Genomic DNA, 67,254 nt, shown 5'->3' with positions numbered 1-67,254 from the left:
AAGCACATAACTGAGCGCTTACACAACAAACCGCAGTAATTGACTTTGGTGGGAGGGAGTTGTGTTGACGGCATCCTGTTTGAGTCTTTCGACAATACAATTATTTGGAGTAGATTAACTCGTTCACTGCCATTGACGGCTATAGACGTCAAAAATTCACTAGACTATCTCTGTTAGTTTAGCATTTTTCCCCATTTTTGTTAACAAGAGTATGAAAACCTAGATTGTTTTTATTGTACATTTAGAACAGATTTCAAATTTGTGATTAATCGTGAGTTAACTAGTGAAGTCAAGCGATTAATTATGATTTAAAAAATTAATCGCTTGACGCCCCTAATTTTTACTAATCTTTTATTTTATTTTTTTTACTTTAAAAAAAATAAAAATAAAAGATTATTTAAAAAAATAATTACTTTTTTTTTTAAAAAGAAAGAAGAAAAGATTATTAAAAATTAGGGGCGTCAGGCGATTACATTTTTTCGTAATTAATCCCATGACTTCACTAGTTAACTCACGATTAATCACAAATTTTACATCTGTTCGAAATGTACAATCATTTTTTTCTAGGTTTTCATACTCTGACAAAAGTGGGGAAAAAATGTTAAACTAATAGAAATAGTTGAAATGATTTTTTTTACGTCTATAGCCGTCAATGGCAGTAAATGAATTAAGGTAAGAGGAAGAAAGAAAAGAGAAATGCAAACTAAAAACAAACAAACAAAAGAAAGCGTTAGAAAGGATCCAGAAGTCAGTCACAACTACATTATGGGGGTAGTTTTTTAAATTCATGTATTACATTTTGTAGAATAATAACTTTTGCAAACGCCCAGAAGAACCAAATATAACTCCTATTCCAAAACATTCCAAAGCATATTTCAGGCAAGTGTCTTCTCAAGGGTTACAATTAGTGGTTAGGATACAATGGAAGGATTCAGAAGGGGTGTACAAAGCGGTCCGTGTTTCACCTACATCGTCTTTTTGCCTCAACCCCTTGAATATGCAATGTCTCCTTTCTTTGTCACTATCATAGGTCATGCTTTCCTTCTTTTCCTTTGTTGGTGTCATGGAAAATATTAACCATCACAACATGCTGGTGTTTTTTCTCTCTCCACCTTCTAGCTGCAGCCTGTCAGAGGACGAAAACAGGCTAAGTCCATCGTTGAGATCCAACTTGACAGAACTTTTTTTTTTTTGCTGTCCAGACTATGATGTTGTCACTGCAGTAATGAATGCAAGATGGGCAATAAAAGCCATTTTGTTTTTGCTGGCCAGAAAGATGCATACTGAGCATTTACAAGTTTGCCATATGCTTATCTACAATATCGCAATTTTAAAGTACTCAATTATATTGTGGCGTTCAGTCAAGCCTTTCTATAGTAGGAAAAAAATGCATTTGTCAAACCCAACTAAATAAGTTATTAGCCTCCAACAAGCCCAATTACATCACATGACAGTCAAAAATAAAGCACATCGTTTTCAAAAATCGCTAACTGAAATAAATCTTTTGACAACCGTGTAGTGTGTAGTAGTGAGTTACTCAAATCTTTTCACCCTTCTATTGCAGCAAAAGTAACTAGTTGGATGCTCTCCTGTATGGAGTTTGACACCAGAAGACAATTTTCACAGCCATCTGCTGAAAGGACAACTTTTCTCTGAGCTTTGTGCCAAGTTCACACAGGATGACTTTCAAATTTGAGAAACAAAACAAAACCATTCTTTCGACGTTTACTTTGGCATTCGATCTCACCTTCTAATAACATCAACATCTTTGCTACAAATAAGTCATTTATTTAGTCAATAAAAGTACAGTATACAGATTCAAAAGGTAGCCCTCTGGAAATGCTACAAATGTGGCAGATACTTGATGAATCACGAACTCTGGAAGTGTTTCAAAAGTTCTGTTTCTCATCATTTCAATGCTAATTTGCACTTAGATCGTCTCTTTTATTAAGTCACAGGTTTGATTGATTTATCTTTAAAATATGTTATTAAAATGCAAGGGGTTCCCCAGCCAACGGAAAGAGTGAGACACTTGATCCATTTTCAAAGCATATGACTTCAGTGTGAGTTTTACAGGCACAATTAAAAGTATGAAATCACCCTCAAAAGTACAATTAGCTGAATTCAACATTTTACTGGAAAATAGAAGGCTAACCGTTTTTTGTGATGCTTGCAGTTGAGAACATGTTTGACTGTAAACTGTTCCGCACCTCCACGAACCATCAAAGGCTGTCACATTAACGGTGCATGCTCATCCTTCCAATAAGCGGCTGAGGTGCTGTTTATTTTCCAGCCTGTCTTTGTTTTGTAATTTTAAGCACTATGTCTGTCAGCCATAGTGTAATTATATGGAGACAGAGACACAGGAAGACGGTTGTGGGTAGGGCGGGGGGGGGTCTTCTTCTCTTTCAGCCATGACCAGTATACTGCCTGGAGCTGCTGGCCTTTTGAAGAACAGCCAAGACACTCCTCAAGTCCTTTTTAACCCCTTTGGAATGCCAAAAGCTCTTTTGCACACTGTACCTGGTTGTCTCAGAGCTGGATCAGGTCTGCCATGTGTCAAAAAATATTTGGACCTGACATGGCATTCTTCAGAGAACAAATCTCTAGACTGAAGCTTTTCCCTTTCTTGATTTGACACAGCGTTTAAAAGAATAATATGTACTGTATAATACAAATTAAAAGCCAAAATAAGAAGAAAAATAATAATGAAAATATTTTTAAAAATAGATAAATAAATAATAAATCAATAAATCAATAAATACAATAAATAAGATTATGTCCCTCTTACTTACAGTAATTTATTTAGGATATAACGGTATTCAGTACAGTGTCAACTACAAATTTCAGTCATAAGTCAAATATAAAGAAATAAAAATGTGATTTCATTAAGTCCCAATGTACATTGGATCATTGTAAAGTTACAGGGATGTGTTCTTCCTCTGAGTGTCGGGACAACTAACGGTTTATAACAAACAGCTACTTTGACATTGTCCGAACGTAAACACGCTAAAACCAATCAATCAATCAAGCAAAGCGATGATGTATTATAGTTATTTTAGCCGGGTTCTTTTTGTTTTGTTTTGAGTTGTAAGACCTGTTAAAGGATAAGTCAACTCAAACATTTTCTTTACAATAATTTTATAATTTATTTATATCAGAGACAGTAAATATTAATAAACATTTCAGTCTATATCTATATGCTAGAATTGGCCAGAAGGCTATTTTTCATCTGCAGTCTTGAGACGGATAATAATTGACATATATTATGTTCTATGTGCAGGGTTGGGAGGGTCAACCTTAAACATTTCTTGACAATACTATGTTATATGTAACCTCACTAGTCCAAACATGACATTCTGATTAGTATTACATTTGTGGAATATGAATTATAAAGCAAAATCCAGCCGTTTTTATCCATCTCGGGGGGCGACCATTTTGCCACTTGCTGTCAACTGAAGATGACATCACGATCGCTCAGTCTCAGGTAACAACCAATCACAGCTCACATGTTTTCTGAAGCTGCGCTGTGATTGGTTGTTAACTGAGTCCTGAGCAACATTGATGTCATCTTTAGTCGACAGCAAGTGGCAAAATGGCCGCCCTCTGAGATGGATAAAAACGGCTGGATTTTGCTGATTAATTTATAATCCACTAATGCAATATAAACCAGAATGCCATACTTAGATTAGACTATTATTGTAAAAAAAAAAAAAAAAAACGTATTCCGATACAGTTACTGTCCTGTACTGTTAAAAAATGTAACTAGTAACATAATCCAAATACCATAACATTAAAGTAATGTAATTTGGATACTTTTAATTACTTTTGGATTGGTCAAAAGCCGCTAGAAAATAGACAGTGGGCTACAAATGTCCACCGGACTGTAATTTGGACACCACCTGCTTATAACATGTTCCACTTCACTTGTGCATGCACTTAAAGAGGAAGTCAACCGTAAAAATGTATATGTGACCTCACTAGTCTAAACATGGCATTCTGATTAATATTACATTTGTGGAATATGATTTATGAAGCAAAATCAAGCCATTTTATCCATCTTGCCACTTATCTGTCCACTGAAGATGACATCACAGTTGCTCGGGGCTCAGGCAATGACCAATCACAGCTCACCAGTTTTCGAAAGCTGAGCAGTGATTGGTTATTACCTGAGACCTTAGCAGCTGTGATGTCATGTTCTCTCGACAGCGAATGGCAAAATGGCCGCCTTCTAATATTGATACAACTGCTGGATTTTGCTGCTTAAGTCATATTCCACTAACACAATATTAACCAGGATACTGTATTTTGACTAGTGGGGATGCATAGAACATATTATTGTCGCCCCCAAAAATTTGGGGTTGACTTCCCGCTTTAACAGATCTGCTTTTGCCAAAGACCGACAATCTCGTCACTGCATGTTTGACAACATCAAGCTAAGGAGCATCTCATCAAACGGATGTGCGTGACATGTAACAGAGGTCGTGCCAAGGAGAAGTTGCTTCAGGCTGACTGATGACTATCCAATGACAGCAAGAAAATAGTGTGGCTTATGTAAAAACATCAATACATAATCAGTGGTTTGTTTGTAACTCAGGCCTGAGGCTACAACATTTGACAACTTTGTATTGTAATTTAAGAAAATGTGAGGATTCCTCTGAATATTCAGTTGAACGTGAAGACAAATGAGTATTGCGCCACATGCGCATGGGAAATAACAGCAGAAATATACGACACAGCTCCCATGTTGTACAGCACTTACACACTACAACCATAACAACAATTAAAACCGCCCGCAGTGATGACTGAGCGCTCGTACCCCCTTGATCCACCCACATTAGATGCCATCTCCTATTGTTTAGGATAGTTTCTGGTTCCGATTCATGCTCATTTGGGCAAATTCTATTGTTCGACTTTGTTAGGTGGAGCCCTGGAATTCACTTTAAACCAAAATAGGCAAATTCCTCTCCAATTTCAGACATACGTTCAGGGGCACTGCTCAGAGACTTTTGGGGAGTCGTTGTCCTGTCTTTGTGAGTTAGTCAACATTAGCAGCTATTTTTTGTATTGCATGCACGCTTTTTTGTTGTGATAAAAAGATGGGGTACTTACAAAAAGTACAAGACAAATTGGCAAGACTTGAATTGAAAACAAATGAATGTAATTCATCTTACAATAAGCCCATGCCTCAAAATCAAGTATAAAACCAACCCCGATTTGTTATTGTTGACAGATGAAAGGTTGCCTTTACAGACTTGCATTCAGCAGGAAATGCAACTAAAGGACGGACGATTTTTCTTCTTGGGGAGGTTTAAATGTTTTCCATATTGTGGGACTCTGAATGGATGCAGGAAATGCTGTCACTCCGCTCTGCTTTCCAAACTTCCAGAATGAGGTTTTGGCTGCAGCAGATGCCAGTGCAGTAAATTCCAGCGCAGCACCGACCCGGCTCAGGTTTCCTACTGTTGGTCGAGAGACTTTAGCAGTCTCCACCCTCGTTTGGTTCTCCAGATGAAATGAGATGATTTGATTTAGTTTAGACTGACTGAATAATCTATGCATGTTGCTTTGGTGACCTGTAGACATCATTTGAGTGTTGAAATGTTTTAAAGAGTTATTATTTTGCTGCCTTCAAAGAAAACACAACCCGTATATGATCAGAGAAGGACCAATGCCTTTTGGACAAACAAGCTTGATCGCTAATTATTTCCATGAGAAAAGGTCAATTTAAATTGTGACACTTACAGTCTTTATCACTTTTCATTTCTTCATTTTTGCTCTATTCTTCCACACAGATGTTATTCCACATTTCAAATTGATGTACGATTTGGATATTTGATTCCAGTTTTTATTTTGCGCTATATCAAGAGTAGTTTCAAAGGAGAAAATTCAGTTTTGAAAAGAAAATCGATACACAACGTTAAACATAATTTGGTGACATGCAATACAAAAATAAACACATTGTTTAATTACTATTAAAATAGGGCATGGTTATCTATGCAAAGGAAGACATTTTGATACAAATCTAGATTTCATTAGATGTGCGAGTCTAGCTAATTTTATGTTCCCACGTCTTGAAATGGACTCATGGAATCTTTTGTATAAATCTGTCAGCCGAGCAGAGGTGAGAAATGCTACATCTGCCTGTCAATGCTCATGTTGCAGGTACTAGCCTGGGCCCTGAAGGCAACATTATGATCACTGATGATCAGACGATTGCTGCAGTCAACGCGTGCTTTGCAGATCTGCAGTACTTTACATTCGAATATTTTGGGGGTGTGGTTTAGTCACTGATTTCTCAGAGAAGCGCAGTGAGCTCATGGCTCTGTTTACCAATTGGAAAAGGTTGAATTCAGTTCAAAAAAATAATGATCCTCCAGAATGGTAAACCGCGAAACAGAAATGTCATATTCCATCCATCTATTTTCTTAACCGCTTGTCCTTACAAGGGTCGCGGGGGGCGCTGGAGCCTATCCCAGCTGGCTTCGGGCAGTAGGCGGGGTACAGCCTGAACTGGTTGCCAGCCAATCGCAGAGAAATGTCATATTGAGGATTTTAAAGGATTCTTAAAACAATTGCGCAATTTAGTGAAATAAGTTTGTTATGCACTGTAGGCTCAACAAAAGCTACACGAAAGCCCAAGTACTGTATATCAGCATGGAATGGGAACAACATACTGTTCATCTTTTGAAATAAATGTCATTGTGTTGCGCTCTTATCATGTTGAATAAAAAAAATAATCTGTGAGGCTCTCATTTAAATGACACCTTTTCATAATTGTGCATATTTTAACAGGAAAAGTGGCGATGACGGGTTTATTGATCCATCAAGTAGACATGTAATCAACTTTCCAATGGTGGATTGCTGCTGCCCTCTATTGACAAAAGTAACTGCTTGCGTTTCAACAGCCCTTATACAAATGAATGGAAGGCTGAATGATTTGCAGAAACTTTACAGTTAAAAAATGATCAATTATCGTGCAGAAAATGCAACTTGGAAGGCCACACTACTGTCTTTAGGGTTAACATGGGTAATAATACTGTATGTTTTGGAGACATCACAATATCACAATATGAATCACAATAGTCAGTTATATACTGTAATCATTAAAAACCGAGTGGCAAAAAGCCCAATGTACCTATAATGGAAAAAGTCATATTTGTCATTTATTGTACATAACAGTAATAAGTAAGTAATATAAATAGGAAATTTAAGGAAAAGGGGGTTAACAAAATGAAATACACATACATATATAAATAAAAAAGAAAGAAAAATGATCTACTCAAATATATTAAAAATCATATAAAACATAAAAATAGAACCTATACACATGTTCAAAAAAGGAGTAGGAATAAGTATACACTTTTTTTTTAAACTCCTACCCCTACATAATAATTAATGAAATATCCCTCAAACAATACGACTCCTTTTCAACATATTCAAAACACAGTCCTATACAATCACATGAAGTCACATAAAAATACAACAAATCAAAGCAAATAATCATTCCACGGACACAACAGCGCCTTAATGTTTTACATTTTGTCTGTGGCACCATTGGCATGAATGATTTTATATTTGAGTTGTCACTTCCTGCCAAAGTCAAGTCTGATTGCTGACTGCTTTCAAACTTGTCAATGGACTATATGCCACGGATTAGGCGGGATTTCCGATTTCCGGGCTTTCACCCATCAACTTTGTTTCCGTTTCCGGATTGCGACGTGAGGGCTGCGTCCCAGTACTTGCGCTTCCGCCTTTATGCGGTTGCGCGTTCCTGTCGACAGGTGCGAGGCAGCGAGTATGTAGTGTCTGTCTCAGTGTCTGAAGCATTTCAGATAGCCGAGACGCCCTCCCGCCGATTAGTGGGACAGCGCAGTTCGGGGGGCGCACGGGTGGGGATGCGAGTGTTGGAACACGGTTACTGATGTGTAAAACCCGGAAGTCGGAAATCCGTGGCATCTACCCCATTAAAATGACTTTTACTTTGGTGCCTCATTCTATACTTGGAGGGCAAGCAACCAGCATCCAAGCTCATTTGACAGAAAAAGCCACCACAAAAAAAAACTTTAAAACAAAAATATGATTGGAAAAGGGTGTACTGTGGATATACACTAAACTCTTTGGGAAAACACACGTTTTTAACAAATAAATGTACTTTTGTCGGCATATCCCACAAGGAAATGAGAATTTTCGGCCATCTCTCTCGTCCGCCACCTCTTCTCACTTGTTCGGCCTTGACAAGCGGTTCAGAATGCGGCCCGGGACATCAAGCCACCACGTTTGATTCACCCAAGAGCGAGTTGCTCTCCTGCCAGCCCGCTGGCCTTCAAAATGGCGCACGGTACCATCTTGTGGATACATTTAGTATTGCAGTCTCTGCTGGCTTCAATATCTACTCCATTGAAATGCAAATACATGGTAAATGGACTGTTCGTCAAGAGGTTCAAGAAAGTTTGCACCAAAACAATTGTTGTCAAACGAATACCTTTAAAATATGTAATTCTGTACTTAACCATTGCAACGTATTTCAAGTGCATCAGCACAATAGCTGCTGGGGATATTATTTGCATATTGTCAAAGAGAGGTGTGCCGATCGGCTTGGAAGAATGGTCTGAGACCAACAACAATATCTTATGCATATGATATCGCATTTTCAGTAGTTTTGTATTGACGCAAGCATATTGGTGATGTGCAAAGCGTGCATGCAGTCATAAAAAAAAGAAGTAACGTCCAGTATTGTATTCTCATAATTTCTAATAGCAAGTTGAGCTGTAATATTAATTTAATTATGTTACGGCCCCTACAAATAGCGGGCCAATGGCACCTTCACGACGTAAATGCATGCATGATTGTAGTATAACACTTTTTCCACTTGAGGGTAGTGTAGTGCACGTTTTCACTGGAACGCGAACGCCTTTCAGTAATAAACTCACTTGGCACGTTAGACCTGGTACACAATAGCAGCGTAAATTACAATGTGATTTAGATTCTAGTAGTAGTAGTAGTAGTAGTAGTAGTAGTAGTAGTAGTAGTACTAGTAGTAGTACTAGTAGTAATATTATATTATAATTCTATTGTGAATTTGCATTCATGTTTAGACTATATTTGAACATAACCATTTTGATATCTATCTAACTATAGTGAAATGGAGTCTTTCATGATAATAATAATAATAATAATAATAATAATAATAATAATAATAATAATAATAATAATAATAATAATAATAATAATAATGTGAAATGGACAATTTTATGTTTTTAAAAGAACCAGTTAAATAAAGGTAACCGGGAATATATATATATATATAAGATTAATTAAGTTTGTATTTGTTTTGATTGTGTCTGCTGCAAAGATGCTGACGGCATGGAACGTGAACTGTTTGTTTGTGCTCTGCCATCTATTGAATTGTCAGCCAGGCACGATCATACACATCTGCACATGATTATTGCAAAATGCTGCGATGCTCATCGGATTTGGAAATCCCAAGTGAGTCATCACCTCCCCATTGGACTTAATGCTGCAATGGAGCATGTGCATCTGTCAAATGATACAAAATGATGTCTCACATGAGACCCAGACCTCCATGTAGCTTCCCTTTACATCCCCAACTGGATGACTTCAACTCAATATCCTGTTTGCTATCAGTGAGATTAGGCTGGTATGCTAACTAGCAGGAAATTTGCACACAGAGCATTACCAACAGGTGACTCATGAGTTAAGTCATAACGGGAGTGTCCCAATGCTTAAGAGAGGATAAAGCAGAGTAAGTCACAGTCGGGAAAATAGGTTATCTCAAGCATTGTTGTTTCACGTTAGTCACCACTCAAGTGAAGCGTGGTGACTTACCTGCGCGATGACTCACGTGTTTGTGCTTGGTCCACTCACATAAGCAGAGTCACACAGACAGAGCCCACGGGCAAGCGGCATTATGACTCGGCTGCTATGTTAGGTTACTACACAACAACAGTGTGACCTGGATCACTCTGATAGTTTGGTTTGTCAGCACTTCTTAAACAAAAGGAAAATAGATCAACTTTTGTTGCTGAATGGGGTTTGCTGTATTTTAAAATCACTATTCAATAATAATACTGTATATTACCATTAATTATTGCAATAAAAAGCAAATTGTGGCGGTATGTATAGCATTTCAGATCTTCATGACGAACAAATTTGTATCAATATACTTTAGTCAATTTATAGTGGTATATTACGATCCCAAATATGATTCACCCATTTTAAACATTTGCTACACTGCAAAGTCTTGTCATGTACAACAGTAATATTCTAGGATTTTTTTTTTTAAAGCGACAATAAAATATAGGTTTAATCTTCTTGTCTAAAACACTTCCCATTCCAGCACACCATTTCAGTCCGAATAACGGGCATATGAGTGTGAAAGATGAAACCATCCATCCAATTTATTTTAAATGTGCTATAACACAGCTGAGGTCAGGAGTCAGAGTTTTCCCAGAATACCCACAATTCTCAAGCAAACTGCTCCAAACATTTGGAAATGAGTGTCCAAAATAATAACCCTAAAGAGTTCAACAGATGTCCAACCAGAGATGTCTAAAGTAGGCTGCAGTAGCTTTAAATCAAGATTGCAAGTGTGGACAAAAGGCTAAAGTTTTATCCTAGGGCAAAAACTATGCCACAATACAAAGAAAATTCAAATAAATACAGTTTTAAAAAGCGGGTCACTGATGGTGTAGTCAGTGGTACACTGAGAGTGTTAAATATAACACTAAAAAAGTGTTTCTATGTGTCCACACCGATGAGTGTAAATCCTACACTTTTCAAAGTGTTACTTTTTTCACACTTAACCAGTGTTACTCCAACACTGTAAAACATCTACACCGGTAAACACTGAGTAGTGTTGAAAGTACTCTACACTAGTGTCAGTGTTAAACATTTAATTCTGCCAAACTACACTTAACTCTGGTGTTTAAACACTTATGAGTGTATTGTACTAGTGCCAGTATTTAACTCAAACCAGATTTGACTCTGGTAAATGGTACTTCATTTAAATAGCATTTTTCCTCCTCCTGGCATCAGGAGCAACTGGGGATTCAGTATATTGCTCAAGGATACTTTGACATAGTTACGCTGGCCTGCGATCGGGATCGGGAGACAACCGCTCTACCACTGAGCCACGCCACCCCAACAACAACAACTGGATATACCGCTATAAAAAATGTGTACAGCGTGCTGGAACATTGCAAAGTTTCTCTTTCACCGGAAATGAGGGTGAAATTTAACACTGACCGATTTGCTTTGTATTTGCATAATGACGTTGTCCATGTGTCGGTGTATCCAATCAAGCACAACGACCATGTATACAGGAGTAACTCTGCCCGGCACGCATGTAAACGGGTTATCTTGAATGTTTCAGAAGCCGGAATTCTGACCTTAACCTAAATATTGACTGCATGTAAATGTAGTCACTGAGAAGGAACCATATCTGCCTTCCAGTTATTCATAGCATGCAGTTGTGCAACAATCTGAAGTTTCACAAGACTTGTCACAGATGACCCAACTGAGAATTGCTTCCTAAATAGTAACATTTTTAGGTTCGCACAAACAGCTCCTAAGGATGTTGTTGCAGTGGGTAATGAACGTCACCCTAGCCATATTTTTTTGCATGCCTCGACCTACTTCAGGACTCCGCCATGTCAAAAACTATTGTGCCTCTCATGCACTGCATTTAAAGAGAATGAGAGGAAAAATACTTCGATCTGCAGCAAATCAAGTCGGCTGTCTTGATCCCCACAACGGTGCAAAACACCCTTTTTAAATGCGCCGTGCTACGCTGGCTTGTACGCTTCTGCTAAAATACGAACACTTGGTCTAACGTGCCTTGTACTGGGCACAGAAACAGAGCAACGTGTGTGGGGGTTTCGTGTTTGTGTGCGCGTGTGTATACACGGTACATACAAAAATGACGAGGACTCAGCTTATCATGTTCTTTTCTTGTTGTATGGCTGGTGATGTATTTCTGCAAGAGAGAACAAATTGTCATGTTGGAGCAGAGGCAGCTCATTAAAAAACCTTTATACAATCTTCTTGCCTTGAGTTGGATACTCATAAAAATACCTGACAAACACTCACCTGTATAGGACAGGTATTGCTAAAACTCAAACAGGTAAATCAAGGACAGTACTTAAAGGGGAAGTCAATCCAAAAAAAAGCTTTTTTTGACAATAATATGTTCTATGCAGCCCCACTAGTCTAGAGATGGTACTCTGGTTGATAGTGTGTTAGTGGAATATGAGTTAAGCAGCAAAATCCAGCCGTTTTTTTCTGTCAGGGGGCGACCATTTTGCCACTTGCTTTTCGACTGAAGATGACATCACAATTGCTCAGGTCTCAGGTAACAACCAATCACAGCTCAGCTTCAGAAAACAGGTGAGCACTAGAAATCGCTAAACAGGAGTCGGCCACGTTTTTCTACAGGAGGCCAACTTTCTTCGTATTTACTTTTACGATTGGTGATTGGTCATTGCCTTAGCCCTTAGCAACATTGATGTCATCTTCAGTCGACAGCAAGTGCAGTCAAGAGAAACACTACAAAATGAATGAGTCTAGGTTGTTGATGTAGATGAGTGCTTCTGATAGTGTTTAGGCCGGCAGAGAAGGCTTTGCTGGCACTGAGCGTCCGCCCCTCTTGCGTTGGCTCCCTGTTAATTTAATCATCCAGTACAACATTTGAACACTCATTCACAGAGCCATCAATGCTCCTTCATTACTTTATGTATCCAAAGTCTGTATACCTTTTACTCACCATCCCTCACATAAGATTAAAGGGAAACATGTGATTAACATCACCTGTGCTGAGGAAATAGAACAGCCAATCACGGCTCACCTGTTTTCTGGGTTCGGTCAGCAAACCGAAAATTTTGAAAGGTATTAATTGTTCATGAAAAATAATGAAGTTATCACATTAAATGTAGGTAAAATATTATCTTCTTTGTGTTGCAAATGGCTCAACGAGTCAAGTATCTCTTTAAAAACTAAAGGGAGAACTTAGCAATTCATGGCTAACAGTTACAAATTCTGATTTATAAAATGCATTTGTTATGTCATTTAATTATTTTCATTTGTTTTGCTATTATTAACTGTATGTTTGTGATTTTGTATGTTAGCTATGACAAATAACTTTTGAGTCCTTTTTGTGTGAAGTTATACATTGAAATGTATTGTACTTGCATACTTCCTTTACTCCTACGTGTACTGTAAATGGTCCCTATACAAGTCAGAAAATTAAAAAAAAAAATTACCATTTAATTCAAAGCTGAAAGTCTAGATTTAGTATATCAATTAGCTAAATTGGGGCCCATGTGATTTCCTAGTTGTTGTTTTTTTTTTTTTTTTTACCATTCTGCTCCTCTGGGACACCAGCTGACATTACACACCACCCTCCAGCCCTCCCCACAGACACACACGCACATACTCACGAACTCAGGACCAGGTCCCCTGAGGTCACATCCAACACAATGTCATTATCGTCCATCGGATTCTATGTGGTCACTGCTGACAAGTCTTTTGTGCTCAGTAATTCTTCTCATAGGGACCCCCGAACCCCCCCTCCCTCGCAATACCCTTGCACCCACCACCACTCCCCTCCCCTCCTGTCTACTGCGGCCCATCTGTAATCCCATCCCCCATCCTGCATCTCCATATCCGCCCTGTCTCGACCCATACTCCAAAACAAACCAGCTGTCTTGGCCAGTCGTATCCCGCGGGGGCGTAAACAGTCGCCATGAGGACCGGAGGGGCCTCGCCGTGATACATGGCAGCACGTTCCTGCAAGCTGCCACCCCATCATGATGTTTTACAGCTGCGACGATGCTGCTGGACCCACACAAGGATAAGTGCAAGTGGTAATCAGGTGGCACACTACCACATGTAATTATTTAAAAATATATACTTAAAAATGTCAAGTCTGTATTTTTAACTTGAATGTACTTTAAACGACTAAATGAAGAACAATAAGCCTTTAGCAGTCCTAAAAATACACGTACTGTACCTGATAGATAAAAGCAAAGAGTTTGTCGGGCTGAGTTGAGTTCCAGCTGTATTTTTAGCACAAATGACACACTGTGCTTACAGAGGGGAGCCCCTGGAGGGGAGGTCAATGTGGCTGTACACACATACCAAAATGTTACCCACAGGTCGATGCAACTATTTTTGTATGACTGTGAACTGTCAGTGGGGGCTCTGATTAAAGGCTTGCTTTGCTCTGATGCACAATACCCTTTTGACTGCTCAGTACAGCAGGGAAAGAGGAAGTGGTGGCACATTCGGGTTGCCAGTCACATTTCACATCACTATGTGGCTTGACTGTTCACTTTTCAAATACAGTAAATCAACACTTTTAGAATTATAGCAGCTACATATATTCCTGCAATTTGTATTTACCAGTAGTTTCTCTTTTTTATTATTAACGCATCTCACGCAATTGTGCTGCAAATTTGGCAATGAAAAGTCAGAAAGTGCACCACTCCATGTGTGCATTCTAACCTTCTTACAGCCGGTTCTTGAACGCAATAAAAGTCTTCCTTCCTTTTGAAGCTGAACAACAAAGGCAGTTTAACACCCTAAACCCACTATCACTTTCACTGTACTGCGGTTCAACTGTGCTGCACTTGTATTGTGCATCTGGTGCCTGCATAGATGGGACACTTTTCACAGCACGAGTAAGTGCACATATGAGCCATGCTGAACATCAAACTTCCATCTTGTCGAGTAGGTATTTTCTGTTCATACCAGTAACAAGCTGAGACAAGTGGGTGTCATAGCTTGTTGACGTGAGCAAAATTCCGTTTTATCACTTCATTTTACAGAAGCTCCTCACAAACAATCCAGTTGTATAATTTTGAGCCCACACTAGAACAGTGTTTTGTTGTTACTAGTTACAAAATAATGCAATAGGATGGTGGAAAACAGTCTGTGTAAGAGTCCCAATCAACTGACCACCCTCGGTAGTTCTAAAGTGGTATGCCATGTCAGTTCATTAAAAATGATGTTGCTTTTCAACTGTTATATATTTAATCATATGCTAACAAAGTGGCCATTACAATAGTATCTTGTCCAGTGTTGCATAACTCGTTCGAGGGCTTACGTACGTCTTAATTCGGCACAGCAGCCTGCCTTTTTAGTGCAAGTGCACCATTAGTAAAGGGGAATGAGTTGCGCAATTGTTCAGCTGCTTAGACGGCCTTTTGGAGAGTGTGCTCTGCAGTCTGAAGTTTCAATAGACACGCTCAGCTGCAACTCCAGCATTTGCATTTCATGCAGACTTCGCACGATGGAACCAGCGCCGCGGATGACTCTGAACTTAAAATAAAACATTTATTAAGGATTAGGGCACCACATTTCGAAGAACACATGTTTATTTGAGTCAATTTGGAGAAGAATAGTACGTTTGGCGCGACATTCATTGGTCTATGTCTTAAAATAACCTTCGTTTGAGAACGTATAGACGGGACTAGGTTTCTTGGCGGAGGCGTACTAATTCCACAGCGCAACAGACTGCCATCACACATTTCATGAGCTCCAGTCAGGCGGACAGAGTTCACTGCAACGTTAAACCCCGGGATGCCACAGTTGGACTTGAACCATATTCAAACATTGGATAAATAACAATTTCGACCGTGTCGTCCGGTTCGCTTTGAAAGACAGCTCGCTTGGGTTTTTATTCCCCGCGGAAGCCCAACTTGTGGCCATTAGAATAAGCCAAGCGCAAGATAGAAGATGTCAATCCTTCCTTTCACTCCCCCCATCGTCAAACGACTTTTGGGCTGGAAGAAGGGAGAGCAGAACGGCCAGGAGGAGAAGTGGTGTGAAAAGGCGGTGAAAAGTCTTGTGAAGAAGCTGAAGAAGACGGGACAACTGGACGAACTGGAGAAAGCCATCACCACGCAGAATATCAACACAAAATGCATCACTATACCAAGGTAAGAAGAGCAGTTCGTGCTGACCACCGGGCAGGTTAATTACGGCGTTGTGCCACCAAATTACACACCTACTTGAACGTATTCGTCTTTTCTGCAGTACGACATATTATCATCCTCATTTCCGCTTCCTTTCTCGTACATAAAGTATGTTTATAAGACGTAAATAAGTCAGTGCTGTTGGACAGCTTGCAAATCGTTGCTCATATATTCCACATACGCCACGCCAGCAAACACACTTTGCAAAGTAAGAGTGGAGGACATTTTTCGTAGCTATGCGTTGCAATGCGATGCACAGGCGCAAATGGAATCCAAGTTATATAACTTGTCCTTAATCTGCTTGGTTTTCTGGCGCTATGTGCCAGTGCTGGCCTCCTCTCGCTCTTCTCTCGGAGGGCATTCAACACCGTGGAGATGCATTCAACTAGACTGGAAAGTGGAGGACAGGTGTCATTAGAGAGTCAAGTCAAATCATTTTTATGTGTATGTCTTTAAATTACACTAGTATAACGGGTCAACGTTTCTAGTAGCGCAGGTTTAGGCACATGCTGTTCTATTGTTTATTTGGGGTTTTAAAATCAACAACAGTAGCCTTGTGATCAACAAAAGGCAGTTTCCCAATAGCCAAAGGCACATATTTTACATTGGAAGAAACATTTGTTGAGGGGTATACATTTTCCACCAAACTCCACAGTTCTCATGCTTGCTTCAAGACGTTTATTTGTCACACTCAGTTGAAGTTTACTGTGAAACGTACATAAAACAAAAATAAATGAAGCAAAATGTAAACATCAACATTGTTCAACCAAACTATATAATCTAGTCCAATGAAAGTCCTCTAGCTTAACGCCAATATAGTGAATATTGCAAAACATCGTAGATGTCACAGTTATTGTAAAGCTTCAAACAACTGCTATTTTAACACACATGGAGCAGCAACACATACAGGCATTTATTCTCCCAGCCTCATCTTCTTACTCTTAATTACTTTCTACTCTTACTCTTTAATTACTCAGTGTTGTGTAACTACACTGACGGGCAACTTTAAACATGTACTTGCATGTTCACTATGCTATAAAAACCCTTAAAAACAATATAAGAATACACGTTGTATCAGGTCAGTACGCAGCGAAATTAATTGTTCATATGGTGATAATGCAGTACAGCGTGTCTTTAATACAGCCATTTATACAAGCGTTACAGGGCAATTTAAATATGAGTTACTAACGCAGAGTAGTTGAAGGTTCAGTCACAGTGTCTTGCTTACTGGCAAATCAGCAACGCACAGTAAGCAAACTCTCATTTCTCCAGCTACGGTCATAAAAGTCCCATTCTTCCCTTCCTACTCGGCCTGCCGTGGCTTAACTTGGCTTGACTTGCCACATTTCAGGGTGGTTGGTTTTCCACTGCAAGATAATAGTGCCAAGTTACTGTTGGTGTAACGGTTAACTTGACTGACTTTCCTTTGTGCAGTGTGGGTTCAGTTCCCACTCAATGACAGTGTGAAGGCGAGTGCCAATGGTTGTCTGTCTAGTTAGTATGTGCCCTGCGATTGACTGGTGAGTAGTCTGCCTTTCGCCTCACGTCAGCTGAGATATGCTCCAGCTCCCCGTAACCCTGAACAGGAAGAGCGATATAGAAAATGGATGGAAAATAGTCATGCTTCTGTAATAGTGGGAAACTGTTATGACGTCCAGTAAGTAGTGTGCAGCTACACTAAACACATCAGTCACAATGAGAGACGAACACGCAACAAAAAGGGTGGAGAGTGAAAGCTTTTTATTACTTTTTTTTTTAACTCAATTTGCAAATGTAGACATGTACAAGTTATTCACTGCAGCACACAGAAAACACAGCACACAAACTATTACTATGAACACGGAAAGAAATTAAGACAACTCATTGCCAGCTGACTCCATTTATACAACTGCGGTATGTACAATCTCATGTAACTGTGTCCAGTCCATGCTTTGTAACCTCAGTTATGTTGTGCCCTCACTAACAGCTCTGCTTTTACGTTATTAACATCTCGGCATTGGGTCACGAAAAGGAAGCACGATTTATTCGAGAGAAGACTGAAAGGAGAAAGAAATGGAGCACTTAAGCAAAGTGTAACGTATAGATTGCAATCAAGACAGTTGTAAAGCAAGGTTAATATGCTTTATTAGCTCAAATCTTTGAATGTAAACTCTCACTCAACTGGCAACTTAAAGCTGCAATATGGAACTTTTCCCCCCCAAATAACTTTACAGTAAGCTTTTTATTTGACCATTTATGACTAAAATGCCTTCTAATTAGTCAATTAACACCTTAGCTGTTCACAATGGGTACTCCTGCAAGCCTCTGGCCAATAGTTTTCAGACTGGATTCGTGTTAGAATTTCCCGCGCCCTGTCTGCGAATGTGAAGTAATGTGCGTGGTGTGTATGTGAAGAACGGTATGTGCAGTTTCATTTTTCGTCAGCAGGTGGCAGTAGCGATTCAAAATGGAATATTCTACGTTCAGTAGCTTTAACAAAGTTTTGTTTTACACACACTTTCTTTCTAGTTTGAAACATTGTGGCATTGTGTCTTCTTTGTTAACATTAATACGCATATATTACATTCTACATTTTAGTACACAATGCACTTTTACCATTTTACTTCATTCAGCCATTTTATCAGCAATAATGATTGCAAATTCTGACGTGAAAACAAAATAAGTTCCACATTGACTCAACATCAGGAGCAACTTGGGGTTGCTTAAGTTTACTGGACAATTCAGATTGGATTCAGCAAACCAAAATACTATATGACCTAGGGCTGGGTGATATAAACGGTATATTCAATATAAGGTATACATTTTGCTTGTCATCGTATTACCGTTGACGTCGAGTGCCCCCCCCCCCCCTGTTAACGTTGAGTGTCGACACGTGCATACTGTCAGTTGTAAACAAGTGTGCATATACTGTAACAAATTTCTATAAAATCTACAGTAAAAAATTACAGCATTTTCTTGTTTTTTTTATTTTACAATATTTAACTGTATACAGCAATGCATTATGTGTAAAACAAAGTACATTATGGGCAAAAACAATGTACAGTAATTTGCTGTATAATTAGCGGTAAAATAATGTATATTTTACAGCAACTATGTTTTGGCACACATATATGTGGATTACAGGTAAATACTGTAAAGATTGTTGGATTTTGCCGGGTATCTATAGGCGAAGAAGCAAATAGCGGCCCCTGTATTGTCGACGGAGCAAGGACAAGAACAATATTTTAGCGCAAGGGCAGTCTGCATTGTTTTCACATCACATTTCTCCGATAAACAGGCAACATTACAGCTAACATTCATTTATGCACTCAGCTGCAGAACGAGGATTGATTTTACAACCAGGGCGGCATGGTGGGTGACTGGTTAGCACGTCCGCCTCCCAGTGCTAAGTGCGTGAGATCAAGTCCGGGCTTCGGCCTGCCTGGGTGGTGTTTGCGTGGCCTCCCCTGTGTGGGTTTTCTCCAGGTGCACTGGTCTCCTCCCACATTCCAAAGACGTGCATGTCGGGTTAATTAAGCATTCTTAAGTTGACCCTCGGCGTGACAGTGAGTGTGGATGGTTGTTTGTCTCTGTGTGCCCTGCAATTGGCTGGCAGCCTGTTTAAGGTGTACCCTGCCTACTGCCCAAAACCAGCTGGGATAGGCTCCAGTGACCCTTTTGGGGAATAAACGGTTAAGAAAATGGATGGATGGATTTTACAACGACATACTATATTGTGTAATTACGTAAAATACAAAAACGGTTGTAAACTAGATTACAGTGAATTGCTGTAAAAGTAAAAACAGTAAGTAACTGTAATTTATATACAGCAAATACTTGTAAACAAAAAATACAGTAATGTACTGAGATTGAACATTTTCAGTAGGATATCTGAATACCAAAATATTTGATAGCTGCAGCCCTAATAATATTAATTTTAATTTTGGCCCATATCGCCCAGCCCTAATATGACCTCACTTTCTCTCTTGCAACAGCAACAGTGAATTCCAGAATGTGCACAACGTTGTTAAAAGTAACACATAGAGGCTGTAATTTAGATTTAATCACATACCATGTGTTTGCTGAAACTGAAGAGCACACAGGGCACTCCCAGATTCTTCATTGCCACAAGTGTGCATATCACAGCTCATACCGTACGGCCCAGGCAAGCAGCATTCACACTTAAGCCTACCCGGAAATGTATACAATGTTCGGAGTGATCCAGGTTTCGTATTTCCCACCACTAATGCGGAGGGGAAGAGGCAGAGCGCATGAAGATGACCCAGGATCACAATTTGCTGCCAGTGTGACCTAACAGTGTTCCATTGAGAGCTGCTGGTTCTATTAATTCTCCGTGTCCCGGCATGCCGAGAGCAGCTGACCGCATGTTGAGGCCTGTCCACGATGAGGTCAGCTCCTTTCTCTCCCTGACACTTGAAGATGAGGTTTAGCTAGCGCACCAGTGAGCGACTCAGGCTGTAGCTGCTCATGCTGGTGGAGTGGTTACAATTATATTTGGCAATATATCGCAATATTACAGCGCACAATTCTCGAATCGATTTGATATGCGGCCGAATTGATTTTTAAACATCAATTTTTAATGGGAATATTCAACAAAATGTCTTACTTAGGGTTAGGATTCACACATTAAGCATGGAAGAATGTTAAATTAATAGAACATTAAGCCTTAATATTTGATTTCAGTGCTGTTCAGACATGAAACAGACTGCAACCTGTTTGGTAAATGCAGTAGCTCAGTTATAAGCCTGAATTTTCAGATAAGTAAATACATTTTCATACAAATCTTACAGTGTACATGTACAAATTTACTGATTAGTATTTTCTAAATTTGAGTTTAAAAAAAATCGCAATATTAAATTTATAGATTCGTATCGGGATTAATCGTTATCGAATCGAATTGTGACCTATGAATCGTGATGCGAATCGAATCGCCAGGTACTAGGCAATTCACACCCCTAATATATATATATATATATATATATATATATATACATACATACATACATATTTACATATTAGGGGTGCGGGAAATTTCAGATTCTTAGATGCATCCCGATTCAGAATCTGAATCGAGTCACAAATATCCACATTCCGATTATTAAAATATGTTAATAAAGGTATACAGAACGTTCAAAATATTGCGAAACTCATAAGCGCTGTACCGTCATCTCTGAGATACTTTGGGAAGCACACACGTCACACGCAGGTGCAACAAACATGGATGATGCCAACCTCGCCATGATATCCAAAAAGCTGCTTCTAATTTAAAAGCACATTCACGTGACGGCAACAAGATCAGTCCACATTCACTATGATGGCAGCATGGGTTGGCCGAAAAAAATTCGGGACCGGTCCGAAAATATGATGGCAACTGTCAAAACCCCATGTTAAATAACCTGCCAGGCTGCCACCTAAGAAGAAAAAAAATCTACTGAACGTCAGCTTTACATAAACAACAAGTCACCAAAAGCGGGGGGAGCGTGAGCGATTGCATATCACGCGGAGGCGTGGGGCGGCGCGGAGGACGCGTTTGGAGACATGGGTGCGGTGTGGCGGAAATTCGCCAAAGTTAAAAAAATTTAACTTTCTTCGCATTTCGCCTCGCGGCCTGATAGGCTGAAATATGTGCCACATCGGCTTCGGGGATGGACTACGTCACACACAGCGTCCTGTCTGTTGTCACCTGCGTGCAACAACACGGGCAACCACTTAATACCCCCGTAAACATTTTTTATCCCTTCCTGCGGGTACAATGCATGTTTTTCAATAAATACATAAAAACACACATGGGCTTTGTTTGGAAACAAAAAAAAGTATTTATTGCGGAGAAGCAAAAGAAAAGCAAGCACTCATTCAATGATCACACACGCAGTAGGAAATCTCAGATATAAAAGCTCAGACGACTGATGTTACTGTTTTGTTCCAGATGTTTGAAGTTTAAATGTCAGTTTACAAGGAACTTTTTCAAAGAATTTCCACTTTTCTGTGGTAAAAGTTATAATATCCCACGGCAGGAGATGCCATTTTTATACAGGGGTAAATACTTTTGGTACGACAGCAGAACGCTTCCCCCTATTTTGGTGTGAACAGAGCATAAAGTGCTTATGAATTGTTCCAGTGTGCTTGTGTAGCGTCATCCGTTTCCAACGATATCTATTATTTATTTATCCCACGGAGTTCTGCCCACCGGCTCCGTTCTCTGTGTATCTGAGGAGTCACGTCAATGTGTGCACGTCGTTTTTTTTGTTATCTGCTATTTTGCACATGATAAAAACAAAACAAAACATTCTGGCTGCGCAGTGACCTTTATGTCAGGGAGTTCCGGCAAGAAATTCTAGCCACTTTCACCCCTGGATGGCAGAGAAAAAAAACCTTCTCGATCATGTAAGTGGCATGTATGGGAGCATTTTTTGGCAACGGTGCGCTGCAGCTGTGACTTGTCAAGAAAGCTACAAACATTCAATAAAGTAACATGCCGCCTGAACCAAGGCTAACTTCAAAATAAAGCTCAAGAAAGAATACGTTGATGCCATGCAATAGCCTTAGTAGGCTTTTATTTTGAAGTTGGCCTGCATGATGGGGTGACGCTGACGGCAAGCTTGACTTGCCTTCTACACATTTGGGATTGCCTTATCGTAGTTTTTCATTGCCACTACATGCCAGCATCAACACGTCGCCATCCTGACAATTATCAATTGCTAATTTAGGGCGCTAAGAAATCTCTAGTTTATTACGCCATCATTGTGTGATTCGGCATAAGTCTCCGGTGTTAGCGGCTAGTCGTGAGTGCACAGCTGTCTGCTATTAAAGTACCGGTAGTCCGACAACTGTAGCTTTGTGACCTTTCTTTGCCTCTTTTTCAATGATGTGAACATAGGCTAGTTTGTCATTCACTCTCATGTAGAAGGAGTATGTGCCTTAAATTGCAGTTTGAGGTATTTTTCTTTCTTTAAAAAAGGAAATAGATAAATAAAAGATCATTAGAATAATTTGAATCCTCATTTTCTTTATAAAACATTTTTTCCTATTAAATAAATAAAAACGTTCATCTTAAAATGTCAAATATGGCTTGTGTTCCTACATTCGAATTGGACATATTTGACTATTTGAGTTGAATCTTGTTATTTAATGGGAACACTTCGTTGGTAACATGCTTCAATTTCACTGTTGCTTAATTGTAAACGGCGACCCTCTTAATTCACATTTTCCAAAATTGTGAGTAACACTTTTAACGTTTATGTGGTTTGGCCAACCATCTCCAAAGGGCTGCATCTTTACTTGTCCTTGAGGTCACTGTGGTTTGACAAGGAGTTTTCATTTTTCTTTCTTTTTTTGAAGCATAGTACACACTAAACGCTTGATGGTAACACGGTAACACCCCTCCCTGTCCACCTTCAGGCTCAGGTCAGTCAACAAAGAACACTTGTGGAATTGTGGTTAATGACTTACCTCCTTCCTCTTTCTCTGCCTGCTTTTTATCATCCCCATTTGCCAGAAGCAGTCAACTGGAGATAGTCACAAACTGGTCATAAACACTGTAAAACTTTAAATGAGTCAACTATGAGAGTACGCACCAGTTTTGCAGAAAAGTCACAACTTAAATATTAATATTATTCACCAATTTGTATTCTTAGATTTACACGTGGAATGGTTGAGTGACCAAAATTGGGTGGTGGGGGGTCACGTTTACGGTTTGACTTTTCCACTGGAGTGATGATTCACTTCCATAAACTTCACTGTTCATATACGTCACTAAAGTAATTGTAGCAGCATTTGCATTTGTTCACACATTGTTGTGCGTGGGCACCATTTGCCGATCGATACAACTCAGGTCACATTTTAGTGAGGATCTTTGAGAATCTATACATGCTTTAAAGCTCATGAAAGAAATTTATTATATATGTGCATTTGCTGAAGGAAAGCTGAGTCATCTGAGCTCGGGACACAGCCAAACTACTTTGTTGTTTTGCTTAGAAGTTATTGTAAGTAACAACTTCTATTGTTTATTCGACTTCAACATTGAACTAAGGATCAGAGACCTTGCATCAGCTGGAAACAGAAGTAGCAAAAATATTGGAAGGATTCATGTGTGTTGCTTTCATGTTTGCTTTTTCTCACTGAGCCTCAAGGGAGAGATTCCTCTGTTGTGCTGTCTGTAGCTTTAGCATTTATAATATTTTCTCTGTAAATAAGCAAAATTCAAATTTCTTGTTGAGTAAAAAAAAAAAAATCCAGTAAATACATACGTAGATGCATACATAATTTTTGCTATTTATGGAACTGAGAAGAAGCTGTTCTTTATAAGAATACCAAACTACCATAATTGCGCAATAATAACAATTGCACTTGAACATTATATCTCCCCCGAAATTGCACTTCATAAGCAGTTTTTCTCTGTTCTCGGGTATTATATGGTCCATGGATTTTCTTGTATTCACGCTCAAAAATGTAAGTATTTAATATCATCAATTATTTGATAGATTTATATTTCTTGTGTTCGGGCACATTTTTTTGGGTGTACAGTATAAGGCTGGATTTAAAAAACATAGAATCATCGATATTGAATCAATTTTCCTTTTTGAGCCTGATATCGATTCATAAAGCCATGAATTGATTATTTTAATATCTCCTTTTCCTATAAATTTATTAGAAAATAGAATTTTAAAGGCAGATTTTTTAGTATCTTACTGTTTTTATGAAAAGTACTTTCTTACATTTATGAAAGACCTGACTTATTGCACTTTAAGGCAATTTACAATCGTTTTAATTTATATTTACAATTATTGAATTAGAATTATGAAAACATTTTCATCTCATCCTTGCTGATGTCAATGTTTGTGTAACACTTAAGTTATTATAACACGTGTTACTTTCCAGCCGACCCGACCCCACAGCGTAGTGGGAACAGGCGTAGGAAAAGAGCACATGTTACTGTCATTAATAAAATTAATCATTTAACCAGTTACTGCCTCTGCAAAGCTTTCATTTCGAATTTAATTTTAGTGGAGTTTTTATCATTTCCTTGACATTTAAGAAGAATTGATAATTAATCAATATTGTATTGAATTCAATTGAATCGAATCGGGGAAAATGGAAACCGAATCAAACTGAACTCTTGTGAATCGAAATGAGAATTGATACCCAGCCCTAGTGTACAGAGAAGTTATTTTACCTTGTAAGGGGCCTCTTGCATGACGTCACAGTCACACACACAAAAGCGAAGGAGAAATAAATATCCTGGATGGCCTCCGAAGATGACCGAGCGTTGTAAAAAGGTTTGCTTTTCAAAATACTCACACTAACCAGAGATTTGTTGTCAGACATGTTTGTGGCTGTTTACTTGCTACCTGCTCTTTGTACCTTGCTTGAAGCCCTCTTCCATGATGTCACAACTTTTTTAATTTTCTGGATGTTATATTATTTAATGGTCTGTCTCATTAAGCAGTTTTAGAAGTTCAGTGTAAAGTTCATGTGTCGTTGAAAGAGTACTGTAGACAAATCCTTGTGTTGTGTCTGGTAGTGGGGGAGGGTGGAGGGAAGTGAGGGGGACTATCAAGATCAAAGGTGTGTTAGTGGCTGGGAGTAAAACAAATAAATAAAAAGTTGGCAAATTAATGACTGAGAATGCTTGGCGTAGTACACTTGTGAAATACAAAGAAACTTGTAGTAAATGTTAGTAGTGGTTTGTTTTCACAACAGAGCGCAATTTATAGACATGTCACAAGTTTTTTAATGCCGAATATACCATATTTTGCAAATAAAGTCAGGGATGTTTATTTACACAACTACTGTGTATCGACTATAGCCCATTTTCCACTACACTCACTCATGGTTGTACTCACTTATACAGTAGACGCTTGGTACAGTGTGATATTCTGAGGAGTGATTTGTGTGAGCTTTTCTGTTATGTTATCCAATTGGACTGTAGGGCACTTGTTGGTGGAGTAGCTTGTCATTGCCACATCCAGTTTTCATAAGTTTTGCGCAAATATTTGAACAGAATATTACAGAGGCCCAGCAACTCAAAGCTGGCCAGTTTGCCACATTGTCCGGCCACTGCCTATATACAGACACTGGCCTGGCCAAGCCAATACACTACCATTTCAAAGTCATCAAGAAAATGTCACAAAAAGGTCACAAAAGCATTAGAATTGTGAATTAAGTGAATTGAGAAAAGTAATTTGTCTGGACTTAAGCACATTGACATGAAGATATATCTGATGGAAAAATAAAAATAACAATTGTATTGCCTTGTTGTATATCATAATATCATAGTGGCTTGGAGTGCTTTCAATAACCTTTGAAACATTGATCATTGGGGTCAAAAGTCTCTCTTTGCACACTCATTACTCTCATTCTTTTTGAGTCATTTGAGGGTCAATGGGATTAAGTATGCGGTTGCACGGTCAACTCTAATGCCGGTAATAAGTTAATGAGAATTCCTAGCCCTACACATTTGATATGAGTCTGTGTAATTCGCATGTCAGTGTGTGTGTTAGCTGAGGGCAATGCTCTTTGAGGCTGGAAGAGTCTTTGGGAGGGTGTGGGCTGCTGTTTGTGCCGGAGGGGTTAAGGAGACAGCTTGGCCTTGACTTTGCCGTGGCCGTCTATCTGCGGGGTGAGTGCGTGCACGTGCTTGCACATGCACAAGCTGCATACACACAGACATGCCAGACAACAAACCTGCCTTTGTGCTCACTGATTGCTGGTTTACAACTGGCCATGTGCAGGAAAACAACCTGGCACAAAAAAAAAGCTTCAAAGTCACATTCAAGTTAGTCCTAAGATAAGGACTAGTTAATGGGGGTCAGTAAGTTGGCCAATGTTGGAAACAAAAAACAAAAAAACAAGATTCCGGCTTCAAACACAGCCCAAACTCCAGCTCAGACTACAAGAAAACTGTTTTCGTTCATAGAGCCAATATTCAGCATTTTGACGAATATCGGCATTGGCCATTTTGAAGAATCATATGGCCGAATGTAGATTTATTTAAAAAAGTGCTAACTTCAGGGAACTAATGATTCAAATTTTCAGAGATGCTGCTGACCCTGGGAACTCCCAGCATCTTCTGTTTTTGGTTGAAATTAAAATTAAGATCAGTTAGAATTTAAAACTTCAGATATTTTGACATTTTGGAAAACACTAGGGAGCTAGTTACTTGTTTAGGTTTTTATTTAATTTTCGAAGACATGCTAATGCCCCTGGATATCCCTGAACTTTTTCTATTGGCTAAGATATTATTATTTTTTAACTCCAATATTTTATGATCCCTAAAAGTTGTTCAATAAACATATACTTTAAAAAAAAGAAGCTGGATTTGATATTTTTTTAAAAATCAGCTCCCGATATTATTATCGGTTATCGGCTTGACAATAGTCGTTATCAGTATCGGCCCTGAAAAAAAAACATAACGGACAATCATTAGTTCATATTCACCATATAGTGAATGTCAATTGTCTCAGTTTCTTGGATTTTAGAATGGAAATGTAACCGGATAACTTACAGATGTTGAATGATATGTTCCTTTGAAAATTACTTTCGGTTTAAGAAAATGAATTAAATTTTGTTTTCCTTGGCCTGCAGACCGGCCTAACGTGTTTACCATTTGCTCTGCGATAATGCTTGGCATTTGAGTTCATTTATTGATCCCATTTGGAACATTCGAATCATCATTCATTATTATTTTGAAAGTCACAGGCTGCTCTGGTCATCACACAGCCTGCAAGATTTAGCAGCTAACTCATTTATGGCCTAATTTATGGAACTTGTTTTTGTGAATGAAAAACAAATGGAGGTGGCACAACAAACACATGTCTACTGTATGGCCATAAAGGCAAGATGTAAATCATGCCTTATTATTTTTATTTCTTAAGTACTACAGCCTCTATGGCAATTGTTGTTGATTATTTGTTTTTGTATTTTAATTGTATTGGGTTTAAGATGCCAGGGGTATAATTTTCTTGAATTCCAGGGAGGAAAAACCCTTGTAAAGTTTACACATCGTGGCTTTCAAGTACATTCCTCCAGTGGTGCAAGTGAACCATAGGAACGTATTCCACACACACCTCCCACCCTTTCTGGAAAAGCTATTAGATGCTTCTTTTCCTTGCAAAAGAAGGGGATGCTGAGGGAAATAATCGGTTGGGAGGGAAAAGCGAAAGCCAGTTTGACCGTGTCCCACAAGGGATATCATTGGGTTGGAGAGTGCTGTGACCGATGAAAGACATGTGATATATGAAACCAGTAGACATACTGTACATGAGCAGCCCAGCCTGGAGAGAGTCGAGTGAATGACTACAATTCCTCATGACAATGAAGTATTTTCCACCGCTTGAGAAAATTCACTTCATGAACACCTGACACTTAAAGACACAAAACAACTCTCCGGCATATGGCACTTTAGTAAAAGTTGCTTTAAATAGCAATTATCTAAATAAATGTCTCTGCTTGAATGTCAAACTCCACTTAATGATTTTTGAAGAGAAATTCAAACTTTGAATTGTTTTTTCATCTGTGAAAAAGTGAATGTTGGCAGGTTCATATCGAAAGATGCATGATTCTGTTGTGGTAAATTAAGATGTAACCAAGCAATCACTCAATCATACAATATGAACGCAATGCAACAGACAACATTCTCTTGGACTGTTATGTGAAAGTGTTGGGATGACATGGTTTATTTAGGTGGCTGTCCAGATTTCAAAATAAGTACACAGTCGATTCTGTAGAGTAAATTTGACTCTGTTATTGGGACTCAGTTTTAGAGTAATATTTACACTTGGAAGAGAGTAAAAGAAAGAACTGAAAAAATAAATACAAATAAAAGTCACTCAAGGGTTAAGAAACAAACTTACGACCTTCAGCTTATTTTACTCTCTTCCAAGTGTAAATATTACTCTAAAACTGAGTCTATTTGGTCCAACTCTAAATAGAGTCCAATTTACTCTACAGTTGTTCGCTCTGATAGTAGTTGCCTTCAGGACTTTGCAAGAACTACAGAAGCACAATTTTAGTCCAGTGATCCCCCATCCTTTCTCCTTCCCAACACAACCTTCTCTCAGTGCAAGGATGGAGGTAGACTAGTGGGGAGTGAGACAGACGGAGGAGAGGGGGGATAGCAGTGGGGGTCACAAGGCCCAGACACTCTGAGCTGCCCTGAGCTTTTGAGACACCCTGCCAGTCCTTTGTCCAGCAGCACCCTCCTTTCTTTAGCCAGCCCCAACCCTCCTCTTTATGCTTGTATGAACTAAGTTACCCCAAAATTCCATAGCATGTGCTATGTGTTCATATTTTTACTGACAATTAAATGTTCTAACATCCTGGCTATGAGACAACAAACAGCAACTTCTGTATTTTTGGGGGGGAATTAGAAATGCTGAAAGTTCAAACAAGGGCCGTGTCAAAAGATTTGAGGGGTGTGTGTACATGTGTGTGTGAGAAAGAGTAGTAAACCTGTACACATGTGTGTGTCTCTCAAAGTAAATAGGCTTTCCTCGCTGTGTTTATTTTGTCCTCCATCTGAAGTCTGTCAAGTTCAATCTGCTCTGTCTGAGCCGGCTCTATGGCTTTCAGACGTCACACTGGGATGCACACACAAACGTTCACTGACAAACTAACTATTTTTCTCGCATTTTACACACGATTTGCAGAGAGTATTACTATTATTTATGAGCTTGATTTGATCATGATATGACAAGTGAAGTTCAAACAGAATTAATCGTTCAGACCTGCAAGATGTATGCTGCATTCAAGGACGGTCGGAAGTTGGACTTTTCCGAGTTCAAACCAGGAAGTGTGAACTCGAAAATCCCACTTGCGAAGTCTGAGGGGGAAAAAAGGACCCCGACTTCACAGACGGACTACAATGTGACCCCTTTGGAAGCACAGACCGTGAATGGTAAAACACAATATACTCGAGTATAAAACTTGATAAATATTCGACTTAACTCCACATAACACATAACGTATGTGACAGTATGCCACTAACTCCCTGCATGAAATTCTATGGCGAACTATTGAACTGTATGAAATGCTTATGAAATCAAATAAAAACAATAAATGAAGCAAAATTGCGAGAAGATAAGTTTGCTGGAGGTCAAAATTAGTTTTGAGGACCAAAATATGTTTTTTTGTATCACTATCCGCCATTTTGGTCATTTAGTTTTACCTCGAACACTTTCAGGTCGTAACCGGGAAAATACAACTCGGATAGATCCAACTTCTGACCATCCTCGAATGCAGCATTAGTTATATTGAAAGTTCAGTTAACTGACTTAAAGTGGAAATCAACCTTAAACATTTCTTGACAATAATATGTTAAATGTGACCTACTAGTCAAAACATTTGTGGAATATGAGTTAAGCGGGAAAATCCATCCGTTTTTAATTCATCCCAGGCGGCGGCCATTTTGCCACTTGCTGTCGACTGAACAGATCACCTGTTTTCTGAAGCTGAGTTGTGATTGGTCGTTACCCGAGACCTATGCAACTGCGATGTCATTTTCACTCGACAGCAAGTGGCAAAATGGCCGCCTTCTGATATTGATAAAAACTGCTGGATGTTGCTGCTTAACTCATATTCCACTATCACCAGAATACTGTATTTAGACTACTAGGGCTGCATAGAACATATTATTGTCAATAATTTTTTGGGGGGACTCTGCCGTATTTGTAACCACGATAAACATGCATGAATGTCTATATCTGTCTTTTACTGAATTTAACAATGAACCAATTATCTTGAAAAATGAGAAAATAACAATTTCAAAACAAATGTGGTTATGTTTTCATTTGCATGGGTTTGTCCGTGTGCAACTTTTGCCCACACCTTCTGTTCATCTCCTTGCTCACCAAGCAGCCTCCGGCCTCGAAACATCCTTTCGTGTTGTGGCTGTTTAGAAAGTGCTGCCACTTCTTCCTCTCAGCAGCAAGCTGAAGCGTGAAACTGGTGCCGTTTTCACTGCCGTTTCCCATCCACACTGTAAATGTCCTCACGGAAGTGAGTCAGTGGAATGAAGGGCAAATAGTGTGTGTCTGGACCTGTCTGTCCTTCTGGATTTCAGCTTGACAGTGTTTGGCTCGAACAGCCATACGGCAAGAAGTGTCGGGACCTGCAACATGGGCTGCCATGTGTTACTTTTACTATTACTTACTCATACACTTTTATCTTGATAAGGCACACAAAAGCACAAAATACATATAAATACACTTGTACAGCATCTTGCATTACATAATCCGTGTTGCTTTATGAAGTATTGATATGATTACTCTGACTTTTTTATTACATGATAATTTCAGTCTACAGCAAACAGACCACTAAACCAAATATACATTTCGGACATCAACACATAAGTAGAATCAGTGAGCAATGTAAAAGGACCAGTAGTGGGCTAATGCTGATACGATGACAATTGAGCAAATACTGTAGCTTAGAGTGTCCTCAGGCAATTCAAAGTGTAATAATGAGGTTAAAAGGGGCCTTTCAAAGAAAATAAGCCAAAGTAGGACGACGCGGCAGCAACTAATGCCACTGCACTTTGTGCATGTCTGTGTGAGCCCACGCAGAGTCTCGTCCCAGCAGACACCCACGCAGCAGCAGGGACATAAGACGCATACCAAAGACATCACATCATTTCACACATCTCCACTCAAGCCAGCTGTTTTAATTTTTCCCGTCCAAAAAGGGAACACCCTACAGCAGAACCTGAACAATATCGCTACTTGAATGCCATTTTTACAGTAGTTACACATTCAGAGAGCTATTTTCATAACCACAAGTTGAATTGTGATTATTAATGGTTTGAAGTCAATGTTTTTCTTCCATTCACTTTTCCTCTTTGCTAATGTATTTTCCATGTTTCCTTCTTTTCAGCAGGAGCTTTGGACAATTTATCAAGAGACATTTTAGCTGCTTTCATCACTTGAAAACTTTTACGAGTTACTTTTTCTTAATGTCCAAAAGGGTTACCACATATGTCCCAATGAGTGTATCACAATCCTTTACTAATATGGTTGATGCTCTTCAGCTATCGAGCTTTTGTCTCTTTTTTTTTTATCTTTAGTTGCAGAGGCTATGTTTATGCTACAGGTCTTTTTTTCCCCCATGTCAACGTGAACAGTATAACTCAGTATGTGGAGATAAATCGGATATTTATCCAATGCAACTGCAGTCTGTACACTCGGGTCGTGCTCATCTGACCTAAGTCATCACAATTGTTTGACAAAACAGATAGGCGTGAAAAGCAGTGGCAGATGAAAGAGCAGGAAAGTCAGTGCCACATAGTTAATCTAACATTGAAGTGGTAGTAAGGTACAGTATACGTGCTGCTATGATGTTACACTCTTCAGTGAATATTGGATCCTTACGCATCCTGTAAGTGAAAATGCAAGCCCTATTCAGGTTTATCAATCCAAACTGTACCTTGGAGAACCAAAGTAGAACTGTAGCACTTAGTGGAAATGTGCTAGTAAGTATCCTGTAATTGTAAACTTCCATCAGTAAGGATAATGTTTCATATACCCTGCATATACAATTTAGCGGGCCACAGACATTTCCATAAAAATAGTTGAGCAAATGCTAACCTTCAGAGGTTGTGTGTTTTGTAACTCAAGCAGCTCAGTTATTTGTTTGGATAGGAGGTCACATGCATGCATGTTAGAGCATGTGAGTCCAGCCCTTTCCTAAACGAATTGTAAGAACACAACCTCCCACGTAGAACCCTTGCAATAGCTAGTGTGTTGCTTTTTGTTGTCCTACTCGAGTTTCTGGACAGGCACCAAACATTTGATCCTAATTTCAGCTCATAATCCTGTAAAAGGCAACGATAGGAAATCCTGTCACATGCGGTTTCCTCATTCATGACATTTGATATCACACATGTACTTTGGGAATTTGGCTTTCTTCACTTCCTTTACTACTTTCCATTCTTATGACTTGAATTGTATGCTGTATGTTCCCATGCACACATATATACAGTACAGATTAGTCTGCACGTACAGTACTGTGGAAAGGTTTGAGGACGTTGCTAGGTCTGATCATTTAATTACCTGGTTCCAATTTCCCAAAAACGTTATTGAGGGCTAGTTCTTAGGAGAAGGAAGAATGCATCCAAATGAAAAATCTGGACCGAAACAAAAAAAGAGGACTCCAAGGCCAAAAAACCGCAAGATATATTTAAAACAAATCCAAATAAGAATACTTAGCTTTTGGTGGTCTTGACCCACCAGTTGAGAACCACTGGTCTAGAAACACCATAGAGTGTGTTCTAACAAGTGATGGTCGGATACATTACATTAGCTAGTGCTAGTGAAGTAAAGAGATTTTTTTTTTTAAATATGTTACCTTTAATAATATGAGCCGGCTGGCTTGTTGTCACGTGTGTGCGACATGTTCCATGTTCCTGTCTCCAAGCTCCAGCTCCAGTTTGCAGTAATTACGTAAAATGTTGTTTGTATTTTTCTTTTCTTTTCTTTTTTCATCTTGAAGTGACCCCAAAGCATTTGTTTTCTTTGGTGTATTCTTCCATGGCAATGAAGTCCTTTCTTGACTGAGTGTGTGTGTCTGCAACAATGTAGGCAGCCATTTTTGGGTAAACACATTTTTGTGGTCGACTTGACCGAGTTCGCTGATTGCCACTATTCCAATTCACTAACACGTGCAAAGTGAACGAAGCGGGGAATGAAAGCTTTTGCGAAAGAAAACCCAAAGCCATCCCAGATGACAATTCGCTGAGCTTTTAGCTGTTGAATATCACATTTATTGACTTATGAAGCAACAGATGGATGTCCTAATGAATTCTTGCATAATAAGCTGTGTGTTTATTTTTTGCGGATCATTGTGCTCACAGATGATCAGATCTAACCCCATTATGTCAATCTCTAGCGCAAGAGTACCACTCGTTGCAAACCTCGATCAGCGAGTAAGCGTGTTACGCAACATAATACAAGTCATAAATATACTTCACCCGTTGTAGCTCCTAACTGTTCTCTCTTCCCTCTCTTCTTTCTGCAGGTCTCTGGATGGCCGTCTGCAAGTTTCCCACAGAAAAGGTCTTCCCCATGTTATCTACTGTCGTTTGTGGCGTTGGCCCGACCTGCAGTCCCACCATGAACTGCGGGCAGTGGAGTTGTGCGAATACGCCTTTCACACAAAGAAGGACGAGGTGTGCGTCAACCCCTACCACTACCAAAGAGTAGAAACTCCAGGTAAGATGTTCCTCCGTGGCTCAAGACACATTTTGTTTTTGTTTGTGTTACTTTCTTACCCGTCTGTGTGCATATGTGTCCATCACACAGTCCTCCCTCCTGTGCTGGTACCCAGACACACAGAAATCCCCAGTGAATTTCCACCTCTCGATGACTACAGTCATTCAATCCCTGAAAACACCAATTTCCCTGCTGGCATTGAGCCCCAGAGTAACTATATACCAGGTACCACCTTCACCTACACCCGCAGCACCCTGATCGGATTGGTTTATGCGGTTTTTTTTGTTTGTTTTTTTAAGTGATGCCCACATTTGGGACTTATTCATGTCCTTTTTTGGAAAAGGAAAATACACTATGTAGAATGTAAAATTAATGATTATTAATGTAGCCTGCCTTTTTTTGGTTTGAGGGGGACAGCATTTGTGTGTTTATTATAGTGTAAAATTTAAATAAAAAAATATATTAAAAAAATAGAAAAATGCCCACATATATAAAAATAATTTAGGTTTTCAAGCTAGTTTCATTGGTCAAAAATAACTGTAATAGGATAGGATGCCTTTATTGTCATTATACACATGTACAACGAAATTGTGGACGATTTCCCCTTGTCAGTGCAATAAGAAATGAGTAAAAACATAAGTTAAAAAAATAAATAAAATAGAATAATAAAATAGCATATAATAAAATATCTAGATATCTACAATATAAACAATGTACACAGAGGTAGGAATAATGGTCAATTACATGTTATTTGTGCAATATGTGTGTGTGAAAATCCACAAAAAGGATATCAAATATTATAATATGATAAAAAACTAAACAATTATGGCATGGAAATGTACAATGGTCGCTCGTATGTCGTAACAGTTATGTCCATTTTTTATTTGTTTTATTTATTTATTTTTTACATTTTTGTCTGCATTCAGTTTAAAAAAATAGACATAAAGTGTTTTTCACATCTCTTTCTATCTCTTTTTTTTATATATTTAAAGAGAAATGGACATAAGTGTTTTTCACATAGCAGCGGTGACAATATATTTAAACGAGACTTCCTGCGTTTGCATGTTCAGAAACGCCACCTCCGGGCTACCTCAGTGAGGATGGCGAGACCAGCGATCACCAGATGACCCACAGCATGGACACAGGCTCACCAAACCTGTCGCCCAATCCCGTTTCCCCCACACACAATAACTTGGGTAAGGACCGAGTGTTTCTTTGTTTGCTTTCTTTGTAGTCTGTCCGCCTTCACTTGCAGACAAATGTTGTGATAGAAAATCTCCCCAGTGGGAAAGCTGTGTTTGATTTGACTCCTTTTTGTCAGAGGAAACCAGGTGATGAAAGAGCCTTTTGTTTTCCTTGCACTGTGTGAGCTGTGAAACAGCCAAGATAGCATTCCGGCCACACAGACATCAGTGACAATATCCCACGTTTATCAGGTCAGGACGGAAAACACCAGGGGTCTTGGCACAAAACTCCAGACGAAATAACATCAGACCCTAAGCAGCTTGTTTGCATACATGAAAGCAGAGGACGAAATGTTGCAAATGAACAAAACCAGAGGAATTTTTTGAAAACGGTCATGTCATTTGACCATTTCTGCCTCCAGTGGCCAAACAGTGAAGCTTGAGTTTCCACTAGTTGTCTGGTAAAAGCTTATGGGATACTGCAGATGATATTGAAATGATGTGACGCAGGTTCAGTATAATGTTTTCCACACTTAGGTTTTGTCCCTTCATGTTCATGTGGTCCTCATCATCACTGGACTCTGTTGAAGCTGCTCAGTCGCTGTCTGGAACTGACGTCTTCCACAACACTATATGCAATTTTGGCCATCTCAGACAAACTTCACATTCATGGGAACAATCGGACGTCATCTCACAGTGAAACAGGAGCAAAGCTGAATGATGCACTGTAAACTTAAACCCAGGCTTCCCTTCTCCCCAGCCACTTCATCCCGCTCTTCCAGGCAGATCCTGGTGGACATATGCCGCTTTTCCATTAGCCCCGCACAACACGCTACCACACCACACTGTACGGAACGACACTTCACGGCCTCCATTGCATTTTCATAACAGCAGGCGGAAAGGGGGCGGGATCATTTGAACTGTCCAAGCCAAGCTTGCACTCCCGCAATACGTGCGGCTCGCCATAACATTTCACGAGTGGCAAGTCGCGCTAACATTGAATCATATTTACAATTTCATATGGACCACCATGGATGAAATATTGCGATCTTGATTTCACTACCGGTTTCACGAATGACTCCCGAAGCTATTTCTGAAAAGAGAGCTCAGTCTCTTTCATTTAACTGCCGTTGGAGCTCTCATTCAAGTGAATGGAAACATACGACCAGGCAAGCGTTTATTTTTTATTTTTAAACACAATCATTACAAATCCATCCACATGTACCTTTTAAATTGTAAATATAGTTCAGTATTGTTGTAAAACATTATTATATTTATTGTATAAACTGTATTTTTATGACTTGGCGAAGACCGCGGGGGCGCCTCTTTCTTCGTTTGCATAAAATAAAGAAATGGGCGTGCTCCACGGCGTTGCTTGCTGCCTCGCTGTTGGCCAATCAGATGCAAACAAAAAGACAACCCCTCAGAACCGAAACGTGACAATTTTGTTGATCTGTACTTTTGACCTGCAATGACAATAAATTCCATTTGATTCCACGAATCCACCTATTTCATGTGGTTCAGCGTGGCTTGTGCTGATCTGAAGTCTCCCTCCATCAGATCTCCAGCCCGTGACATACTGCGAGCCGGCCTTCTGGTGCTCCATTTCCTACTATGAGCTGAACCAGCGTGTAGGCGAGACCTTCCACGCCTCGCAGCCCTCGCTGACGGTCGACGGTTTTACTGACCCTTCCAACTCTGAGCGTTTCTGCCTGGGCCTTTTGTCCAACGTCAACCGCAACGCTGCAGTGGAGCTCACACGCAGACACATTGGTAGGCATCCCCGTGCTCGTGGACCGTTCACGTTCGACGCTCTCATGACTTTGGCTGCTCATATCTTCTTGGTGTTGTTTGCCTGAGGACTTAACCACTCTGCTTCTTTCAAGGCCGCGGAGTGCGACTCTATTACATCGGAGGCGAGGTGTTTGCCGAGTGTCTCAGCGACAGCGCCATCTTCGTGCAGAGCCCCAACTGTAATCAGCGCTACGGCTGGCACCCCGCCACTGTCTGCAAGATCCCTCCAGGTGAGAGATCAGGACACGCAATGGAGATGGGACATTGTGAAAAAAGTGGGGGCTGAAGACGAATTGTAGTTAGACCTTTTGTGTGCGCCGGCTTCCTCACACATTCCAAAAACTTGCATGTCAAGTGAACTGAAGACTCTCAAAATTGTCCATTGTCTGTCTATTGGTGGAATTCTTACCCACAGCAGTGGCGTTGACAAAACAGACAAGTAGCTCACATTCTACACTGCATGAGAAGTTTGTAATTATTTGTCACCGTCAACTTTACTTTCCATTCACGCGTCTGACTTGACTGCATTGTTTTCGCCTTCTGCCGTCCGTCTCCCCAGGCTGTAATCTGAAGATCTTCAACAACCAGGAGTTTGCTGCACTGCTGGCGCAGTCGGTCAACCAGGGCTTTGAGGCCGTGTACCAACTCACCAGGATGTGCACCATTCGCATGAGCTTTGTGAAGGGCTGGGGGGCCGAGTACAGGTACGTTGCAGATCGTTTAGTGCCTAAGACTGCATTGGCAATTAAATATCGTCTGAATGTACTCCATATGAGGTATGTTGTGAATTAATAAAGGGAATAAGTGTGGCATAATGTGGAGGTTAATATGGGATTTTAGTTGTTTTTTTATTAGTTCTGTTTTAGATTTGATTAGATTAGATTAGATTAGTGGGCGGCAAGCTCAGTGGTAAGAGTCGTTGTCTCCCATCCGTGACGTTGTGGGTTCGATCCTCACCCCTGGTGACCAAGGCTACGTTCACACTGCGGGTCTTAATGCTCAATTTTTTTGGGGATGAAATCCGATGTTTTTTCGAGTAAGCGTTCAAATGACCTATTAATTGCGACCTTATTCTGTCTGCTGTGTGGACATAATGCGTCCCCAAAGTGACCCGCATGCGCAGACGAAGATAGGTCACTCACAACGCTGTGTTTGCAGAAGTAAATATGTATGGTCCAGCGTGTTAGGGCCACGAACTTTTACAAGTCCGTCGTCGGGGCTCATATTTTTACCATCTCATATCAACAGAGGTGATGCAGGAGGAGGTAGAAATATTAATATAATAATAATAATAATTTTGTGAAAATGAGGCGAGCCTGTTCGAGCGCCTCATCTCACGGAAGCCCTCCTTTTTTTCTCTATCGAACGATGACGTCACGTCATTGCCGCGCGTAATAAATGAGCCGTCTGCGTGGCTAAATGACTAAAATCACCACCACAAATGTCATCTTTAGACATCATGTTTTAAGTGGGATTAAATTGAAGTCAAATATAAAGTTACAACTGTTACTCGAAACAACTTTGCCAATTCACGTACATCTCCCAAGCCGAGCGGACCTTGCAGATGCGTCAAGCATAAAGCGTCACATTGGACTTTTGATGACGTCGAGGTCGGATATATGCGACCTGGCTGTTCAGACTGTGGTCGCATTGCAAAAATTCAGATACGTATCCGATCTAGGACAACATATGAAAGTGACAGAGGTCGGATATGAAAAAAATCTGAATTGAGCCGTCCAGACTGACATAAAAAAGTCAGATACAGGTCGCAGGTGAAAAATCTGATCTGGGTCGCATTTGCCTGCATTGTAAACGTAGCCCAAGTGTCCTTAAGCAAAACACTGAACCCCGATTTGCTCCCAGTGGACCTGACAGCGCCTTGCATGGCAGCAGCTGACCACTGGTGTATGAACGTGTGTGTGAAAGGGTGAATGTGAGGCATTGTAAAGCGCTTTGGGCCCCATATGGTGTCGATAAAGTGCTATATAAGAAGCAGTCCATTTACCATTAGTGAATGATTCCGAATACAGTTGCTGCACTCTAAAAACAGTTGGGTCAAAAGGAACCCGATTATGGATCAAAAATGCACTAATCCACTTTATGGGTCAATTTGACCCAACTTTCTGTGTTGTTTTATACAAAATGACCCAAGTAAAGGATATGACCATTATTTATGAGATGTTTCACACTAAAAGACCCATTTCTTGACTCAAAGTTGGGTCAAATTGACCCAAGTAGAGGATCGGTCCATTTTTGATCCAACTGTTTTTAGAGTGTGCAATTGGAATCGTTCACTCCTTACCTACACTGGTCTCTCATCACTATATTGTGTGGATTTTTATAAAGTAGACGATATAAAGTCTCTCATAAGGACATTATTGCACCTAAATGTATTTCACACTTGACTGGAGCAAGCCCCATCCGAGAGGCCATCTTCCCCCGCTGTCAGACGTCTTCTGGCTTGTCTCAATAGAGGCCAGCCTCAGCTGGCACGTCAGGCTATTTTTAAACAAACACACATGGACTGTGTCGAAAAGAGATGTCAGACTTTCCCTCTTCTGCCCCCTCCAAGTTTTCAAGTCTGACTCACTGATAGTAAGAATGATTAGCGCCCACGGGGGAGAAGCCGCTGCGCCGGGAGTGGCGGCATTCCAGCGCTGTCATGTGGAGACACTTAAAAACAGGATTCCCATCGCTGGGCCAGCCAAGACCTCCCACTTGTCCACCTCAACGCACACCTCACTGTCACTTTCTCCAGCTGAATGATTGAAATCTTCTGGACCTGCTCGACTCTCTTCAATTCATTGAGAAAAGAAGAACATTTACGAGTTGTTAATGTATTGTATTGTATTGTAGTAAAAGTTTGCCGACATTCATTCATTCATTGATTCATTCAAATGCTGCTGGATCTGTTTGCAGGCGGCAAACGGTGACCAGCACCCCCTGCTGGATCGAGCTGCACCTCAACGGCCCCTTGCAGTGGCTGGACAAGGTGCTGACGCAGATGGGCTCCCCCAGCATCCGCTGCTCCAGCGTCTCCTAGGGAACCTCCTTCCCATCGATGTTAGTGAGACACAAGCCTGCTCTTCATCCCCACCAGCTGTCAGTAGCACTTTTTTTATACACAGGACATGTTTTATTCTTGTGTGGCAAAAGGGGACAAGTGCATTAAAGCAAGACCATGTTAGTATGAACTCTGCTTGTTGAATGTTTTTGTCACCTCTCAATGAGGGGCTGTTTTTGTTGTTCAATTAAGAGATTCCTATTTGTTTTTTTATGTTGTACATAATATAGTGTATGTCACAATGCATTGTTAGAGAAAGATTTCGTGTCTAAGACCTTGTTTAACCTCCTATTCATTTTGGGGTTTCTGATGAGAGTCACTTTTTTCTTTTGCGAAATTTAAAACACACCCCAGGTGTCTTAAAAACATGTCTGACATGCTTTCATACAAATTCCCAAAGGATAATTGGAACTAATTATCTGCACCATCTTATGTAGGGGTGGCCAGAGAGTCGCCTGGCCAGCACATAGCTCCGCCCCTGCTGTTAATGCAAATTTGCTTCACACACTCTTCTTGTTATGCGTGTGATTTGTCATAGCTGACATGTAGCAGGCGTCCACAATAAAGCGATCGAAGACATCTCACATACTCAACATTTGTACCTGAGGAGAAAGTGCTGTTGTTTCCTTACTTTATATTCATGTTTAAACTCTCAGGACTGTAAAAAAACAACAACAGCCTAATTGTATACAGAAATCCGCAGAAAAGACTGATGTGACACATGATTTCTATTTTTTCTAGTAGGAACTTTTTCACCATGCAGCTTTTAATAAAGGGAAAAGTTTAGACGGAAGCGTGTAAATAATAGCTCCGCTCAGTTTGTATTTTTACTATCTAGTTTATATTATTGCTTTTTGACCATTTACCTTTATAATGTTGATGATTTTTGTCAAAAGATGATCAAAGATTGATGAAAGAAATTGCAGTCTTATGGTTCTGGCAGTGGGTACATTTACGTATAAAATAAAGATTCCACTACCTGAACATGGACACGTATCTCCTTACATTAAAGTGTGTTTTCATAAATCCAGCTTTGACATTAATGCCTGCCCAGTGATGCTAATATTTAACATTGTTGGGACATAAAAGCAAGTGTGTTGACACTAACAGCTGGGCGATGACTGTCAAACCCTTCAAATGTTCAATTTGTTTCAGAAAAAGTAGCATCTACTAATCTGGACCATGACTCCTTTTAGTGGTGTCACTGAACGCTTCAGTACAAGTCCTCAAAGGGCTCTTATTAGACCCTGTAGTCTGAGAAGTATTCTTTGCACAATCTTTAGTGACTGTTTGTGCTTTTCCAAATTGCTCAATTAGGTCATCCGGATAAGTTGTCATTTTGCTTCATTTTGAATGTCTGTTATACAATTACAGTATGTCCTTTATTTTCTCCTGTCTATAAAATGTTGTGTCGCTTTGTACGTTTGTTTTTTCTATGAAATAAAAAAATGTGTGTACATACTGTATATCTATATTCTTGACTTGCCCACGGATCTAAAATACTACACAGTCTTGTATTCGTGGAGTACCACATACCGTCTCTATAAGTTATAGAAAGAGTCCAGCGGCATGCTACGCGCTGTAGCTTCTTGCTAGCTAGCCCGCAAGCCTACAACCATAATGTGAGTTACACCTTGCAAACAAATCTTCCTCCCACCGATTCACTATTTAAACATCATGCACAACATATACACGGCTAAACAGGAATAAAAGTTTATTTTGCAGTTGATGTCACGCATCGTCATCTTCATTGGATCTATCCATGTATCTATGTATCTATCAAACGGTGAGGTGTTGTTTTCAGTGACAGTTCGAAAACAGCATATGGCCTTCAATCAATCAATCAATAGCCTACATGCTTTTTAATTACACAAGGATTTTTGCTATTTGTCGACTGCCCGGGTCCCTATCACCCGCAAATAGCAGAGGCACATTGTCTAGAATATATATTGTGGTGATATTTATTTTTATTTTGTCTTCATGAGCATACTCAATATTGGAGTAACCCAAAAGTAATCCAGTTGCATTACTTTAATATTATGGTACTTGGATTAAAATTTTTAGCAGGTAACTTTAAAAGTAACCCTCCCAACCCTGTCTATAACCATAATTGATCATTTGAAAAACATTCCTCCTCTTCTGATCAAAGTCAATCAGACCACAATCAACCATTAAATGTATTAAAACGGTCACGTGTGTGGTATGAAGTTGGTCCGAGACTTAGTGATTGCTCATCAGGTGACCTGACATGAAGCTCGCGCTGTTCTTTTTTGTTTGGCTTGTCCCGTTAGGGGTCGCCAAATAGCAATATCATCCTTTTCCATCGAAGTCTTCTTCATCCTCCCCTATTAGACCATTAACTTTAACAGGCCGTGGCATTCTTCATTTGGGTTAGGGGGGTCTTTTCTTCAGCCTCTTTCGGTTCTTGTTGGTTTCATGCATGCTCTTTTGGGTTAAGGTCCAGTCTAAGATTTTTCAACTTTCCCCCCCAGGTGAAGCCCTTTGTTGTGTTGGTAGTATGTTTTGAGTCATTGTCTTCTTACGTGAAGCTTTTCTCCTAATTACTTTAGATACATTTGTCTTTAAATTGACTGATAAAATGGTTCTGGAGCTTCTATCATGTCACACTTAGAAATCGTCAATGCAATACAAAAACACAATTTAACTGTAGAGGTTTCTTCTGACCACTAGGGGTCACTCGTCATTAGTTTCAAGTACTGTCTCACGTAGAATGATTAAGCTGCTGACTTTATTTTCTTTACTTATCTTTTTTTTTGTTTTTTTACTATTTAGTAGTTATTGTTAGTGCTTTCCATATGTTCAATAACAGTTTATAGCCATATGTTTGTACCTCTGCTGGGCTCCTTCATCTTTGTCAATAAATGCTATTTGACATTGAGGAGTGTGTTTCTTCAAATATTCAAAAACCAGCATGTAACTGTGCTATGAATACATGCATCAGTTCAGAACTAATATTTATCTGATAGCATTTTGACATAGACAGGACATAGAAAGCCTTTCTGGTTTTAAAGACAATCCACAACTTATTATAAAAATTCTTCCTTCTTCTTTGGACTTTGCCAAGTCTAAATGGCCTGTGGCACCATGCTGCCTCTCAGAGGTCAGTTTTGGTACTTTTACTGGTCATCTGGAATACGTCACACACTATCAAAATCTCATCAAAGTTGGGGATGATAACATTTTAAAACCACACATACTTGTAGGTAGTCAAATTATAATTTAAAAAAATCAAATATTACAATGGCAGAAATTACACACTCTTTGTCTGTAGTAGACCTTACAGGTTTTAGTTGTCCGTCTGCTTGACTGTGCAGTCCTGAGATTTCCTCGACCCCGGAGTCCAATTTGGCAGCGTCATCAGAAGCAAACAGAAACAATAATTACAGGCTGGGAGCAGGCAGATACTCTTGTTTCTTTACTTGCTGCTGTGTTGCAGACTAATGAAAAGGATATAACCATTCCTCCTGTCACAGACGCACCGCGGGGGTTGGAATATGAATGCTGACTTTGTTCTGAAGCCCTTGGGGTAAAAAGGGCTGCACCCCCTTTCCAAACCACTTTAAATGTGGGCTCAAATAGTTGGGCTGCTTGAAAAAAAAGCTTGATGAGCTCCATAGGTGTTCCAGGAAAGGTGAACTAGGTGATATTTTAATAAGCATGGATACAATTTATTTTAATTGCAGTATGGTCCGTGCAGTGATGAATTAAACATGCTGATGCGATATTCGGACTGACAACAGCATTGAGGCATTCATTGAATAATACTGTAGTAGTTGTAGTAGTAGTACTTTCTGGGGGCGTCAAGAATATTAATTGTGACTTTATCACACACACTAATAAAAAAAAGAAAGCATTAACTCGGGCTGATCAATTATGGGGGAAAAAAAATAATCACGATTATTTTGGCAGTAATTGAAATCACGATTATTCAAACAAGTCCTTATTTGTTGGTACAAAACAAGAACATTTTAAGCATCTAAATACATTATGATCAATAAAAATAAAAAATAAAGTAGAAACACTATAATTATGTAAGTTCCTTTTGGACTAAACAGAATTAATTAATTTATTTATTTATTTATTTATTTATTTTGGCAAAAACTTGAAGTTGCAGTGCAGCTTGTGCACTGTGCAGTAGGATGATCATTTAATTTTTGGTACAAAACAAGAAAATATATAAGCTTTGAAATATATTAAAGTCAATTTAAAAAAGAAAAAAGAAGTAGAAACACTATAATTATGTAAGTTCCTTTTGGACCAAAGAGAATTTATAACAATATTTGTTTATGTTGGCAAAAAGTTGAAGTTAGAGTGCAGCATGTGCACTGCCAGTAGGGCGAATTTTTGGTACAAAACAAGAACATGTTTAAAGGTAAAAAAAAACAAATAAAAAAATATTTAAAACAAATACAATTCTTTGAAACACTTTAATTATGCAAGTTCCTTTTGGATGTTTAAAAATAAAAAAGGTGCAAATGTATACATTTAAACAACTCAAAAATTAGTATTAATAATATCTTCTTTTTTTTTTCTTTTTTTTACAATATATGCTGATTTTGTAATTGTGGAGTGTAATTGAAATTGTAATTGAATTTTGATTAATTGCACAGCCCTAGCGTTAACATCACAAAATAGACACCGATATTGACATAAAAATAAAGACATTTTAAGCTGCAGCATAAAAATAAATAAATTAATAAAAACCTCAGCGTTAAATGTCGTTATTGTCTTACACAAATTCTTGCGCATTTATCCCACTGATCTATCCCCACTACTAAGACGGGTTTGAGGCGCTACACTGACCTCTGCTGGCGGGAAAAATAAACCTAAGTCTTCCCCCACTTGAATGTTAAAGACCTTCAAACAAATATGACTATCAATAATGGTTTTAATAATGGTTAAAAAGAAGAAGAAGATGCAGAAGGTTTTGGATTGTCTGAACCTGAAAAATGGTTTATAGATCATCACTTTATTTACACCAGGCCATGTAGGTTTGGATTTTCTTCTCCCTTAATCAAAACAAATAAATAAATACACATTTTCACACTACTGTGTCCCTCCACACCCCAAATATGTATTTATTTAATTAATTAATTATTAATTTGTCAACGCAGCCCTAACAGAATGAGCAACAGCGAACGATTTTTGATACATTTATTAGAAAATATTTACCTCACTGTTCCCCATGTCTCCATTTGGACAAGCAGCAACTTTGTCACTACAACGTGCATTTCGATTTTCTCGTGAATTTAAGTGACAGTCACAGACATAATGAAGACATTCTGCGTACTATAATTGGAATGGCCTGAAAGGGCAAACGTTGCATCGCCGTAGCACTAAAGGAATATGGACTGAAACGAAGCGTCATTTATCACTGCAACATTGAGGAATGAGCACGGGCCGGTGTTGGTACCGTTGCGCATCCATATGTGATGATTACAACTAATTGTGATGAACGGACTACACGTGCATCACATGTTTCGGACTGGAGCAGTCTTTTGAATCGGTAGAAATGAGATGAACAGCATCAGCTCAGAGTCAATGTGAAGGTCAGTGATAATGACTGTAAATGACTTCTATGTTAACTCTGTTTTTCATATGCTCCGCCTACTTCTCCATCCACTGATTGTCATCATTTGTAACCGAAGACACATCAACCCTTTATAGAGTGCGCTTATTTGAATTTCTATAGGAATTGACCTCGTTAGGGTTGCGGATTAGCTCGAGCCTATTCTAACTGACCAGAAATTTTGCATTCAATTGTGATGAAGCACACAATGGGATGCGCAATCACGACAGCAATACCAGGAGTGCAAAAACTGAGGAAAGAATGCAGTAACGAAGGAAACATATACTTACTGACATCCATGGGCTGTCAGCACTCTGATTAATGGTGGTTGGAATCGGCGCTTGGTGGAAAGGTGTTGTTGAGGTGTAGAGAGTTGAACCAGAACTAATAGCATTCAACTTGAACAAGCTGTCTTGCCTGCTGCCAGCTCAACACCTCGCTGGAAACAAAAAGGAGCAAATAAGAAAAGTAAACTTGAAAAACGTGCACACACAGGTGTCTACCTACTTTGCTTCTTCTACCCCGAAATTAGCATGCTATACGGTACCAGCATAGTATATTGAGCGCTGGATCATAACCACCGCGGTAAATGCTTCGTCTTCCACCAAGCGTGAAGTTGAGTGGAGCTGGATTACACCAAATCTACACAACCAATTTCCTTGAAAGCATAGAGATGGGCGTGGCTAAAAACCTACAAGAACCCATTGAAATTTGGTGAAGATAATGTAACAATGTTTTGCTGTTACACTTTTGCTGGGCCAAGTTGGGCAGTGGCCAACTGAATCCAGCAAATCGAGGACTAGATGAAATTTTTTTTTTGAACTTACAACAAGAAAAAGAAAGATGCCTGCAAAGCTGTTTCAGTTTTGATGATTTTGTAGTTGGGGCTGAAGGCGAGCGTCTGGTGGTCGGGCCTATACCCATGCAGCCGAGTGTGATGCCAGTTGGGATGAAAATCAGCACCTCCATGGTCCTCAGTCGGAAAAGGGTGGAGTGCCCTCTTCGGGTCGGGGATGAGATCCTGCCCCAAGTGGAAGAGCTCAAGTATCTTGGGGTCTTGTTCACGAGTGAGAGCAGGATGGAGAGGGAGATCGACGGGCGGATCGGTGCAGCGTCTGCAGTGATGTGGACTCTGTATCGGTCCGTTGTGGCAAAGATGGAGCTGAGCCGAAAGGCAAAGCTCTCGATTTACCGGTCGATCTATGGTCCTACCCTCACCTATGGTCACGAGCTGTGGGTCATGACCGAAAGAACAAGATACCGGATACAAGTGCTCCTGCCATGTCCCACCGGAGGGAGGCCCCGGGGACGACCCGGGACACGCTGGAGAGACTATGTCTCTCGGCTGGCCGAGGAACACCTTGGGATCACGTCGGAGGAGCTGGTTGAAGTGGCTGGGGAGAGGGAAGTCTGGGCTTCCCTGCTAAAGCCGCTGCCCCCGCGACCGACCCCAAATAAGCGGTAGATGATGGATGGATGGATTAACATGCCATCAGTTTGTCAGCAGAGCGTGTCATGAACAACGTTTCAGTAGTCGCCATCTTAGGACTTTCACGTATAACAAAGTAACACTTCCACCTATTGTTCAAATCAGGGAACACAACATATATTAATTCCAAGATTTTACTCAAGTAAACATCTGTTATAAGCGTTACAGAAAATAGTAGAAGAAGACAGCAATTAATTACAGAAAATTGTGTAATTCTGTAATTATAGACTGTAGTTATTTAGTTAATGACTTGACAACTATTCTGTTTTCCTTCAGCATTTAGCAAATATTTTAGCATGCCGCATCTTCCAGAACAACAATTTACTATTTTTACAACACTAAAAGGCGCAATCAGTGGCATAGCAACGTTCCCCAGTGGCCCCAAGCAAGTAGGGATTGGGTGCCCTGGCGGCCATTTGTAGTATACATAGTACGTCATTTTAAAATTGTGCATCTGCATCTTCAATAAGCAATCACCATTAATTGTGCTTCATTAAGTGACTTGTTTTGTTTTAGTTTGTTTAACTATAGCAAGAATCAGAAAACAGGAAAATAAACTTACTAAAAAATAAATTAAAAAAAGCTTTACTATAAATGGTCGTTTTAACATACTAAACATTGTTTACCTTACAACAACGAAAAATCAGCCTTACTGTGGTCATTTAAAAAAAAAACACCCACAAAAAAAGCCTTATTATAATATACATGGACGCTTAAAAAAAAGACACCTTACTACATGGTTACATGGTCATCTTTTTTGTTTTTTGATAAAAACTTTACTACTATTCATGATCATTAACAGATGAAAGGATATGCGGTTTGTGTCAAATCTGTTGGCCCTCTAAGGCCCCTTCTGGCTAAGGGGCCCCAAGCAATTGCCTAATGGCAAACTACGCCTCTGGGCTCAATAACCGACCACCAAGATTCTACATTTGGCCACAATGCAACTTTGGATTGTAGTTAAGATGAGCCATTTTAAACTAAAAAGAAAAAATCTTCTGTGGTTACTGTAGAAGTAGACATTTTGAATCCAACAAGAACTTGCTTGCTGCCATCAAAGACTGTTTGATATGTAGCTTGATAAATGCGGAGCGATATGATTCAAGTTTCAAGAAACAATTCGATTTGGTTCAGTTCGAGGAGATATGATTCAATGGTGATGAATATAATTGAGCTTGTCAATGTGGTTAGTGTAAATTCCTTCATATATATAGCTTCCTCATAAAAGACAATTTGATATGTATCCCTGGAATAAGGCGATTCAGTTCAATTTGGTATACTCACATCTTTTAAATCAAAACCGATTTTCCAATTCAAATCTTTTTGATAGACGGATAGACACATGAATGTACGGACAAAATTTCGCATTTAATTGATAGTTATTGTTTTGGGTGAGCCCTAAACATGACAATCGTAAAGTAAATGCGTAATTACATAAATGCAGAAATTCACAATGACAGTATAAACAGTAGGGGTGGGAATCTTTGAATGTCTCAAGATTCGATTCGATTTTTGGGCCTGCGATTCGATTCAGGATCGATTTTCGATTAACCCGATTTTTTCCCACAATGATTTGATTGACAATGATTTTTGCTTCAGTCTATAGATGTGCAAGGAATTGTAACGATCTACTCCAGTCTGACTCGCTAATGCTAATTAGCGCGCTACTCACGGCACTTTTATCACTCAAAAGAACAGCTCCACACTGCAAAAAAAACAACTTTTATTGGAAAACTTGATTGTGACTTTTTCCTTCTACTCTCTAATGTGGCTACGACTTAACAGTGTATTAGACTGTGGAGAACCACACTGCCTCTCAGTGTCCAAACTGGGTACAACATGAACAGCGCTCCCAATAATGGCACACACAGACAAAGGCAAGACAGTATAAAATAATTTAAATCAAATCGATTTTGGGGCATTTAAAATCGATTCTGAATCGTACTAAATGAGAATTGCGATTCTTATGAGAATAGACTTTTTGGCACACCCCTAATAAACAGTGTTTCTCAGAGTGACCATCAAATGAACACGCAACACATTTAATAACGCATGTTTCCCTGCTAAACACATACAAAAATGTCTGCTTTCATGGCGCCTATGTCGTATTAACCAATAACATCATTCTGTCATCTTTGCTTTTGCTGAGGGCGACAGCGAGTCCAACAGCTGGGACATAATGAAGCTTTCAGGCACTTGTTCTCCCCTTGTGTAGTTGCCAGCCTCTGCCGGCTTCTGCCACATGTTCCATCATTTCACTCCAAAGTCCCTGCTGCCAAAAAAAAGGGGGAAAAAAAGAGAGAGACGATGTCTGCCAGCAAACTGGGTACCTGCTAGTTCCACACTGGATTAATGCCTCTGGGGGGATAGTTGGGTTAATTGCTTGTTTCCTGTTTATTGGCAAGGTTCTGTTATCTCATTTTAGTGGAAAAAAAAAATTCAGGTTTGCTCAAACATTTGAATCGGTTTGGAATGTAAGAATATGTTTTAAAGAAACTATAAAACAGTTAAATATTCCCGGACCCCAGAGGGCATTGAAAGCTCATCTATTTTGATGTAGGAAAAGTTACCGGAGTGCATAAAACCATAAAACCGGGAAAGATGATTAAATGATTACCAGAGAATGAGTTGTTTTTCTGAAAACGACTCATCCTCCAAAAACCTCTTTTACACATATATCTTGCAAAATACGTACTGTACTATAAATTATTCCGAGTACCGTCTATGAAATTTTCATGGATGGACTTCCCGCCAGTCTGAGTCAGTACCATTTATACAGAACATCCACTGAGAAAAAAAGGGAGTGAAAGAAGAGTGACAGTTGGATGTCGTGGTGGGATGAGATCATCTTGACCATAAGAATCTAGAATACTTACTGTATTTAAAAATACATATTTAAACAGACTTTTACAATAATACAAATACACAAAATATATCGTGAGAGAGCAAACAGTCTAAGTGGAAGCCTATCTCTCGATGTAAACTAACAAAGTTATCGTCTCACATCAACAATCATGGCCAAAGATGCAGAAAGTTGTAAAACTAACCTACAGGCTACACAGCTGTGTCTTTCTGTAGGCACAAAAAGTCGGATTAGAGCGGATGACAAATCTTCAACAAAAACTAGGCTGTGCTGGAAGCACTGATCTGTATATATGTTGGGGCAACATTCCAGCGGACTCAGCTGTGTTTGTATTGTGTTTACACCGAATATTCTTTTGTTATTGACGAATGTTACCCCCAGCTTCCTCTAATGTTACTTGTGCAAGCAAGATGTATGCTGAAGATTTAGCTAAACACTCTTTGCAGCGGTACACGTTGAAATGTTTGGTTAGTGGAATCGATTGGATTACAAACATTTGCCGGAATGTCAATCGACTGGGAACGTATCCTCTGAGGTAGGATGGCTCACAAAACACGGACATTCTTGCGTCTTCTGTACTTTCGGCTTTTATCGGTTTCTATGCGCATTTAGCAATTGTGAATTCAGGGTAAAGAATCTCAGCAAAATAGCTAGTTCCCTGACCGCGCTAGCTACGCTAACGGCGCTAGCATGTTACAACAAGAACAACAACAACATTGTTGATTCATCGCTTATTTTCATACACTTTAACCACAATTTCAAGTTTTCGGCTGCTGGGAAAGGAAAATAAGAGACCTTATGGAGGGTATTTGGAGAGATTTCAAAATTGAACATCTTGACCACCAGATCTATTTTTAGCCACAGCTAGTTACAGCTAGCGGCTCACATATATCACGATTTTTACCATCGTACAATGACACTTACCTTAATCAAAATAGTCAGAACACACTTTGGTAAACTTTGTTGGTTGGAAATCCTTTCAATGTATCTTTGCAATTCCGGACACCTCTTTGTTGGTTCCCATTTAACATTCCATTGACCCATGAACGGCATACAGTACAATGTGGGGCAAATGACGTTGTGTTAATACTATCTAGAAGCTTCGTTTCAAATGTTTGTTCGCCTTATTTTTGCACCATTGTGAAGCGGTTCGTGAAAATCCGGAATGAATGATTCAATGAATGAATCATAGTAACTTGTAGTAGTAAGCATAATGAGCGCTCCTCAGCATAACTTGTAATTCAACAAAAGATGCCTCTCCCAAATCAAATATTGGGGTATAAGAAACTGAGTGATAAAATAAAAAGGGGGTGTTCAAAGAAGCACATTCCGTCCACTTGTTAAAAAATAGTGACCATCCTCGAATGCAGCTAAGAGTCTACCAGTTGTATATGTCTAATCTGTACGTATATCTACAGTTTATACAGTAGTCTGCTCGCGAGATGGGAGGAGTAAGATGGCCGCCCTGTGGCTTCAACGGCTTGCACAGTCGTGTATGGCCTAATGCCAGTAATATATACAGATCAGTGGCTGGAAGACATTACTTCCTGTTTTGTTCTTCTTTTGTGTTTACACAATCTCAAACTAAATAAGTATGTCGCTATCTAGGGATAAATAGAGGAATTACATTTGATATAACCAAACGTTAGACTAAAATTTTGTATTTTGTGCAATTAATAATCTGTGAAATAATTAATTTTAAGATAACTGTTGAGCAAATAATTTATCATCCATTTCCTAAAGCTTATCCTAATCAGGATCACGTTTGAGTTGAAGCCTGTTTTGGGTGACTTTGGGCGAAAGGCTCTGAACACCCTGGACTGGTTGCCGGTTAATCACAAGGCACATATGCACTAACAACAAACAAGACGTCTGCATGAAGAGTCCTTCTAACCAGGCCATACTGCCACCACGCATTACTTTAATTATTCAAAAAGAAGAAAAAAAACTTTTGGCGAAATAGTTGATCATTTAGTTAGGATTCACTGTGTGTTGCTGCTCATTAATTAAATTGTTTCATTTATGCTTCAGTCATCCCCCATTTAAATGTGGAACATTGTCAAAAAGTGCTTTATTTGGAAGTAAATGAGGACTCTGAAGCCCACCTCATCACTGATCCATGCACATTTAGATGTTAAACATCTGGAAATTGGCTTCTATGGCAACATGGCTTTGCCATCATCCTCCCATCATTAGGTTTTTCTACTGCCCCGGGGTTCATAATGTCGTTATCATACGTAGAAGCGCACTATAGTCACTTTCCGTGATGTCTCTCTACTACTTTATTGAAGCAGCCTGCCATGCAAGCGTGCCATGTCCTATTCCATGGACACCACAGGGAAAATTGGCCTGATGAGAGCTCGGGCTTGATGACAGGCGGTTGGTTTAACATTTCTTGCGTCAAACATCATTGAATTTGGGGATTAGGCAAAAAAAAAAAAATGCATCACGGCAGCATGGAATGGGCTGTTTGGGAGCTGATGCCAGTTTGCCTGCATGAGCTTTAGTACTTGTTCACGCTCTCTTTTAGACACAGACTCAGTTCAGTGTATTTCCTGCTCACATTTCTGTATAAAGAATTTTCAAAATGCACCATCACAGCACTATAGTTTTAATTGAATGTGCAGTCAAAATGATTAGCCACAATGTCTTAAATAATGTAGTTGTAATTACAAACAGATGGGAGGCTTTATTTGCACTTAAGGCGGCTATGTGCATGGGAAATGCAGTGTGAAGACGGATAATTAAGAAGTTAGAGTCTAGTTTTTTCCAAGTTGCCGTTAAATAATTAACACAGTGATGTAAATTTGTTTTAAATTAACTATACGGCCATATTAATACTTTGCTTGCAGCCTTTAGGCCTTCGGGGTGGCAAGAAATAGTTCATTATTGAGAGTTCCGTTGGAGGGTTTCTGGAGGGAAGCTGTGTAACTACTACGACGCAATCGCATCATGCCTCGGCGCTTTGTTACCTAAGGGCTCATTGGGGAGACGATAAGTCGAAGAACAGCCGTTACACCCTATACACCCCCAAGTCAAGCGTTGAGGTGGGGGCGATTATGAGCTCCTACTTTAAATGAATGAGGGTCCAAGTGGTGCTTTTACACCGCCTTCCAGCTCAGCACTCCAAATGTTACGTTTCTCCATTTAATGTGCATTAAAAGTATGCCGAGGCTTTCTTATAGGGCTTGTTCTACGTCCTAGTCTGAAACCAGAACACGAGGGGCACTATTTTTTATTCACATAAAAAAAAAAGAAAAAAAAGTTTCGTTTTATTTCAATATTCTTGTCTCAAGTCGGTGCAGTGCAAGTTCGTTGCGGCAGCGCTTTTAATGTACAGCAGAGGTCGCTAGAGGCTACATTTGCATGGTTTGATCTCATTCTGAGGCCCAAAGCCAAACTCTGCAAACTAACCAAATATTAATTCAAAACATTCATGACTGAGCGATACTGACATATTTCCTGATATTTATATTATATTATATATTATATATTTATGTACATATTTCCTTTTGTGAGAAATAAATAACATCCACCTTTTAGAAAATTAGCAATATATTTCTGAGCTGAGTTTTAGAATGTCAAAGGAACAATATAAACACAGGTATTAAATGTACACACAAAGCAATTTAATTTGTTAAAATACCACAATAACTTCAAATATTTGCATTTAACAAGCTGAAACTGGTTTAAAGTCAAATACATGGAAGCATAAAAAAATAACAACAGATCAACCCAAATTTTTAATATTCAACCACTTGAGAAAGATGTAAAAATGAAAAATAAGACACTATGTAAGATGAAACTGATAAAGCGCAGTGACCTACAGTACAGTGGATAGAAAAAGTCTGCACACCAATGCTCAAATTCCATATTTTTGTGATATAAAAAAAAAGACCGAGACAGTTCTTTTTCCACCAACAACCCAATTAGAAAGTTTAATTATTTAGCGGAGAGAAATGCAAATTAACGCAAGAGGTAATGTTTTAAGTTTGGACGTCCTCTTATTACTGGGTTTGTAGCCGTGTTCAGAATTAACAAATCATATTCAAACTTATGTTAAATGGGAGTAAAATGCCTCTTAATAAAGCCAAATAATGTTCAGCTATCATCGTGGCTTTAACAGCACAAGTTATGGTCCCCAAAGAGCTTCCACAGCATCACAGCGATGTCATTGTTCATTGTAATGCAGGAAACAAGTATAAAATAATTTCCAAAGAATTAGATATCACTGTGTGTTTTTTTTATTCCCCGATGTCCATTTCGTGTTCTCCTTTAAAGGAGGACAAATTGGGCCTTTTCTCTCTCTCTCTCTTGTTCCTTTATTATTATTATTTTTCCCTCATCTAAAAAACTCAAAGCACCAATTAGCGAACCGTCAGGCTTCCAGTTCTGTCTCCCTCTGTTGGTTATTGTTATTTTTCATGTGTCTTGGATGGGTTGTGGCTGTGAAGAGAAGACCAATTCCTTGTGTGTTTTTACATATCCTCACCCTCTTGAAATAATCGCCTAAGTCATTGTTTTGCAATTTTTTTTAATTTTTGCCTAAATCATTTCCTCATGATGCAATTAGTTAAATTTTTTGTGCTTCCTGAAAAATCTGCGGAAAAAATGATTTAGGCGATTATTTTAAGAAGGCGTCGATATAAATCTGAAATATACCATTGAACACAGTGACACACGTCAAATATGACACATCACAGATTCGACCAGGAATAGGATGTCTGTTGAGGAAGGCTGCCATGAGGCCAACAGCAACAGATGAAGGAGCTGCAGAAATGTCTGCTGTCTCATATAGCAATTATCTCCCATTTTTGTCAGATGTCCTTGATTTTACAAATAAATTATTAAACACACTTGAAATGTTTCAAACGCATGCGAGAAAATATCAATCAATGAAAAAAAGGTTGAATTTGGAATTTACAACTTACACAAGATGGGTTGGACCAACAAGGTGCACATACACAGTCAATTCTGTAGAGTAAATTTGACTCTATTTAGAGTGGGACCAGATACAATCAGTTTTTAGAGTAATATTTACACTTGGAAGAGAGTAAAATAAAGAACTGGAAAAAAAAGTCACTCAATGGTTAAGGAAAAAACTCACGACCTTCGGCTAGGGAAACAGCCGACCTCCTCCCTAAGCCACGCAGCTCCTGCTGTGTGTTAGCATATCTCTTGTCAGCTGGAATCTTCCTATCTCTAAGAGACCAAAAACAATAAGCAAAAAGTAGGAGGGGCATAGCTCAGGTGGTAGTGTGGCAGTCTCCCAAGCTGAAGGTCGTGAGTTTGTTCCTCAACCCTTGGGTGACTTTTACTTTAAATTTTTTCATTTCTTTATTTTACTCTCTTCCCAGTTTAAATATTAGCCTACTCTAAGACGGAGTCTATTTGGTCCCACTCTAAAAAGAGTCAAATTTACTCTACAGAATTAACTGTGTACCGTGATGAAAATAGCACAGCAGATGTGTTTGTATAGTATATACCTTCAACAATACACACGGTTGCTTGTGATTTACTCATTAAGTAAAGGATGCTCCGACAATCCAAGCTAAACACGCTTTGATCATCATTCCATCTGAAACTGCACTTAGCTGATAACAATAGAAGTGTGCATTTAGTACCTAATAGTGTCATTACAATAAATTACTATAAAAGCCATATCCTTGTGAAATTGGAACCCGATATTTCCACTCTTGCAATTATAGCCTCCTTCAGGAGGGGACGTATTTATGCACAGCAGTTAGCGATGCATTGATTTAATATGTTTCTAATCAGGACATACAGCTAGAGGGCCCAAAATGTTAATTTTACATGCTGCTTACAAAGTAGCCTTTGATTTTCTGTCAGCGCAGTAATTACAGTGTTTTGCCACTAGATAGAGAGAGCGCTTTGTCTCCTCTAATTATGAGATAATCATTGCAGCAGTGCCAACATGTCGTGCTCACCTTTATCCTTTGCATTTTTAGTTTTGCCTTACAAGCTATCGCCTTTGCTTTCGATTCACATCGCTAACGCTGTGTGCGTGTTTTTTGTTTGGAGCCTTGTGGCTGAAATGGTTGGGGTATGAGTGTTGTTAATTACTGGAGTAAATGGTTGAATTGCAGCCAGGCCCCACTGTGATTGTGGAGTGGTGTGTAGAGGCAGAAAGTGGCAGAGGGCTGGAGAGTTGTTTTTTACCATCTGGGGATGGAGGGATAGAGAAGGGGAAGCAGAAAGCAAAAAGGGGGGACAGTGGCACATGCAGGGGCTCGATAGGTGGCCACAGCCTTAGGGTGCGCGGGCCCATATGGAAGGCAACACTTTGCCTCGCGCTTTATTGCACACCTTGCTGTTTTAATCATTGGCAAGCCTGTTCACAGAGCCTGGAGCAGCGGTGGCGGTTGTTTGTCTGACTTCTACTTTCCCTGCTCCATCACACTTCTTTTCAAAGCACTGCGAGCCACACTACTTTCGCAGCTCTCGGGAAGAAGTGCTTGTGCCTTGACAACATTTGCATATGTGTGAGTTAAATGGGCTTGGACGTGGTATCGTTTTGGCCTCTAAGTGCCTCTCGGTAATTACGCTGACAAGCAGACAGAGCTTCTTCATTCACAATTTGGAGTGTTGAAGGATATTTAATTGGATTCATCAACTAAATACGTCATGTGAACCAACAACAATGTTGATGTTATTGCTCAGATGCTGTTTAAACACTCAAATGAGATCCAATACAAGACCCCTATCAAAAATTCAGCTTTAACAATAGGTCTAATATTACATTGGTTATAGTTTACAGTGGTGTATAATCACACTCATCATTCTGGTAGATTTGTTTATTATTTTTGTTTCTCCGTTGGCTGCATTCAGGTTATTTATTTATGTATTTTAGGGGTGTCAGGCGATTAATTTTTTAAATTGTAAATAATCACATGACTTCAACACACATTTTATATCTATTCTAAATGTACAATAAAATGTACAATAAAATGTTTTTTCCCCAAGTTTTCATACTCTTGTTAGCATAAAAGAGTGGGGGGAAAATTTATAGAAATATGGCTATTGATACAATAATTTCATAATAATTCATACAATTGAGTTAACATTAAAAGATGATGATCTATGTTGGTAATTTTTCTGCCACTAGATGGCATAATTGCATTTGTAAGACGTTGGTGACGACTCATTGACTCATCAAATTGCCAATGTCTTAGTACATGTCTCAATTGCCTCAGTGGATCTGTGCAAATGGTTGTGTACATTTAGCCTACAGTTAGCACAATGTGCCCACTTTTAGCACATTTTCCAAATAGATAGATCTTGCTGATCGAACTGGATTAGTTGTTTTTCAGTCTAATGGCTGTCCTATCCAAAACATGTCAGCAGGATTTTAGTGTGTAAGTCATAATATGCAAAATCATCTATTCAATAGGCAGAATTAGTCAAGCATATCACAGAGGATCAGTTTAGAGGATGGTTGAGACATTCAGATCGTTTTTTTTCCTCGCAGCATTGCAAGGGAAAATATTGGCTGTGACGTAAATGAAGACCTTTGGCCAAACAAAGAGCAGCGTATGGATGGCCACGAGGGGAATGGTGACGATAGTGACTACACAGTAAATTCTGTAGCGTAGATTTGACTCTATTTAGAGTCCATTTGACTCTGTTTTCAGTGGGACCAAATAAACTCAGTTTTAGAGTAATATTTACACTTGGAAGAGACTAAAATAAAGGATTGGGGAATAAAAGTCACTGAAGGTTTGAGGAACCTTCAGGTTGGGAGACGGCCGCAGTACCACCTGAGCTACGCCACTTCTACTGTTTGCTTAGCTCTAAGATGTTTTTGGTCTCGGAGTTATGAAGATTCCAGCTGACTGATATACTTACTACAGTAACACACAGCAGGAGCGCTGTTGCTCAGGGAGTCGATCGGCTGTCTCCCAAGCTGAAGGTTGTGAGTTTGTTCCTCAACCCTTGAATGACTTTTATTTTTTCACTTCTTTATTTTACCCTCTTCTAAGTGTAAATAAAACTGATCAAGTCTATTTGGTCCCACTCTAAACAGGACAGAATTTACTGTGTAGTGAAAGTGTTACAGTTGGTTCTTCATTTATGCTGTGCGCTTGATATAGTTTTAGTTATTCGTTTTTAGTTTTTCATAAATATACATAATTCAGCTTACACTTTATTTTGTTGCGCTCCAATGTGAAAATAACTTTGTGTCAATAAAAAGTGTTGCAATTTCCTTGACTGTGAGTGGAGCATGTCACACCGCAAACTTTGAAAACTGCTCTTGTAAAATCCCCCCCCCCCCCCTGATTTATATATCATTGTATTTTGTTAGCGGCACCTCTGCTGTTGTGACAAAACATCTAATGATTTTGACTTGCAGTGCTCACAGAATGCCAAAGGGACAATGCATTGTGGGTGCACTGACTGCTTGTATGACATAGAAATTAGATTTTGACACATAGGTGAGCTGTTTTGGGAGAGATATGCGCTTTTGCAGATGATCCATGGTGCAAAATCACCCAAGTTACCTTTGGCAAAAGCACTAAGTGAATGCATATGAGCCAAAGCAATTGAGAAGGATTTTTGCAGTTGTGACAGTACCGACTCTTTGTTTGGGAAAGGAACTTTTGGGATAGATATGTGCTTTTGCTAATGCACTGATAGGTTGTGCTCAAATGTAAGTCTGTTGGCCAAATGAGCTTGCAGTTTTGAAAATGTCATCTCAGTGAAATATGGCAAACCTATGGAGAAACACTGTAAGAGCTATCTAAACTTTAACATGAAGTAACTTGTGAAATTCTGCACATTTTTAAAATTGTAGAATACAACTTGACCCCAGTCTCCACAAATAAATGCATTATTATTAAATGTATTACTGCAAAATTTTGACGAGGACATATTTGCTGCGTTGCGACTAGAATTTCCGCACTACAGCCCCCCCCCCTCCAAATAAAAAAAAATAAATAAATAAATATTTAAATTAAGTCAGAATTGACGCACTAATTTTGACATGCCTAATTTATTTATTTTACTTTAATTTATTAAGCACGGTAAAAACAACCAATAAATCAAGCAATTATACAGTATTTATATAATGTTGTTCCTTTTGAAAAACTGCTACTGCTAACTACATTTGAAAACAAAATAGTTAAGGATTTTCTCTATATCATAATTCCACATTCAGAACCAAAACAAGAGTAGGCTAAGTGTAAACAATCTGTAGTAAGCTTTTTACCAATTTTCTTCTTTTACTCAACTTTTGAGTCAGAAATACTGATACCAAGTATTGATACCACAACTACTTTTGATGCATAAACTTTGTCTACAAAAACAAAGACATTTAAATCCAAATAATTCATTTTTTTCTGTAAAATTTCATGTAATCAATGTCAATTTTCTATTCTTCTCATTTTTCATTTATAGTTCCTGATCGTAATGTGGCCACAAGAGGGCAGCCAATGCTGGTATCGACCACCGTTGTGAGTACAGATACTTAATATAATATAATATAAGAAATAAGGCCTAGCCTTTCAGTAGAGGTGGGAATCTTTGATTGTCTCACGATTCGATTTGATTCCGATTTGATTCCGATTTTTGGGTCTGCGATTCGATTTTCGATTAAGAATGATTTTTGTATAAAAATAATTTGATTGACAATGATTTTTGCTTCAATCTATAGATGTGCAAGGAATTGTGATCTACTCCAGTCTGACTCGCTAACGCTAATTAGCACGCTACTCGCGGCACTTTTATCACTCAAAAGAACGGCTCCACACTGCAAAAAAAACAACTTTTATTGGAATAACTTGATCGTGACTTTTTTCTTCTACTCTCTAAAGTGGCTACAACTTAACAGTGTATTAGACCGCGTGGAACCACACTGCCCCTAAGTGGCCAAATCGGGTTCAACATGAACAGCGCTCCAAATAAAGGCACACACAGACAAAGGCAAGACAGTATAAAATAATTTTAATACAATTTATTTTGGGACATTTAAAATTGATTCTGAATTGTACTAAACGCCATTCTTATCAGAATAATTTTTTTGGCACACCCCTACCTATCAGTATTCATTACTCTCCCATCTATGTTCACAAATCAAACATTGAGACTCAGCCTAAAGGGAAGGAAAAGAAAACATTTTGGTTTCTAAAACCCAATTATTTTTCATCTCCACAGTGCTACAAAGGGAAATTCTGTTACAATTTCAGCTGTAGATTTATTTGTGTCTTTGCATGTCTAGAAAGGTTTATCATTAGTATTGTAGAGGTAGTCACCATTACTCACCCCTACACACTTTTTTTTTTCAAAGAAAACATTGCAGGCCTAATTTTTTTTGTATATGCCCCTGGGCCGTAGTTTGGTTATCACTGGTTTACACAATTCAATTACACACGAGAAGCAAAATGTTATCTTTGCATGCTCAGTCAACTATTAAAGGTTGCATTTTTCTATACAGTACACATCTCTGTGTACATTTTACAGTACAGTATATTTTCAGTTACTGGTCAACATCTCACTGCAAAATAATATTTTATTCACGTTAAGCATGTGAGACAGTTTCTTCTAACATCCATTCATCATTTCTTTAATGTACTGAGTGGAGTCTGCTCCAGCTGTCACAGGATGGAAGGCAGACAACGCGCTGGTCCACAATCAACAACATTGAATTGATCCATAAAGTCAGTCACAAGTCATCATTATTATACAAAAGACACACAGAGAATTTGCAGTGCAAGAAGGCAAAAGACTGAAAGTCTGAGACAAGGCTGTTTTAGTGTGTGCACATTTTGGCCTTTGCCATCACGGCGATGGCCAACTGTGATCACTTTCTTCGTGATTAAATTTAGCAGAGTGCTGCTGATGGCCAAATTGTTCAGCCACTCCCCATTACTGTCTTGGGAGGGTACCTCAGAATGCTTAACGCAGCAATTAACAACTTCATTAAGTGCCACAGCCATTGTGGCACTTCTGGAGCCATGCAACAAGGACCATATTGATGGCCGGGAATTGCCAGTTGGCCCTCAATTGATTGCTCAATTGATTGGCTCGGATAGGCATTCGTCAATGACCCAGGGAAAGACGCGCATGTTGTGTTTCTTGTCTCAGAGGAAGACGGCGTCACGCAGCTGCTGTGTGACACAGTGATAATGACCTGCCAAACTGGTAGTGCCGAATCCCCCTGGGTATCACGCGCACACACACGCCCGGTATCAATCGTTCAGTCTCACCTTGTTCCACATGTGCTGACACACACACACACAAATCTCGTTTTATGTTGTATATGAGTAGTTTATTCATTCTAAAAACACCGGACAGGTAAACAAAACATACAAAGGTTATTAAAATGTAACACAATATAATCAGTTACTCTTAAAATTGGCTGGGTGAAAAGTAGCCCAAGTTGAAGGAAATATGACCCAGCACTGGGTCCAAAAGGTACCGCTGGCCAATGCTGGGTTATTTATACCCAGTGCGTTGGGTTGAGGTTGACTCCTGTAGAGAGAATCCTTTTATCGTCATCCGACACATAGCATGACGAGATTACAGCAGCTACCACTGAAAATAGTGATGAAGTCATTAAAAAAAGGTGCAAATATGAAAACTTTTAGTAAAAAGAGATAAATGTAAAAAGAGCATAGAGTTTGTCAAAGAGCATAATATACAAAGTATTGCACATAGGTATTCCCTCATTCACTGCTATTGACGGCTACAGATGTCAAAAATTCATTAGAACTAATTAATTTCACATTTTTTCTCAATTTGTTAACAAGAGTATGAAAACCTAGAATTTTTTTTTTATTGTGCATTTATAACAGATATAAAATTTATGATTTATCCATTAATTACAATAAAAAAATGTAATCGTCTGACGCCCCTCATTTTTTATAATCTTTTCTTCTTCTTTTTAATTAGGGGCATTAGGCGATTAGAATTTTTTATTATAATTAATCACATGACTTCACTAGTTAACTCAAGATTAATCACAAATTTTATATCTGTTCTAAATGTACAATACATTTTTTTCTAGGCTAGTTTTCTTCGTCTAAATGGTTAGAGGTTGTGTCCTGTCTGAAAAGAGAATAGCAATTTGTGAGCTGAGATGAGTTCCTGTTATCTTTTTCGCACAACCCAAAGTCAAATATTTCAATTTCATATATTTTGAAACAGGCGCCGTACATAAACAAATTCTAGCAGCAAATCATGTGGACTCGTTAGAAGAGAGATTCAGGCATCTTGTCATGCCTCAGTCACTGCTATGTTTTAAGATAACTTTAAACTAGAGCAAGTATTAGCCAACATGGTAGTTTGGGGCAACTTGTCTCAGTCATTTTGTCGTCACATGTGCAAAGAATGGGCCAACGAAAAATGCACCTCTGCTAGAATTGCCCTTCAGATGAAGAGTCTGAAGAGTGAGGAAATTAGATGCCAAGTTTTGTTTCATTATTTAAAAATTGATTTTCCAGTTGTTGTTGGAACTACAGTATGTCCACTTGTCAGGACTGATTTAAGTTTCATGATGAACCATCCATCCATTAACCGAAATTATTTTTTTGCAATTCAATTTCTTCTCAAATTTTCAGTTTAAGGGAAGCAAAACTGGCATTTGAGGCTGAGAGTTATGACCTAGATGCCAACAGTTCTTAAGGACTTTCATCTATTTCATAATATTTTATGTTAAAGTTAAAGTAAAAATTTCAAGATCAACAATTTCTATGGCAGTAACCCCCCCCCCTCCCAAATAAAACAACTATAACAAGGATCATTTTGTCTTTGTTTTATTAGTTGCAATGTGTGACATATACCACATATAGTGTGACAACTTACCCGTTGGTGAGGCAACATGTCACACGTTCACTGCCTCTATTTGATGGCTTAAACACACAAGTATGAAAATGACATGAATACAAAAAATATACCAAAGACTTTGTCCTTTCATCTGGTACACATTTTGTTTATATGATGTATTGATTCCAAGAAATATATAAAAATATAAAAAGTCACACAACTAGCCCTGCACTCCCCTAAATTGCAACACTTCTTAGTGTGTATGATAAAGACAGTAACATTAACACAGATAAAACAATAGAGTACACACACACACACTCACAGGAATGTATGTGATACACACACACACACACACACAAACACACACGCATTGCTCCCAGGAGAGCAGTTAAGGATGCAGTGCCGGCCTGGATATAGGAAGGGAGTGAAGTGGTGGTCGGACGTCAAATAAACTGCCATGTCTTATTGTGTCAGTGAAGTAATTCCCTTTTAAAGGCTTGACCCTTGACCCCAGAGGAGCTCACACAATTGCACAGTGCATCGGGAGAGCCAAGAGGTAATAACAAATGACTCGACCGAAGGAGGCCAGCTGCCACGCCACAACCATTTGGAACCAATTACACCACTTAACCAGGTAGAGGCTATCTCTAAATATTATGTAAAACTCGAAAAATATTACTTGCCACTTGATATGCACATCTGATCTATCTATCTATCTATCCATCCATCCATCCATCTAGAGTATAATTCTTGATTTTGTAGTTCTATATGCCGCCACTAAAAAGTAGTGTCACATGTACTTGATGAAATACAGTATACTAGTCAAGACCAGGTCAAATTTCAAATTAAGTGTGTATGAGTGTGTGTGTGAGTCACAGTGTTTGACAGTTAAAGTTTTGTGCGTGGCTGCTGTGGTTTGGAGGTGGTCAACTTATGACCTGTAATTACATTGCAGCAACTTTACTCGGATGTCTCAGCTGAGCAGGCTGTTCTCATACACTCCAATCACCTCACCTCAGTACCTCTGCGGCTCTCACATTCTCAACAAAATAATAATGACAATCTGGGTAATGTACAAATTCTGATTTTATCCTATGTGCACTACCCATGGAAATTGAACAATTCCTTGTGGATTTTTATTTTACAATTGAACAAATTTGAGACTTTTATACACTTCAACAAGGGTATCTTTCAGAAAACAACACTGCAAGGTCAACCCCCCCCCCCCCCCCACACACACACACACGCACACAGACACTGTATATAACAAATGCTATATGATCAGGATCAATAATATTTGATGCTTTTTCAAATACATTCGTGAGGAGAAAATATTGTTTGTTTTTATCAGAAATACACTCACTGGCCACAAAGTGTGTTAAACATGCACAATCAAATGAGATCATCATGAGAGTTGTATCAAAAATTGCATCAAATAATATTATAATAGTTGCCCTAATGCTTTTTTAATTTATGCGGTCATGAGCATTATTATGCTTCAATGACAATTGTTGGCCATTGTTATCTGTAATGATTACAATTGGTATTATATTATGTTATTATTATATTATATATTATGTGTTTGAATGTAAGCTGTTAACACTGTATTCACTGAATGTTATTTGTGCATCTATTTGGACACGCTTTTTTAAAAAAATAATAATAATATTTGCGCTATACACATTGACATTCATGATAGAGCTTTATGAGTGTGTGATGAAAAAAAAAAGAAATATTTGTCTGATTAGGCATGTGCGTGGACGACTGCGCGTGTGTGTGCGTGCGGCTCATTGTGGGATCTAACAAAGCACGGCAAAGACAACCTCCAGGGGTCTACCTGGACGAGGCAGCCCCCGCTTTTCATTAAAATCTGCAATCCTGCAGCTGTGGCTCCGTTACACAATGTGACAGAACCACACAAGGGCAAACGTTTCGACCTGCACCCAACCTTCAAAATTTGCGAGAACACATCTATTGGTCTTCATCTCATGTTTGAATACAAATGCAGGCAGAACATTTTGAAATAGGGTGTGTGTGTGTGTGTGTCTGTGAACTGTATGTATATATATATATATATATATATATAGGGGTGTCAGGCGATACATTTTTTTAATTGTAATTTATTGCATGACTTTTCACAATTAATTACAAATGTTATATCTGTTCTGAATGTATAATAAAATGTACAATAAAATATTTTTTCAAATACGTTTTCATACCCATGTTACCATAAGTGCAAAAAATGTTAAACTAATAGGAATATGGCTGCATATTTTAGTCATTGATACAGTCATTTCATAATTCATAAAATCAAGTTAATATTAAAAAGATGTACTGTACTGTAAAATATTTGTGTGATATTGACTTGTATTGAGGTCATTTTTCTGCCACTAGATGGCATTATTGCATTTGTAAGACATTGGTGACAGCTTTGTAATTTTTTTCTTTTCATATTAAGAGCTATCTAATCTTTGACATGAAATAACTTGTGGAATTTAGCACATTTAAAAAAAAATTGTAAAATACAACTTAACCCCAGTCCTCACAAATATATGTGGATGTGTCTGCTGCATTGCGACTGGTATTCCCCCAGTACAGGCTTTCCAAGTACAAGGCACGGTCATTAATCACACGATACATTTTTTTTGTGCCGTTAAAGGAACTTCAAATTAACACACTCATTTTGACACCCCTAATATACAATATATATTATTATTATTATTATTATTATTATTATTGAGGAGAGCTAATTGAACAAATGACGTGACTAAGCACTAAGCCGTATAGAACTAGTCACACAGAACTTAAACTTCATTCACGAGCAAAATTGAAAAAGGTACAGTGGCCAAAGGTCAAAAGCATCACTTACTGAGGGGAGAAGGCCACCTCCACAGTATGACTTGTTCCTTATTCCCTATCAATTATTGACATGCGGTTGTCTGCCGTGAAGGCGGCCAGACTTTCCGTTGATGTGTTCAATGAATATTTCAGCGAACAAACAGGCCACCTGACACCGTGCACTGAAATAGAAGCCGCACCCATGATGTGCATTTACTGCCCATTCACTGGTAAACTCACAGCTTGATTATCCATATGCTCAAGTAAGTAACTATTTGTTTGGTCGTGTTTTCCATTCATATCAGTGGAAGAGTGTGATATAAGCTTCACTCATTTATAACATTTTAATTAAATAAAGAGAGCGTTCTTAAAGGTAGTCTATTTCTTTACTGCATGGTACTACACTAAATGTAATGTAGCGATGGCGGTTTGTGCGTAGCATCATTTGAGGAAAAATAATAATCCAAGCCTCTCTGTACAATCTGATACTTTTCATAGCTCCAACCAATTTGTTCCAGTCATTGTATCATGTGGACAAAACAACACATTCAGCATTCACTAAAGTCACTTTAGTGGGAAAAAAAAATAGAGCCAGTGGAGCTGTGGTGTTGTTATTTATGTTAGACACAGTTCGAAAGCAGCCTCTATAGAGAGGACACAGCCCATAAATCTTTCGATGGCCCCTATGAGCAGGTCAGGAAGGCACCAATATTTCCTCTTTATTAGAAACAACAGAGAGAACACGTAGACATAAAGGGGGCCTAAGAGGTGAATCTCAAACATGAGTAAGAGCAGCTAAAGCATACTGCTCCCAGTTGAGAGGTACTCACACAATCCATTCCTTTCAACATCATTTATTGGGGCTTTTCTACCCTTGCATTGATACACTCGCACCTATGCTGTTTTTGACCTCAAAAAGGGCATCAAAAAGTTTGTGAGAATATACCGTCATTATTTTTTGTTTTATTAACTTTCAATTGGCTTAATAAAGACTTCTCGTTTACCTGGACCTGCCTTTGACAGTTTTTCTTAGTCATTTCTCAGAATAAGAAGTGGAAAAAAATACTTCAGTTTTACATCATTTAGTCTTTTTCAGTCTTCCACTTACACGAAAGTGTAACTTTGAATTTCAAATACTGAATTTGTCATCACAACTTAATCATACTACATCATAGTTTCTCAGGGATCAGGCAACAACCAATCAAAGCTCACCGGTTTTCTGAAGCTAAGCTGTGATTGGTTGTTACCTGAGACCTGAGCAACATTGATGTCATCTTGAGTCGACAGCAAGTGGCAAAATGGCTGCCCCCTCAGATGGATAAAAATTGCTGGATTTTGCTCCATAACACTTATTTCACAAATGTAATATGAATCAGAATGTCATGTTTAGACTAGTGAGGTCACATATAACATGTGATTGTCAAGAAATGTTTAAGGTTGACTTCCACTTTAAGTGG

At 39.0% G+C, this 67,254-nt stretch overlaps 1 protein-coding gene across 1 annotated transcript; it reads left to right on the top strand.

The window, feature by feature from the left end:
• The first annotated feature begins 15,307 nt into the window (after positions 1-15,307).
• smad3a (SMAD family member 3a) lies at positions 15,308-41,699 on the top strand. Its single transcript, XM_086071306.1, has 8 exons — positions 15,308-15,959; positions 34,002-34,195; positions 34,286-34,420; positions 35,266-35,391; positions 36,940-37,152; positions 37,266-37,403; positions 37,733-37,877; positions 40,093-41,699. Exons 1-8 carry the CDS (start codon positions 15,757-15,759, stop codon positions 40,214-40,216), a joined length of 1,278 nt encoding a protein of 425 aa, XP_085927432.1. The 5' UTR covers positions 15,308-15,756; the 3' UTR covers positions 40,217-41,699.
• The last annotated feature ends 25,555 nt before the right edge of the window (positions 41,700-67,254 follow it).

The sequence above is a fragment of the Leptonotus elevatus genome, chromosome 3 (assembly GCF_054856555.1).
Source record: "Leptonotus elevatus isolate MCC_2025b chromosome 3, RoL_Lele_1.0, whole genome shotgun sequence".
NCBI classification, from domain to species: domain Eukaryota; kingdom Metazoa; phylum Chordata; class Actinopteri; order Syngnathiformes; family Syngnathidae; genus Leptonotus; species Leptonotus elevatus.
Note: the sequence above shows the minus strand (reverse complement) of the source record. Positions and strands in the feature narration are given on the sequence as shown.

Excerpts from the sequence above, each read along its gene's own strand:
- smad3a (XM_086071306.1), top strand. The coding sequence starts at position 15,757 with ATGTCAATCCTTCCTTTCACTCCCCCCATCGTCAAACGACTTTTGGGC. Across the intron at positions 15,960-34,001 it reads AAATGCATCACTATACCAAG|GTCTCTGGATGGCCGTCTGC; the intron begins GTAAGAAGAGCA and ends TTCTTTCTGCAG. Across the intron at positions 35,392-36,939 it reads CCCCACACACAATAACTTGG|ATCTCCAGCCCGTGACATAC; the intron begins GTAAGGACCGAG and ends TCCCTCCATCAG.